The sequence below is a fragment of the Pinus tabuliformis genome, chromosome 9, assembly GCF_031772625.1.
Source record: "Pinus tabuliformis cultivar Carrire ecotype Pingquan chromosome 9, CPIR1, whole genome shotgun sequence".
NCBI classification, from domain to species: domain Eukaryota; kingdom Viridiplantae; phylum Streptophyta; class Pinopsida; order Pinales; family Pinaceae; genus Pinus; species Pinus tabuliformis.
Genome location: NC_142307.1, coordinates 217,275,794 through 217,347,882, shown reverse-complemented (window position 1 = coordinate 217,347,882; position 72,089 = coordinate 217,275,794). Strand labels below are relative to the sequence as shown.

The 72,089-nt window shown below is 41.1% G+C and overlaps 1 protein-coding gene and 2 pseudogenes across 1 annotated transcript; all 3 read left to right on the top strand.

The window, feature by feature from the left end:
- The first annotated feature begins 42,019 nt into the window (after positions 1-42,019).
- On the top strand, positions 42,020-42,538 carry LOC149147935 (protein DEFECTIVE IN MERISTEM SILENCING 3-like). The gene has a single exon (XM_089442011.1). It carries the CDS (start codon positions 42,020-42,022, stop codon positions 42,536-42,538), a length of 519 nt encoding a protein of 172 aa, XP_089298137.1.
- Positions 42,539-43,389: 851 nt separating this feature from the next.
- LOC149147934 (laccase-5 pseudogene) lies at positions 43,390-44,358 on the top strand (annotated as a pseudogene).
- Positions 44,359-70,992: 26,634 nt separating this feature from the next.
- Positions 70,993-72,089, top strand: part of LOC149147933 (FRIGIDA-like protein 3 pseudogene) — a 7,902-nt pseudogene continuing 6,805 nt past the window's right edge.

The window sequence follows — 72,089 nt, the reverse complement described above, 5'->3', positions numbered from 1 at the left end:
CTCTGTGCAGTTGTGGCTTCTGTGATTCATTCTTTCCAGTTCTATTCCTGAATTTTGCTGCCTGTGATCAGTATATGTCTGTTTGAAACCCCTTTCTTTGTTGTTATTCTGCCTCCTTTGTACAAATGAACTGTAGATGTTTTTGTGTGTTTGTTGAGTCATTTACAGTTCTCCTTTGCAAAAGTAGCATAGTCGTACTGTCGTCCTTTGATTTGAATCTATCGCAAGTGTCGATTTCAATCGTAGGAGAAAGTTTGATTGTTGTTGATGGTCGATTATCCTGTTACTATTGCTTTTGGTCTGAATTTGTAATTTTCTAGTGTCAAGAACAAGTATTCAGTTCAAAATCGTAAGGTGTTGTAATCGTCTCCTTTTTTTGATTTCGAAAAGAAGCTTGTTGATATTTGTCGCTTGAAAAGAAATTCAGATTTGTGCATCAACTTTCTTTTTAGCATCCATATACTAAGAAAGTCAAAAACAAATACATGCATGTGCATTTGCATATAGACAGTCTGATTGGCTTGATTTAGGAAAGTACATTTAGAGTGTGCTCTTTGCTCTTTGTGAAAAGATTCTGTCTTTCTTTTCGCTAGTAGCTAGGATTTTCATTGCGTAAAGAAGATAAAAAGTTTGTTTATCATCTTAGATTGCATTTTAGGAATTACATCTACATCTCGTGGTGAACCCGAAAGGCAAACTTCATAAGCAAGATCAACTTAAAATAAATTCAATGAATCTAACAACGCTTTGGAACTTAACGCACAACATTTAGAGGTCTAGGCTAGAGACATATTTTGGCATCGTAAAGCTTGGTAACTGTTGTTCTCACTGATGGTTGGGTGATTCCTCCACTCTGAGACGATAAGTGCCAGTACGGACTTGTGCTCCCACATACCGTCGAGTATATTTTGGGAGACCCCAATAGGCTTAATCCTTTATCCATAGGAAGCCGTGTCTGCCGCCCTATCGATCGCAATGCACTGAACACAACATTCAGGAAGATTGACTGCCGTACCGTAAAAAGTATTCTGCAGTTTTGCGATTGGTTTGGTACTCCCTCTACCTAGACTTCCAGAGTAGTCCCTTTCGTTCCTTTTCAGACTCCTTAACAGAAAAGGTCCATCTGAGCACTTGTCACTTCAGGCTCATTAAAAATCGAAGGCGACTAGAGTCATCTTTTGTTTTTTCTCGACTCTTAAAAACTAAAAAAACAAGTTGTGTCAAAGCGTCTAAAATTCATTTAATTCGGAAACATACTTCCCCTTTATTTTAGTTGATCAAGTAATCTGCAATCGTGGAAGAAAGTCAATTGAGACCCTGTCGTTCGCGGAGGCTTACGAGTCAATCATCTTTGTCTCCGGAATCGAAGCCAGTACGGACAAAGCGAACTTGTTTAACCGGTTCCAAATCTCCTATTAAAGTTAGAACAAGTGTTCCAACGACATCAGAGACTCCGGTTACTCCAAACATTTCTGGAATCCCTGCCTCTACAGAAGAAGTTCAGCAACCACAGAAGGATAGTGATACTGATCCTAGTCTGAGAGTAAACACTTGTGTTACCGAACCAGTTCCATCTACAACTAGTTCGGAGAGTCTTGCTCTTCAAACATCTGTCGCTGCCGATTTCACACCTTCTTCGGCACCAGAAATATTCTATGGACCTAATGGCCTTCCCCTTCCACCTGGTCTGATTGCCATAGAAGAAATTGTAGAAGATCCTCAAACAAGTACTCCAACGCAATTTGGAGTCGGGATCACTCTATATCCTTCTTCGTCAGAAGTTAGTCTACCACCACCGGAAGCTCCTGTAGAATCGCTAGGTAATCTTTTGGATAGACTACAAATGTTTGAACAACTGTCAACATCTAGGACTGTGTCGTCTGACACAGCGACGACAGAACTCCTTGCTATCACTCCGACAATGTTCGCCGGTATACCATTTGTCCCGACTAGCTCTCAACTGCTAGAAGGAGTCCACTCAGGGGCTATCTCGACAATATGGTCTGTTCCTGTTTGTTCATCCGGAATAATATTCAGAAACTCTTATGTTGAGTCTCAACAAAATGACCCATTTGGAGGTCAATTTGGGCAGTCCGGCCCCGAAGGGCAAACAATTCCCTTGAGTTCTGGATTACCACCGTATGGGGGGCAGTATACCCTTTCATTATCCCCTCCGGGAGGATATTCATACGGGAGTTCACAACAACATTCAGGTTATACTGGAATTACCTCAAGCAATTGGGTACCTATACTACCTCAACAACCAAGAGTTGTATACTCGATGCAACAATGCTTACCTACGTCAAATATTCCAACTACGCCAGCTATTGTGACGGTGTCGCAAGTTCAAGCGCTGCCTGTTGTATGCAAACCTCAGGTATCTCAGGTTTTAATGCAACAACCCTTTGACCCTGCGACTCAACCACAATTGCCGACCGATGGAACGACACAAGTTCAAATGGGTACAATTACCCCTCATCTTGGTCAAACTGTTAGTATCGGGCAATAGCACATGGCTTCACAACCATGGCTGGTGCAATACCAACGACGCAATTCCAACAAGTATACCAAGGTTCTGAGCAACAAATCTTTGCTAACAGTGGACATCCGTACATTCAAAACGGTCAAAATCAACCATTTTACAATGGTCATGTCCACCAACCTTACCAAACATACCAGCATCAAATGCATTATGCCGGTATGCAAAGACCATCTGCTCAGGTAATCCCATCTTATCCTGGGTATGCTTCGCCTAACCTGAATCAACAGTTACCCTTTGTGGCAACTTTGGAGTTACCTGATTTAAACCGGTTAACCAACGATCCAATTGTTTACGCCCCTTGGTGGCTAGCGATTCCGCATAAACTTCCATCAGATATTCCTAAATTTAATGGAAATTCGGGTGAAGATCCATCGAATCATGTGATGACCTTTCATCTATGGTGTTCATCAAACACCCTAAATGATGATTCGATAAGACTTCGCCTCTTTCAGAGGACGTTAACGGGTCCGGTGGCAAAATGGTACATCGAATTGCCTAGAGCTTCGTTCGACAACTTGAGTACCTTAGCCACAACCTTTTTAACCCATTTTCAGTTACCAATAAGGTATGAAACGGGAACAAAACTTCTTACCAACTTCAAACAGACAACGGCCACTTACATATCTGATCATATACATGAGTGGCGACGTCGTCGTAGAATGGTAAAAACGTATGTCCCCGATCAGCTCTTAGCTGAATGGTTTATCAAGTCATTATTGCCTTCCATCACGGAAAATGTGGCAAAGGGGGGAGTCGTAACAGAAGAGCAAGTTATCGCTCGTGCGCAATATCTGGACTTGATTTACACTCAGTCCGGCACGCTCTATGATAAAATACCTGATGCCCCTAGACCGGAATTCTCAATTCCTCCTCCTCCTAAATCGAACAATGACTCTCATGCCGGTGATGGCGTGATTGGCACATCAGACACGAAATCGACAAAGGCTACATCCAAAAAGGCCCGTAAGATTTCAGGTCAAAATGCAAAAGATGAACTTCTTGCTTCGGAAGTAAATGCCGTATCGACAGATAAAGGCAAAGAAACCAAACAACCAGGGAGCAAGAAATAAGGAAACGGGAATAAGAAGAAACAGGAGGAATCATCACCTGAAAAATCTTCTTCAAACCCTCCTGGAGATAGGAAACCAAAAAATCCATGCCTTATATGCGATGAGGATCATTGGACCACAAATTTTCCACACAGAGCTGAAGTTAAGAAACTCTTCAAGAATTCGAAAACCTCTGCAGTGTTAACTGATCCGTTTCCAAATCTAGGAACAAATCTGGTTGAGAGTGAAGATGCTTCCGAGTGTCAAGTGCTAATGTTGTCGGTTTCAAAACAACAAAATGATGCTTTGATATCGACAAGGAACAAAGATTATGGGAATCCACAGCTGTCGAACAAGGATAAATATCAACCTAGTAGTTTGACAACAACTTCGACAGAAGTTGCGCCACCCATCGTCCCTGAATTAACGATAAAACCGCCAAAGGGAGTAGTACACAAGTCGACATTTAATCCCCGCACTAGAGCGGCACAGCATTATAATATAGTGGAAGATTTGGCCCAATCGCCATTCGCTATGTCGACTCTTGAAGTACTATAGAATTGACCATCCCAAAGGCAGGCTTTATTATCAGCCATTGGTGGGATAGACCCAAAGGATTCCAATCTTGTATCCCTCGATCATAAAGGATACGATCCTCAATTACCATCTCAACTAGCTTTCCTTGTTCAAGTGAAATCCCTCAACAAAACTGTTCATCGAACAATTATTGATGAGGGGGCATCTACATGCATTATGTCGATAAGTTGCTGGAAAACTTTAGGATCTCCAACCTTGTCGTGATCTTCGACGACATTAAAAGCGTTCGACGGAAGGACATATACCCCATATGGTATCCTAAGTAACTTGAAAGTTGAACTAGGAGGGAAAATGGTAGAAATAGATGTTGAAGTCATCGATGGGAATCTTGACTACAACATCCTACTAGGAAGACCATGGATATATGCTATGGCGGCTATTGTGTCGACCTATTTTAGGAAGATTGCATTTCCCTTTCAAGGAGGGATTACAATCGTCAATCAACAAACTTCCTCCCCAATGGTTCTCAAGTTACAGGAAGCATTCCCATGATCCATGGAAGCCCCCATTTTCTTCAAAATATCGGAGTAGGCCTACTAAAAGATCCTATACTAATGGGAACTTTCACCCTTCCACCTCCAATCAATCTGGCGGAAGTAGCGTTGATAGGAACCTGCAACATGATATCTTCTAAAAAGATCTTAGAAAACGATATCGACATGGATCATGCAATGGTTTTGCCCCCAAGCCCAACGGAAATATTGTAGCAATCAATGTTCCTAGCATGGGAGGCAAACCCAAATCAGCGCTCATCAAGCATTTGGATAGATAGGTCTAGAGAATATGGTACCCCTTCAGATCCTTGGTCGTGAGTGCATGTCAACGACGAAGGAATTGTCCAATCAATGGTAATTGAAGGGGCACCATGGAATGATTCCCACCATCGTTCCCTTCTTCCGGATTGTGGAGAAGATACTCAAGATGACCTTTATCATCCTTCAGTTTTTGAATTCCTATCAAATACTGTAAACACGGTGGATTCCGAGCGAAACTTGTCCAACATTGAAGAGACTATCGCCATAAATATCTTGACCAAAATAGATGTTGTAGAGAATATTTATGTTTGCAAATGTTGTTCTCCTTCAGAACTGGAAATATATAGCGCTCTTTTTCGCGAATTCAGAGATGTATTTGCTTGGTCATACAGTGAAATGCCAGGCATTGACTCGAGTATCGTTGAACACGAAATTAAGATGTATCCAGATGTCAAACCAATACGACAACGGCTAAGGTAGGTGCACCCCAAGAAAGCCGCTGCCATTAAGGCAGAAGTTGAAAAACTTCTCCAGGCTGGTTTCATCTACCCGGTTCCTCTAACCGATTGGGTATCGAATATTGTCCCTGTTATGAAAAAACAAGGAAAAATTAGAGTGTGCATCGATTATAGGGATGTAAATCAAGCTTGTCCAAAAGACAACTACCCTACACCCTTCATTGACCAAATAATTGATGAATGCGCCAGATGCGAAATCTTTTCATTCATGGATGGATTCTCCGGGTATAATCAAATAAATATCCGCCCACAGGACCAGTCAAAGACTGCATTTATTTGTCCGTGGGGCACATTCACATATCGAAAATTACCCTTTGGTTTGAAGAATGCAGGGGTGACGTTTCAGAGGGCAATGAATTATGCCTTCCACGACATCAAAAACATCGTTCAACCATACCTCGACGACCTTCCGGCTCATTCGCGAAAATGGACTGATCACCCGCAGCATTTAAGAGCGATATTTCTACGTTGCCGACACTACAAGATACGACTCAATCCACACAAATGTGTATTTTGCGTCAGTTCTGGTCATTTGCTTGGCTTTGTAGTCTCAAAGGACGGAATTCGTCTCGACCCATGTAAGGTCCAGGCAATCATAAATTTTCCTCCACCTTCGAATTTGCTTCAGATTCAGAAACTCCAAGGGAAAGCAAACTTTTTGAGGAGGTTCATTCCAAATTACGCCGAACTTGCTAAAGGTTATACACGTCTTTTGAAAAAGGAAGTGCCCTTTGTCTGGGATCAGGTCATGCAAGCTTCCTTTGATGCTTTAAAAGAATCCCTAATGAAAGCATCATTAATGTACGCTCCTGATTATCAAAAAGATTTTAACCTGTATCTGGCTACATCGGATACAACCATTGCAATGGTTTTAGTTCAAGAAGTCAATGGAATTGAACATCCTATATATTATTTAAGTAAAATCTTAAATGATACAGAAAGAAAATATTCTTATGTTGAAAAGCTAGCACTTGCAACTGTTCAAGCGATACAGAGATTTCGACACTATGTCCTCTTTCGAAAAACTACCATTCCGTCAGATTGCAACCCCATGACTTATATATTGTCGCGACAGTTGCTGGGGGGAAAATATTCAAAATGGATAGCAATCCTACAAGAGTTTGATTTGGAATTTATAAAATCCAAGTCGAAGAAAGCTCTAGTATTCGCAGAATTATTATGCGATCTCCCATCGTCGTCCAACGATGACACATCCGAAGAAACAATCGTGGATGAAAATTTGTTTCTGATATCTGCAAGCAATTAGTGGTATGGAGATATAATCATTTATCTCCAAACCCAAAAATACAGGCCAAACACCTCACACTCCGAACAAAAACGTATTCGATACCAAGAAAAAGACTACATGATCGTCGGTGACACGCTCTACCGTCGTGGTATCGATACAGTTCTGAGGAGGTGCCTCACCCATGAGGAGGCCGAAAAAGTCTTGAATGATTGTCATTCACGCGCGTGTGGGGGGCATCAGTCTGGATATGCTACAGCGCAAAAAATCTTACGAGCAGGATACTTCTCGCCAACAATGTTCAAAGATTGCATAACCGCAATCAGAAGTTGCCATGCTTGTCAAATTTTCGATAGCAAAACCAGAAGACCACCTGCACCTCTGCAGCCAATAGTTGCTGTTGGGCCATTCGCCAAATGGGGCATCGATTTCATGACATGTAACCCCACCTCGACTGGGGGGCATGGGTATATCATAGTCGCAGTTGACTATTTTACCAAATGGGCTGAGGCGATGCCTACATTAGATAATACTGGTGAAATAGTTGCCCTCTTTTTTTTCAATCATGTAGTCGCCAGATTCGGCGTACCATAGGCTATAGTCACAGATCATGGATCGCATTTTCGCAATCACATGATGGTCGAATTAGCTACCAAACTAGGGTTGTCTCACGACAGCTCTACTCCATATTATCCGTAAGCCAATGGACAAGTTGAAGCAATCAACAAGGTCCTAAAGTGCATGCTGCAAAGGATGATTGGAGTTCACAAGAGAAAATGGCACCTAATCCTGTACTCAGCTTTGTGGGCTTACCGAACATCGGTAAGGAATGCAACCGAGTTTACACCTTTCCAACTGGTATATGGCCTGGAAGTAGTCTTACCAATCCAGTGTGAAATCTCGTCTCTCAAACTCGCAATTGATCTCCTCCCCGGAACTTCAGAAGAAGAAGCTCGTTTCTTGGAATTAATCCAATTGGATGAAACCCGTCGTGATGCCGCTTTGGCTAACGAAGCCCATAAGAAACGAGTCAAGGCGCAGTTCGACAAAAATGTCAAACCCCGTGTCTTCTCAGAAGGTGACTTGGTCTTGCTTTACGACCAAGAATCCGATAAATTGGGAGCAGGTAAATTTAAGTCTTTATGGATGGGCCCCTATATTGTTAAACGAGTGTTAGCAAAAGGAGCCTACGATTTAATGGATTATGACGGAATCCCACTGGCACAACCTCGTAATGGGTTGTACCTCAAGCGTTACTATGCGTAATGGTAACCTGTATGCTTTTGTTATGTTTTTGTTTTCGCTAAAGTGTTTATTTTGGTCAAGTAATCCACTTTTTACATTTATTGCAGATTTCAAACCTATTGGAGTCATGTGTTGGATATGCCGACGGAGCGAGTCGTAGTTCGCGGAACCTATCCTCTGTAGCCTGGGCTATTTTTGATCCAAGTGGCGAGTTAGTAAGTTTCAGAGGGGTATGTATTGGTCGATCAACAAATAACATCGCTGAATATAGCGCGTCGATAGAACTTCTCTCTGATGCCATCACACATGGTATACGCCGACTAATTGTCAGGATAGACTCACAGCTCGTGATACTACAACTCAATGGTATATACTCCGTCTGAAACCCAGCTATTTATCGCATGTTCCTAAGGGTTAAGATTTTGGAAAGACAATTTGATTTTATTCAATATCAACATATTTCCAGAAACTTAAACACATTAACTGACTCATTAGAAAATTATGTGTTAGATAGACATTTGCCACATTTATAAAAAGAAACACACCATTAATGTTTGCATGTGGATCATGTAACTTAACCAAAGTAAAACTCCGAAAATAAAAAATATATATAACTGTTTATGGTTTACACATAATGTTCTGTAACCAAGATAAAATCGGTCAAATGACCCAAAAACTCAAAATGCTAGGGGGCACCCTAGTCTAATGATGCTCGTGATAGCAAGTCACAGCCTGTGTGATCATGCGTAAGAGACGAGTCCATCGTCTTGGCACACCAGTAGTATGCCGCTGTAACCACAAAGGTAGCTCGCCAGTCCTCACATCTGGAATACCAAGAGTGAGGCCCTCAACCTGCTCCTGTAATGTTGTGAGAGTCTCGGCACATCGAGGTCACGAAGAATAGCCCTTCCGACGGCCTCTCCTGTTGGAGCAGGAGCTGGTACTCTCAGGCGAACTACTGGACGAACAGGACCAACATCTGCATGTACACATGAGTTTGATTAAAGTCTTGATAGAATAAAGCACAAGGACATTATAAAAAAAAATGATAAATAGGGATATGGTCAAAGATTTTACCAATGGCGCCCCACTGTTCGCCATCCAGCAGTACTAAATCTAGATCACCCCGGAAGTCCATGCCAACATATGGATACTCGGAATAAACCATCTCCTGATGATCAAACCACCTGAAGAAGGTATCAGAAAATGAAATCTGAGATTGGCCAGCATGCCTAGACATATGGTCAACCCATCTCTGCATACGTGGTTCAGTAGGAGAAGGTAAACCGAGTGCAATATACTGCGGCTGCATCAGTGGTATCTTCTCCAAGGCAAAGGCGATCAAAATAGAACCATACCCAAAGTTCTTCAACCTCCCGCTCTTTATCTTGGCCAGCTGTTCTTTCATCACAAGAAGTACTGCGTCGCACCAGTTGAACACCTTCGGTTGGAGGCATTCCAAGGCATGCTGCATGTAAGATCAGTTGGCTACATGAAGAGCTGCACCACCGGCCATCCTACCAAAAGTAAACAGAATAGTCCTGAGGGACCTGTCAGTGACATCACGAATGATGATCTTGCTGTCTTTACTCGGCTGAGATCCTTCTCTGCAGTACCGGTGAACATAATCTCTCATAGAGTCGCCTCCTCGGGCCGAACCTGACAAAGAGATGGGGGCACCTCGCCTCGACAAGCCAATCAAGAAATAGATGTCTACTACAATAAAGGGGATAGATTTGCCCCTGATCTGGAAAACCTGATTGGTAGGATCCCAAGCATCGAGCAAATACTGCAGTAATTTGATCTGCTGTCTCATGCTAGAAATGCGGAAGAACTTCAGCAAGCCACAGTTCTGCAGTGTGTTCACTGTAACCGGATCATGTAGGGCAAGCATGTCCTCTTCTTCATGCTCACGTTCTCGCCATGTAATGGTCATCTTACTCCAAAGATCTCTGAAAAAAAAACAAGAGAAGAGTTAGATCTTGATTTTGGTAAGAAACAGGCAAAATTTCCATCAAAAATTGTGCATCAAATTCCCTTTTTGCGCCCAACGCACCTGTAGCAGTGTTCTAGGTGTGTTGAATGTCAGATAGCCTTTAGATAGGCCAACATTCAACGCAGCTTTCGATACACAGAGGGTGCGCTGAAGGCAGAACGAGTTCTTCAAACCCCAGGGGCTCAGAAAAGCTAGGAATCAAGCTCAAAATGAAAAATGGAAACCATGAAATGAAAGAGCTCAGGTTTAGCTCCTACTTGGTCCAGACGGCGCCGAGAATCGTCCACAGAATCTCCCGAAATCAGCTGATGAAAATCAAGGGGGAAAAGCACCTCCAAAGCTCCAACAAACCAAAGTTCAAATGAAATGGTAAAATGAGAGGTAAAAACACTTTTTCATTAATTTTTACGTAGTTCAAAGTAAAATATTAGCGTTCTAACTCGTTTTCAAGCATATATTGTTCATTTCTGACTAGTTTGATGAAGCAGGGGAAAATACAATACGATATTTGAAAGAACAAAGCTATTTATGGTAAAATCAAAATAGGACCATCTAATCAAGCAGTTTTAGCACATAGTTCAAGCTCGTTAAAAAATAAACATAAGGCATGAGCAAATGTTTCCCCCCGCGTTTAAGCTCGTTAAAAAATGAACTATTCCCCGGTAAATAACCATCGTGAATGTAGTACTTCAGCCGTTAAAGCCTTGGTCGTGTTTGCACCATCACCTCCACTTTTGCATTGGCCGATCATTCACCTCCATTTGATTGTTTACCCATTTTTAGGAACAGCTGCGAAGAGTGATTTCACTAGCCATCCTTGTGACACTGCCGTGATTGGAAAATTCAAAACTTTACCTGGAATCAACTGCTACCCGTTTTATCACTCGTTCCTCAAAAGACGAGTCTCCTTTAAGCTCTTTTCAACTGACTCGTAAAATATGAAAAGATTGCCGAGCCATTGGCCTCTCTAGCTCGTTAAAGGGACAGGAAGTGCTATCCCTCCTCTAGATTTTAATCTTTTTGGACCTGAGGGATTATTACACAGAAAGATCGAGTGCTTGTTTTGTTCGGCTCGTTAAAAGTATCGAAAATTCATCCCTTCTGTATTGTTTTATACTTTTTCAGACTTAAGGATTAGATGACGAAAAAGGAATTTTGGAGTTACCTTTACGTTCCTTTTCAGACTCTCTAAAATTAAAAAGGACTGAGTTATCTTTGTTGTTAAAATCGTTAAAAAATTAATAGCGACAAACTTGTCTATAGACGAGAAAAAGTTTCACTATCACTAGGCTCGTTAAAACATACGATGGGTTTGCCCGAAGGGCAAATTATAGAACAAGCATATGTTATCCTCCTCAAGCTTGACAAAAATAAAGAGGTACTGGTCAGCAATGACTCGGGAAAAATTGGGAAGAAAACTCAAAGAAACTTTGTTGGTGACAAGTTGCTCTTGAATATGACACTTCCGCTCCGTGTCCGAGTCGGGTTGGGTTGTTTCATTCACCGGTTACATCACCATGGTCATGCCATGCCATCCACATTTGGGGTTAATGCTACCAATCCATCACATCAGTGTCGCCGATATGTTCAAGAGAAGTCATTCAAAGAATTCACCTGTGTCTCACCCACTACCATACATTATACTCCATTCTTTCATGACCGCCACCCTGAACCTTATATCACCAGATCGTTTTCACCTCCATTAAAATCATTTGCTCCGTTCCATGTCATTGATGTGGGATTCATTAAGGCCCTCCTGTGATGGATCACTTCTTGTTGACATCAGCTCATTATCCAAGAAGTTGATCTAGGAACACCCCATTTAGTACTTTGAAGCTTGCATGCCTCAATGGCAAGTTTCTCACTTTCGGGGACAGGTTTACATCAATGGCCTTCGACCGAAAGATTTTGCGTGGTGTTCGATGCCAAGTCCTTTATTCACACCATGTGAATTGTACTGCAGTACCTTGAGGGTCATTATCATTATTGGTGATTCCTCTCGTGCTTGTTAACAATTTACATCATCGACTGGTAATCAAGCGATGCCTTTCCATGTTCGACTTCAGAACATTTCTCACATGGATCGACTTGTACTTCGAGTAAAGATCGGACGAGATTGAAGACCCCGAATCTAGTTTCATCCATCCGGGCTGCGATATATATTCAGGGAAATAAAGACATTAAATGTACATCATTGCAGCACAGATAATCATCTTATCGAAAGGATGATGGCTCTATCAGAATCATCAGTCTACACTCAGACGATTGTCTATCCTATGTACATGAAAATGAATTTATAAAGCTGAGCATGGGAATGCCTGCCTCAGCTAGATCATGAAAATATTATGAAGATAATTTATTGTATTGTATCTTATTACAGGTCTCCTCCCAGCATTGAAAGAACTTCGAATCATCATAATAAAGCATTTCACCCAACACCAAAAGGTTAACAGCCTCATACTTTAGGGGGCAACTGTTATAGACATTTTTGTGCCCTACAACCCCAAGCATGAAATTTCCATAAACCAAGGGCTCCTAAGTCCCTAAAAGTGTTGTTCTAACCCCTAAAGGAACAAGGTCAACGGATTACAGCTTCTCCCAGAAGTTCTCAATGAGAAACTACTCAAAATTGGTCAAAACAAGATCATTGTAGCTGCTCCACTGGCTAGGTGCGTTGCATCTCACCCAAATACACTGTGAGGGTGTGTTGCATTTCAAAAGTCCCTTCTGTAGGGTGCGATGGGCGAGAAATGACAAATGGCAGTGTCATTCCGCGAGGTGGAGAGGCAATGGAAGCTTCCAGAATCTTCTCCTGTGACACTTGCCTCACTGAATTCGACCAAGGATGAGTAAGAGGCCCTCAATCTCCAAGTGGAAGCAAGAACTGTCAGAGAGAAGACACTAATCAAATCACAAGCTGACTCATCCCCCTTACAGATATCTATATATGGATCCCTCATCCCAGAGATCCAGAGGCTGGAATTTTGCATATTGTAGGGAATTGCTGTTGGTTTCTAGAGACAAACATCAGATTGTTGGGTGATCTAAGCTTTGTTTGAGGTGAAGAAGGGCTTCTTTGCTGGGAGGTTGATGCTGGGTCAGAACAACTAGTTGTAACTCCTCCTGGATCTTTTCTTGTTTATCAATAAAATCTATTTGATTTTTCCTCCATGCTTTTGTATCATTGATGCTTGTTACATTTGTATGGTCAATTTACATCTGATCCTAGATTGTTTATGATTATAGATCCATGTCTTTGTATAGTGCTATGCTTCTGTGATCTTACAGGTACTTTGTGAAGCTGGGCGTGCAAGGGAGCAGGTAGCCAGGGACTATCAAAGAAGAGAAGGATCGAATCAAAGGATTAGCGCAAGACAGAGGTTGGTCTTTCTGTTCCTCTCTATCTATAATTCATAAAGGAAAAACATAAGTAGTTTTTCTCTGTTTGTTTCTAAGGCAGTTGTCACACCTTAGTGGGATAGAGCAGTTCTAAATAGACACTTTTCCCTGTAACAAGCCAATAATTATTTTGGGTTGATTGATTAGTTATCTGGTTGATCAGTAAGTGTGGTTGAAATTCCCCATGCACAACTTGACCTCCACCAGTTCTTCTGACAGTTAGAACTAGTTAAACTGATAATAACTCAGATTAATAGAAATAGATTACTACAAATTACAAATCAATCTTGTAGAATTGAACTCAAGTGTTTCCAACTCCAATTTACCGAGTTACGGAGTGACAAGAGCCATGTCACCTTAGTTAAATAACTCCACGTATTATGCTGAAATAGAAATTTTAATTTTAATCTAGTTTCACCAATGCAAAGTCAAAACTAGATTCTCTTGTTGCATTTTCAACGTTTCCTCTTATCAAGAAAGGGATTATCAAATACACCAATCCTGCTTCTATGGAACTCAATTTTTCATCTTGACAAAGGATTTTTCAATATCTTTGCATCTTGTTCCTTTATGAGAATGTATTGCAACAACATAATCTGCCTCTACACACAATATCGTAAATGGTTATATCAAATGTCGATATGCTTGGATCAATCATGAAATACAAGATTCTCATAGAGTTTGATACAATTATGATTGTCACATTAAATCACAATAGGATCTATCTTCTCACCAAATAACCCAATAAGAATCATTCTCATCCAAATAGCCTCACATGTTTCTTGAATTGCAACCATCTACTCTGCTTCTGTTGAGTTAAGTGCCACATATATTTGCATCCTGTTGTACCAAGAAGTCTCTCCTCACCAACCATAAACAATTCAACTGAATGTGTTCTTCCTATCTGATGGAATCCCCACCCAATGTGCATCTGTGAAGCCTTGCAGCTTCACTCCCTCTATCCATTTTTACCAAATACCAAACTAAGTAGTGCCTCTGAGGTATCTCAACACATGCTCTTTTTCCTTCTAATGCAGTTTGGTTTCCTTAACCATTGCTTGACTATGCTGGTTAATTGCATAACACATGCCTGGTCGTGTGTTCACCAAATACATAAGTGAACCCACAAGTTTCCTGTAAATGGTAGCCTCTACTACTTCACCTAAACTAGAATCATCTTTCCTCAATTTTCCTGCTAGAGGAGTCTCCATGGGTTTGCACCTTTCCATGCGGAACCTCTGAATTATCTTGTTGGCATATTTACGTCGAGAGATAAAAAAGTCCCCATCTCCTTTCCATACTTCCAAACTAAGGAAGTAGTGCATGAGGCTCATGCCCTTCATATCGAACTCTCTTGCAAGGTCCTCCTTGCAATATTTTATTAGATTCTCATCACCAGTAACGATCAAGTCATTGAAATATAAAACAATAATCAATAATTTACCTTCTACCATAATTTGAGAAAGTTTTTCATTTGCTTCACTTTTGGTGAAGCCCCAATCAGTTATATAGCTATTGATCCAAGTATACTAAGCACCAGGTTCTTACTTGAGTGCATACAACACTTGCTTGAGTTTGCAAAAATGTGAATATCTATCAAAGGTATCAAACCCCTCTAGCTTCTTAATATACACCTCCTCATCAAATAAATCTATTAAGGAATGCTGTCTTCAAATCCATCTGGTGGATATTCCACCCCATATGTGTAACGTACCCCTTTGGCCTACCCTGGAATAATAATTTATTAGGCTTCCAATTTTGTAAATTCTTGTTTTTTTATAGCTAAGATCTTACGATTATCTTACGCAATATCTTTATCATGGCAAGAACAAGTATTATTCCCGTTACTATCCTCATTTCTTAACAGTTTATACAATCTCATAATATCACATCATTCTTCTATGCTTTATCAGATCCGTGATGGGAACCCCTAGATTCATATAAACAACTTATACATCAGAGCCGTCATTGAGTGTGAAGAGATAATCATGGCATGCAACCTATATAATCTTCTAGTTAATCCACACAAGCATTCATGGAGTATTATCTTATGTTTACTATGGCCAACATTGGCCATGCATCATTAATATAATTAAGTATAATCAAGGTGTTCTGATGAAGCCTTGGTTCAACTTGCATAAGTAACTAATTAAACTACCCTTATCAGAAGCAATTCCTCTACTTGTAAAATTAAAATCATGATCCCATAAGTGTCCCACATGCAGAAGAGTTACCACTTAATGTTAGATGCAACAACTATCTTAACACTATTATATGACCATTTGAGAATAATCACTTCAAGGAGACATTACGGAAAACATTAACATCAACACACTATAGTTATCATTTCTAAATCCTTAAGCATGGTCAAAGGAATACTGACATGCACATCAAGCCCATAATAGATGCAATCATTTCATAAGAAACATTAACACAGGTAATCTATTTATGAATAATTGTCACATGCAATTTCTACCATGAATGGGTCCTAAAACTATTACCCACTGAACCTGCTTCTATAGCTCACTTCAAACTGGAATGTAACATGCATAATAAATCCTTCATTCCCATAATAGAGATAAATTCAACCATCATTATATCTAAGTTAAATGATTTTAATCTCATAACAACTAAAGATTAACATAAAACACATACCGTGCAAATGAATCTCATCAGATTAGAGGGAAACATCATTAAATCTATTTATACATAAGCATGTACTATTCATCAAGCATTCTCATGCAAAGAAACTTAAGAACTCTTCCCATAAAAAACTGGAACTATAATAGAGAGAGAGTATGAATCATAATACACACATTCCATGCATGTGACACCAACTAAATCATCACTTGGAGGGAGGAGCACCACCACCCAACCATGAATCACCTCTCATTCCACCCAAGTTGAAGTTCTTGCCAAGGATCAACTGTCCTCAATTGATCAATGCACTGGGTATTTAATAACCTCTTTCATGATTTAGTTACCATTAGCAACCTCCCGCTTTTATGGATTTTCCATTTGCCTAGGTCTTTTTCGGAAAAGCTCATCTTGATCTCCCATGGGGATTTTCCTCATAAAATCTTTCCTTTATCTCTCACAAAGCTTTTATGTCTGATCGATCTTTCTCTCCCATCCATCCGATGGATATCCAATCCATCTAAGCTTATCCAAAGTCACATCTAAAATCTTTATCCTGAAAGATTCATCTCTATCCCATTCCTCATGGGATTTGGAAAGAATCTCTTCTCTCTTGGTGCTCCACCATCTAAGTGATTTATCTTATTAATTTATTAATAACACATTTTCTTTTCATATTACATATCACCTAGCTTTCCTCATCTTAGGTCTAGAATAGTTTAACCTACAAAGGAGGGTATCACACCTAGCTTTCCTTAGCTTAGGTTTACAATCATTTAACTCACAAGGGAGGATATCACACCTAGCTTTAACTTAGCTTAGGTTTACAATAATTTAGCACACAAGGGAGGGGTGTTATATACTCCCCCCCTTAAATTTTACACTATCCACAGTGTATCACTGCATCATGTCGTCGTTCACAGGTAGCTTCTTTCTCAATCAACAATTCTCATGGCTCTGCCATATGACACAATTTTTCTGATGTGCACCGGTCACTGTTATGAGACCAACTCACAAAAAGATAGAAAAGAAGGATCAACGCCTTATAAATCAGCCTCTTCGAGGGGGAAACCTCCTTTACATTACATAAATTAACAATTCTTGGATGATACATATGAAAAGTCCTCCTTTCTATATATAGGAGTCTAAGGAGTCATAATACAATCAGAGCCGACATAAAAATAATAATGCAACTGCACAATAATAACAATAGTGGGCTTCTATTGGGCACAATAATAACAATATGGGGACTACATGGCAACAAAAATATAAGAAGAGGGTTGCACTAATAACAGTAAGGGGTTACACTAGTAGTATAGGGACTTAACAGTCACAACGAGTGCTCCTAGCAAATCTCCTTCCATAGCTACATCGGTCTCAAGGAATGCTCTCCTTTAACAACTACTTGTAACATTTTTTTCAAACCATTTATGAGAATTTATAGATGCAAAATTATATTACTTAATATTATTAAAGCAGCTATTACTTATCATTTATTTTACCTGAAGAATAAATGTTCTATTATCGCATTCTTTCAAGCCTTTGTGTTCTTGTCGAACACCTGCTTCTTCCAGTCTCTCTGCATACAATACGTTAGTTAACATATTTTCCACATTAATATGCATGCAAGGTCATAAAATATTAGTTTACATAACAATATATATTCATTGTAATTATACGTATGCCAAACTACAATTTATCATGGTTAGTTATACCAATCTTACTTTCCTTTTTCTGTCTAACCTCTAGGTCAGTTGCCTTGCCAGACATTTATCTAATGTCTTCATGCATACCTGCATACAATGTGTATTATACACACTGATATACATATCATATTTTAAACATGTAACATATGTAGTCATACAGTTACCATATGTACTGCTGTATATAGTACCATCTGTGCTACATCCCATTATACCATTCCCATGGTATTACCCGCATGACAAAAACTTTGTCCACATATTTTCCATCATGTTAGTATCATCCCAAAACTTCCTTTATCTTTTGCTAGCAATTAAACAATTTTTCTCAATTGACAAGGAATTTGTATGAGCATGGTTCATATCTGTAATCCAAGAAAGTTTTATGTCTAGTGTAGCTTATTTGCATATTTCTTTTGGTTGTAACACAATATTAGTAGCTTAGTATGTATTCATGCATATTTGCATCTTAAGAAGATTATTAACTTATAGTTTAATAATCGTTAGTTCAATACTTCATTCTTAAATCGTTTATATCAGGTTATTTACTATTTCCCTTTTTATGCCTCAACAACTTGTTGGCCATGCATAATTTAGTGTGGGTATACATGAAAGCTTTTGCCATTTTCAATCCTACACCGCTTTGTAAGTGTTTATGATCTCAGGGTACTTACATGTTAGCTCCTCTTGAAATTACCCTTCACCCAAAAGATGAATTGTCCATTTTATGAATTCCCATGTGGATTAGTTAACATTCCTTATGTTATCCAGACACATTATTCATGCAATCCAATAAGAGTATCTCCCAAAATTTATTGTCACTATTTATTCATTTCAATTTGTATGATATCAATATATTTAAATAGATTGTTAGATACCATTTAGTTGACCCAGTGGTCCATACCATTTGTGCTACTTCATCAATTAGTATGGTTTGTACTCAAGGATACTTATAGGTTCCCTTATTCATATCCATTGAAAGATGCATATGTCTAGGAAATCTGTATAAGTTAAGTTTCTCCTTAATCATACTTTCTTCCAACCAAAGAACAAATCACATTGTATGTAGATGCATTAATAAAAGGATTTGAACGAGAATTTGTATAGTTAGATAGTCTTGTAATATACCCTTCAGTTTCCTTGTCCAACTTGGCTCTTTAAACATAATCATAAGTTATTCATGCACAATTTGCCTATTTATTGTTGGCACATAGCAAACCATGTATGTATAGCTTGCTTTAGACTCAGAACTCCTTATTCTATGGATGCATAACACCAAGACCCTTCTATCATCAATTCTTACAAGGTTGTAATATTGCACACACATGTGCTTACATGGAAGATTCATATAGCTCAGTACTACGCATGGATATTAAGTGTGATAATTTTTTTTAAACATTTTTATCTGAATGACCACTCAGCGAGACTATGGTAACACATACAAAACAATTCATGACAATGCATGGGTATATGTATGATTTCACAACAATAAAACAATGATACAACCATGGTTTTCTCTATTATCTAACCTCCCTTCCAGGATTAGGTGATTTTATTTAGTCATGCATCTATACCGCAATTGTACCAATCAACATTTAAATCCTTACCTATTGGAACTATCAATTCCAATATAGTTTTCCACATTGTTCATCAACTGGTACATGTCATGGTTTGGTATAAATTGTGTTAGAGGTTTTAAGAAAAAACTTTCTAATTTCTCTTCATCATTCATAATACCAATTTTTCCCAAGTTTCCCTTATGTACATCTAGTTGTATTCTACCTTCTCTTCCGAAACCACAGTCTCCACATGCTCAAGCATGACTAATTTGGAGATTTACATGAAAAATCAACCCACTAAAATAAACTAGAATTGCGTGTAGGAAATTGCCTTTGCTCATATATAAAAATAATTAGACATAAGGATTTAACTCTTCTATGCAATTCCAAGTAAGCAGTTATTTTCTTAAGCTCATGCCAACTTCTTTTTCCATGCAGGATTTCCATGTATTGCCAAAAGAGTTTTCACATCTATGTTGTACATACCTCAACAATTCTAAATTGTGATATGCCATTAAACAATTAATGAATTCATTCATCAAACTTTCTCACAAAGCAAAGATTTTTATAAACAAATTCTTCATGTTTTACATGCTTTACCATACCTTGGTTAATGTTTTAGCACCGAGGCCTTCTCTTTCAGATTGCACTTTCTTACTTGTGCAACTATACTAGATAAATTTTTGTTTCTCTTTAACTCAACTTGATCTCGTGCTTAAAAAAAAATGAGATGTTTACAAAGTTAATGTTGCGTTATAGAGAGACCAATATGGAAATTTATTTTTAAGTTGTCTAGTAGCTTTGGAAATAAATGCTCAATAGACTCTTTCCTTTCATCTTTATTATTTATTTTTTATTTTTATTTTTAAACTTGGCGGTGCTTCCTACATTTATATTAATTTTCTAAAATCAAAGACTTCCATTTGTTCCAAGTGGCTTACTAGCCCGAAGGAAACCAAGTAGCCACATGTCTGCATTAAACCCTGTCCAAAACTTGAAAAGGTTTTTTGCTACCCATCTAGCGTCATTGTCTTTACTGTCTATACTACTGCTAAGATATAACTAATTAAAAAAGTAAAATCATTTCATCAAAATTTTATCAGATTTGAACTAGACCACAGCATTAATCCTCATCTGAGGATATTATTGGGGCTAGCACTTTGGCACTGGAGTCAAGCTTCTCGCTCTGCTTCATATCTTGTAGTGTCTACTCAATTCTTCCCAAGGCCAAGTTATTTCTGTAGGTCTGTATCTGAACTGTTCCTATTTCCCTAAGTAGTTCAGCTCTGACTAGATCCTTTCCCTTGGTATTCTCCTTTGCCTCTGTTCCACCACGCACTGCTTGTTCTCGATCCAGGGTCATGGTCTGTGCCACCACATTCTTCATTACCCAATACTATTGTATTGTTTTCCTGAAGAGAGAGTGGCAGCCTCAAGAATTCCTTGGATCGGGAACCATGCTTTCCCACTCCTCCATGGGGATGTCCTAGTTCTTGATACTGTCATTAAGTTCTCTCTCCCAACCAGGAATTTGGGCTCTGATGTTCGGTGGGTTCCCTTCCATATAAGCATCAATAAGAGTTTTCATGTGTTCAATTCCAAGCTTCCTCCCTCTTTTCCTTTGATCTTTGCTCGAACCGCTTATTCCTTCTTCCATCCTTTTATCTCTCTTACTGCTCCTGGGCACCATGTTACTCCCTACCTGCCTGTGACTATCTTATTCTCATCTTTCTCTGTCTTCCTCACTGTGTTGGCTGCGGTGTGAGGTGAGACCTATCACATAGCCATTACATTTATCAAAATTATAATAGTAAGACAAGAAAATTTCCCATTTACCTATTTCCTTTTTGTTATCCCTTCTGTTTCCAGAGTTTGTTTCCTTCGAGATTTCTATCGTAATGTTGCTAGTCCTATCCGTGTTATGGGTTCGTTCCTTTCTTGATTCTCTTGCAATTTTTCCTCCACGGCAACAGTCGGCACGCGACCTTCCTGTTCTGGGCCTCCTCAAGGATTCTTCCCCAGGTAAGGTCGAATTTCTGTTCCTTTATTCCCAGGGTCTCTCTGGTTTGGCTATGTCTTCCCTCATGGTGTTGGCCCCATGTTCCTCCCCTATAGGGTTCTTGTTTCCCTGTTTCTCTTTTTTCTCAATTTTGTTTCTTCCCTGAGGTGCTTCCTTGTTAGCTTCTGGATCCCTCCCATAGTTTCCTACAGGGGTGGCTATAGTCACACTCTTTCTGAATTTATTTCGAGCTTTTGTCCTAGTATAGACCTCTCGCATCCTGGCTTCTAGTCCCTCCCATCTCAGCTTCCTACCCCGTGTTTTCACAAGCATTTCTACTATTTTGTCTAAACCAGTGTTTAATTATTATTATTATTGTTGTTGTTGTGAATATGTCCCTATTTCAAAGCTGAACTTTGCCTTTTAACCATCGTCACCTGGATCAGAAGTTGTAAACAATTATGTATATATTTTTAATTTAAAAAAAAAACTCAAAATCATTATTATCATAAATAATTCGTGTTTTAGGTCGAAAGAGTTCCCTCGTTATGGATATTTTCCTGTTGCGATAGATGTACTGTCTAATCTTCTAAGGCTTGGCATTCCTTCAACTATCGATGAATTATTATTATAACACATATCAACAATAGGCCTTTTTATTATTATGAGAAACCCATGCTCGTCACTAAGTACTGACAGCTCTTCATAGAGTCGCAATCGAGAAAGATAGCAGTGGCTATAAATTATAGATATCTTGTCACGTTGTACGAGTGAATGGTTAACAACATCATCAAATACAATGTATTTACTATATAATGCAAACATACATCAAAAGTTTGTTCCGACTGCATTAAATAAAATGACATCATCCCACAATAAAGTTACACAATTGTTGTGTCTAATGAAGTTGGTAAGTTTCCTTACTATGATAGCTATACAATAACCCGAAACTATAAGAAATAAAATCCTAATTATTTTATAAGAAAAAGTCCAATGGTCATCCTTGGCTCATCAATTCTAAAACAACCATGCACCTTACAATTTTCAATTTGTTCTTCTATCATAGATTATTCCAAAGTATATTTCTATGGCCTTGAGGCTAACTGTTGGCATATTGTATATTTGTCCCAGTGAAAATTTTAAATTCCATAATCTCAACATGATCAACTATACTAAAAGACTTGTTTATTTTTATTTTTATTTTTAAGCACACAACCCATTATTCAACTGCGAGCACACCTAGCTTTTAAAAACCAAAAACGCTCTACTAATTTTACAACGAGTTCATTTAATCACTTGTGAATATTTGAGGAGTGTCTTACCTTTTACGTGAATACTTCATTTATCAACAAAGACCATATTACTGATCAGACCCATTCATATTTCATGTGCTCACCACAATGTTGGGTTCAAAGAGCGATCAAATAGAGTCGACTTCTATTTATGAATAGAAAACATTTCCAGCTCTGCCTCCTTTGTGAACTTTTCTAGCGACAAAATTTGTATTCTGTTGATGATAGATTTGAACAATTCAACAAGATCCATTGTGCCATACTATTGTCTTTTTACAGGCAACCTCCAACGTCCCTTATTGGGTGAAGGCCTATGTGAAGGTGCTTCACCACAAAACTCACCTATCATTCCAGTTGACTTTGACTCCAAAACAATGTTAGTGCAACCAAGTTGTTCACTGCATCATGTACAAAACCTGTTAGACAGTACAAACCTCCCAAAATGAAGATCATTCAATATCAAGACCCACAAACTATTTTGTGCCCTATTATCATTATTAAATTTATATTGCATGATTTCCGACAGATAGAATTAAACTAAGCCCATTAACTCACTGTAATATATTTAAACGCATATATGAAATTTATTATTCATGTTACGAAACTATTGAATCCAAAATCTCTCAAGAGTCTAAGCAAAAGGTCTCCTTTTGAAAGTTTATCAATGGCTTAAATGGAAATCTCGTCGAGAATCATAGAAGCCATCGAGTAAATGATCATTGAAACTAACGAATGACTCATACCTATATTTTTGAGATGCCCAGGAGAATTCCTCTATTGAACTCCTTTGTATTGTTGGGCTTAGAAATTTTAAGTGAATAGCATGACGCTTACCTCGTTGGGAAAAATAAATTGTCATTACTGATCTCAAGCAACCATCTAGTTGACCATTCTTCCTCAAGAGCAATGGGTGTTCCTTTTTATTGATGACCTTTGGCTTTATTTTACAGAGCTCCAATACCTTGAGAGTCGCGATATTTTCTTGTAGATATTCCAAGATGTCAGTCTATTTAAGCTTGAAATCTCACTGGAAAGATTTAAAGGTAGAAGTGGCAGCGTCGTGATAATCAACTCATCACAAGTGATTGAAAAGTAGTAGGAGTTGGAGTATGTAACACGAGAATAACTCCTCTACCACACGCACACAAATGACTTTTGATGGAAAGAACAATGGTTAGAACTTAGTCAAACAACACGAGAATCAACAATAACACTAGATATTTTATTACAAGATTTACCAATGTGTAGTCTCTGCATATTGGACGATGAGGATTAGCATTATCCTAGATTTTTATCCGCTCGTGAGGATGTTTCTCAACTCAAGATAATGATCACTCCAACTTGGAACCTATGCTACCAACAGAAAGTTGAATAAAGAAACAACGTCTATAGCTTTTTCCTTGATACTTTAAAATTTTCCTTCTGACTGCTCTTACCAACATTTCATGGATAACATTTTCATATTCGTAGGCAAGTAGTTGGATTTTGAGATAATAACTCTTTAGATCATTGGATGAGGTTGAGTCTAGCATTTAATGGATGTTTCCAACGTCGCGGATAAGATTGAACATATAAGGTCGAACATACCTAAATCTAGATGGGTAATGGAATGAACCCCATCCGATAGTCTGGCCTTCTAATTTTTTCCACAAAGGGTTAGAGGACTACTATTATCAATGGAATGCATGTATTTGATCGGAAAACAGAGAGATGGATTTTCGTTGATTCCATCTAGAAAGTGACCTTTTAGCATATAATGCCACTAGAAAATAAGTTCCATATGATGAGTCACACGCCTACGACCAACTCATCAAGTACCTAGTCACAATGGACGATCAATACATTTATAACCAAATGTATTAAATCATGTATGATTTAAATGCTCTAAGTATGGAGATGCTTTTCCTTTGAACTCAAATATCATGGTTTAATCACAGTTCAAAAACATGAAATGGGAAAATAAACAATCCATATCTAGAGAGCCCAAAAAAAAACCTAATTCATGATGGACAACTATTCTACCAATTGAGAGTTAGCAAGAAACCATGTTCCCTTTTCGTACTAGAGAGGTTTTTAGCAATAGAACCTAGAAACCGCAGAAAAGGCATAATTTAGAACTTGAATGCGAACTTACTATGTCTTTCCAAGAGACGTACTCTCTAAGGAAGTCGACTGAAGGGGAAGTAGAGGATGAAGCCATTGAGTTTGTCATGAGGAGGAGATAAAGCCACAAAATTCATGTTGTTTTATCAGTTAGATTGTATGCACTGTCCATCAAAATTTGCATGCAACTAACCAGTTATATTGGCTTCATTATGGCCTTTTAAGAAGAAATATCTTGAACGATTTCGATTCGATGGCTATAATGTAGGCAACAATCCCTTTCCTACTTTGAGTCATAGTCAACCAAGCCCTTTCCCACTTTGAGCCATATACCAAATGTAGTCAACCATTAATAAATCAGTGAAGGAGAAATTCTTATAGACAATGCTCAATTTGTATGTTTGGAAAATATAGTAGTTAAATTTTACCTTTAATAGTTATGTCTTGGATTGATTTTTTTTTCCTAGATCCGAGTTAAGGTAATGGCTGAGTAACGAGGAATGGGCCTTAGTGAAAATTCCATTCACATCTTAACATGCACCTTAACGTCTTTATAAGCACTGCATGTATAAAAGACCTTCATTAGTTTTAACATGTTATATATATATATATATATATATATATATATATATATATATATATATATATATATCGAGAGAGAGAGAGAGAGAGAGAGAGAGAGAGAGAGAGAGATATATTATCGTTCCATGTTAATATTTGAATTACTTATTACGGAATCATGTTCTATGATTCAAACTTAACCCTTCAAAAATTTTGGGGTAATTTTCCTTATAGGAGTTTTATAATCAAAATTTGTCAACGCAAAATGCTACCCTACAGAAGTGGATTGGTCCACAGACCCTAGTGTTTGAACCTATTGCTCTGATACCATTTGTAACGTACCCCTTTGGCCTACCCCAAAATAATAGCTTATTAGCCTTCCAATTCTATAAATGTTTCTTTTTTTTATAGCTAAGATCTTACCATTGTCTTACGTAATATCTTTATCGTGGCAGGAATAGTTTAACCCACAAAGGAGGAGGGGGGGAATTATAGCTTATTATAGTTACAATCCTTCTTTCTATGTTAGTCCCTTTGTTCATATCACACCTAGGTTTCCTCAGCTTAGGTTTACAATCATTTAACACACAAGGGAGGATATCACAACTAGCTTTAACTCAACTTAGGTTTACAATAATTTAGCACACAAGGGAGGGGTGTTACAATATGCACCGACAGTGCTAGAATTGACCTGATGGATGAGTACCTTGCTACTAGAGAAAAGGTCTCCTCAGAGTCAATTCCCTGAACCTGAGAGAACCCCTTGGCCATAAATCCAGCCTTGTGTTTCTCTATGCTACCATTTTATGCATGCTTTACCTTGTAAATCCATCTCGAACCAACCATTGAATTTTCTGTTGGTCCTTGGACCACTTCCCAAACATTGTTTCTATCAATGGAATCATATTCCTCTACCATAGAATCAACCCATACTGGTTACTCTACAACTTCGTCGAATGAGGATTTCGTAGTCTCTAAAAGCTCACACATCAAAGCCATATAGCCATTGTACTGGTTCGATGACATCCTCTTCCTGCGTTGTGATGTGTGTGCTCCTACATTCTCTCTCCCATCCTACAAATAATCTATTATCTTCCCTGGTTTGATTCCTGACTTCTTTGGTTGTCTTTGCTTGAGTGGATGTCTCCACTCTTTCCTCCTTTTCTTTTAGCTGCTCCACAATTTCTTGAGGTTCTTCCTTTAGTGAAAAATCTCCTGATGAGGTTGCAACTGAAGCTCCCTCTCAAGAGAACACATCATTGCCTTCTCCTCATCAAATTTCAAATACCTTTTGACTGTTGTCATCCCGAGAGATGGAATGTACACATGGTATTTATTAGGTGTGTCTTTGTACCCCACAAATATGCCCAACTGTGTTGTAGGATCTAACAATTTCCTTACTTTCTTGGAAACATGATAGTAAACTGATGATTTAAAGATCTTGAAGTGTGACACAACTCGTTTCTTCCCTAAAAAATCTTCTTATGGTGTACTCATTCCAACAATCCTATGAGGACTCATGTTCTACAAATAGACCACTATGTTACATGCTTCAGCCCACAAGTGAAAAGGTAGAATTTGGTCATTCACCATTTATGTTGCTACTCCCACAATACTTTTGTTATTCCTCTCAGCAACCCCATTTTGTTGTGGGTTATGGGGTGTTGTCAACTCTCGTCGAATGCCCTCATTTGCACATAAATTTTTAAACTCATTCAACACATACTCACCTCTATTACCACTCCTGAGAGACTTCATATTATTGCCAGTTTCTCTCTCAACAAATGATTTAAATTCCACAAATTTGGAGAATGTCTAGTTTTTCTTTTGCATGAAGTAGATCCAGCACATTCATGAGAAATGATATGTAAATATAACATAATACCTATGCTTGGAAGTGGAGGCTGTCGAGAAACATCCACAGACATTATAGTGAATCCTTTCAAGGACTGCATGCAACTTGTTATCCTGATCATTGAAGGTGGATTTTGTGTACTTCCGTAATGTACATTCGTTGCATGTATCATGCTACTCTAATGCTCCTTTGGGGAGGTCTGTAAATGGCTTAGTATTCTATAACATACTTCATTGAAATCTTGGCTCTACACATTCTTTGCTTTTGTGATCAATGTTGCACCATCTTTCACATTTAATTTGTAGAGTTTATTCACTGGAATTCCGATCTAATTCAATTGTCCCATGGTGATGTGTCTCAAGAAAGCCTTCCCTTTCTTGAATATCACATAGTAGCCATGGTCTTCCAACACAACTATGGAAACTAGATTCTTGTTTAGACCCGGTACAAAAATCACATCCTTAAGCCTAATATTGGAGACAAAATTCCTCTCAAAAGTAAGCGTACCAATATTGGTCACACTATAACTTCCATCATCTCCCATCTCGATGTGGATCTAGAGATCCTTCCCCTCCAAGTCGCTAAAAAATTATTTCTTCCCCGTCATGTGGAATAAGGAACCATTGTCGAGATACCACACACTACCCATCAATGTGCTTTCCATGCTTGCAATGAGGGTAAAATTAAGATGGGACTATGAAGCCAAAGCTTCACCCATTCCTCTTCCTGTGGTGTCCTTGTTTGCTTTATTATGTGGACACATTGTTTCATAGTTCCCGAATTCATGACAGTGAAAGCACTTGACTCTGGACAAGTATTTCTTCTTTTCCCATTGACTTGAAACTTCTTTCGATTGGGATTTCTTCCCTTTACCTTTCTTTTCCCTTCCAACTAAGGCACAATTCTCCTCATCCTCTCCATTTGATGAGTTCTCATCTCTAGTGTTCTGCCTTATTTCTTCGTGCACTAGATCAGACCATAACCGTTCCCAACTTGGTAGTTTCTCTCTACCATTTACTGAATCTTCATATCTGTACTAGCTGTCAGGCTAGGCAGTAACTCCATAAGGAAAGAATGATTTGTGTGTTCTATTCCATCAGGTAGGTCTTTGTTATATACATGAGGGAGAGACTGTTCAGTTCATCTCCTGATGACTGTTCATATTTCTAATTTATTTATTTACATAAATTCACCCAATCACAAGGATTAGGTGTCAACTTCCCCCCCTTAATCTGAAGGGACGTTGGTGAGTCCAAGAACCATTCTGAATCGTTCAAGCTTTTCTCTTCCAAGCGCTTTGGTGAAGATGTCTGCAATTTGCTCATTTGTGGAACAATGACAGAGATGGATTGTTTTGGCCTCAACATGATGTCGAATCAGATGATATTTAGTATTGATGTGCTTCGTTCGATCATGGAATTTTGGTTTCTTGGCCAACTTTATTGCAGAGGTATTGTCAATCATGACTGGAGTTGATTTTACTTGTTTTACCTACAAATCTTCAAGAATTTTCCTGAGACACACAATTTCTTTTGTTGCTTCAGCTGCTGCCACGTATTCTGCTTCTGTTGTGGAATCTGCTGGAATTTATTGTTTGCGTGATCCTCAGGAGACATCTCCAGATCCAAGACTAATAGCATATCCTGAAGTTGATACCCCAGCTTGTTTGTCTCCATCGAAGTCTGAGTCAGAATATCCAATCAAGCTGAAGTCGTCCACCTGTGTATACTTGATTCCAAAGTCTTGAGTTCCCTTCAAGTACCTTAGAACTATTTTTGCAGCATACCAATGTCCCTCACAAGGCTTTTGCATAAACTTGGAGAGGATTCCAATAGCAAACGAAATTTCTGGTCTAGTAGTAGTTAGGTAGTTGAGACTTCCTACAAGCTATCTATACTTTGTTGCATCCTCAAATTCTTTTCCTTCAATAGATGTGAGCTTTAAGTTTTGTGCCATTGGAGTAGTAAGAGGATTGCACTCTGTCATGCCAAACCTGTTCAACAGATCTCCATTGTATTTCTTTTGAAAAAGAAATATGAACTTTGGATGTTGGGTTACTTCAATACCAAGATAGTAATGAACATAGCCCAAATCAGTCATTTCAAGACTTTTCCCCAATTCCTTCTTTATGGATGCAATGTAGCTTTCATTGTTCCCTGTCATCAAAATATTATCTACATATACCACAAGATATACAACTTTTTTGCCAACTTTCTTGACAAATAAAGTTGCATCATCAAGATCAAAATGTTTGAAATTGAGTTTCAGAAGATGCTCAGTTATTTTTTCATACCAGGCTCGCAATGCCTGTTTGAGGCCATACAAGGACTTCAGAAGTTTGCATACTTTAAGTTCATGTCCTTTCATAGAAAATCCTTTAGGCTGGGACATAAAAACATTCTCTTTTAGATCTCCATTCAAGAAAGCAGTTTTTACGTCCATTTGATGGACTTTCCAAATGTTTTTGAGTTGCTAGTGCAAAGAGTGTCCAGATGGTAGCCGATTTTGCTGTGGGGGAAAAAGTCTCCTCATAATTGACCCCTTTTTGCAAAAACCTTTTGCCACAAGCCTAGCTTTGTGCTTGTCCAGTGAGCCATCAGCTTTATACTTGTTCTTGTAGACCCACTTGCAGCTAATTGGTTTGGTTCCTAATGGAGGATCAACCAGCTTCCAAGTGCCGTTATTTATGAGGGAATCATAGTCCTTTTGCATCTCTCCTTTCCATTCATCATGAGAAGAAGCTTATTTGAAGGAAGTTGGTTCAAAATCTACAGACAAGTTCAATTCACAATCATAAGAAACATCCATATCAACAGGTGAATTAGAGTCATATACATCACCTCCATTTTGCCGGTTTGAATTTCTGGTTCTTGTCTTTCCAACTTCATCAGGATGAACACTTTCAAGTGTCTTTGTCAGCCACTTTGGGGGACCTTTCTCAGATGGTCCAGGCTGCTCCGTTGATTGAGTTGGGACTGAATCAAGATTAAGTCTCCCAATTCTATCAATTACATCACGTAAAGCATCATCCATTGTTGGAGTTTCATGCAGGGGAGAGTTTTCTTCAAAAGAAGATTCCACATGTTGATCTAGTATAGCAACCCCCCTTCAAGATGTGGAATCTGATTATCAAATTCTTGAAATGATTTTGCTTTTGCGAATCTATCCAAGCGATGAAGTTTCCGCTCAACAACATTGTTAGTTTTGGATGATTCAAGGAAAATTACATCTCGAGATACAACAAATTTCTTATTTACTTCATCATAGAGGCGGTATGCTTTGGAGGTGTTTGAATACCCCAGAAAGATACACTTACGACTTCTAGCACCAAGTTTGTTTCTATGTACCTTTGGTATCAAGGCATAACAGGTGGAACCAAAGACCCTGAGATGCTTTACCAAAGGAACATGTCCATAACACATTTCATAAGGAGTCTTGTTTCTTATAGCATTAGATGGACATCTATTCTTTATATATGCAGCACATAGAACAGCATCAGCCCAAAAAATTATGTTTAAATTTTTTAAGAAGAGCATGGATAGTACCATATTTAAGATTGTCCTATTCATTCTTTCAGCTACACCATTCTATTGGGGATTATAAGGCACAGTTGTTTGATGTTTGATCCCATGTTGGCGAAGATAGTTTTCAAATTCATTTGATGTTTATTCTTTACCATTATCAGTGCGAATAGACCCAATATGAGATTGTGCATCATTTTCAATACATTTATGAAAATTCTTGAATGTTTGAAAAGCATCAGATTTGTTCTTCAATAAATAAACCCAACACATTCTGGTGTAGTCATCAATAAATGTCATGATATATTTATTTCCATTTGCAGAAGGAACAGGAATTGGACGACATAAATCTGAATGATTGAGTTCAAGTTTTCTATGTGCTCTTGAATGTGAATCATGAAAATACTGTTTGCTATGCTTTCCTAGAATGCAAGCATCACATTGCTTAAGTTTCCTAGGAATTGTAGGCAAACCAAAAACACCATTTTTCTTCAACAAGTGGAGACTGTCATAGTTCAAATGTCCAAATCTAGCATGCCATAATAAACTTGATGGAAGTGTACCTTCTTCATGATGAGAATTTTATGAGAAATGTTGTGCATGAGCAGAGGTTCCTTGCAGTTTGAGAAGCCTTTCTTCTTCTAATCCCCTCATGACAAATGAGTGGTCAGATGCTTTTCTTACCTCAAGCTTGCCATGAAACATATGAATGGAGTGACCTTGCTGGCGGATGTGGACCAAGGACAACAAGTTGCTCTTGAGCTGTGGGAGATATAGAACATGATGCAGAAGAAAGTCTGGAAGACTAGGCAGTTTAATCCTGATTGTGCCAAGCCCTGATGGCTTGATTTTTGATTGACCTACAAATTATACTGCTCCATCAACATTGTCAGTGAAATCTTCAAAAAAATATTTTCTATGAGTCATGTGGCAGGTTGCTCCTGAATCAAGAAACCAATCATTTTTCCAAGAAGCAAGTGAAGCATTAAATAAATCTTCATTTACTCCAATGTTACATTGTGCCACAACATAGTGAGTAGATTCAGGTGCTTTACCTTTGTCTGTATCATTATTTTTACCTTTCTATTGGTTTACATTATGCCACAACATAGTGAGTAGATTCAGGTGCTTTACCTTTGTCTGTATCATTATTTTTACCTTTCTATTGGTTTCTTTGCTGCTCAATTTTGTCCCATGGTAGCTTGCAGTGCAAATCTACCTTTTCTCCTTAAGAGTGTCTGCCCCCCCTACCTCTTAATATCTTCCTCTTCCTCTTGAATGCATACTATAACAAAAAAATACTTCTGCTGCAAAAATTTTGCTGCAAATGTTTACTTTTAATGGGAAGGAAAAATATAGCGTCAATACACAAAACTCTGTAAATATACAAAACTGAACAGTGTATTCAACTAGACAGCGCTCCAACAAAGGTATATTTACATCTTCTCAATCACCAAGGGGCAGTGAGCGTGGATTGTAAGGCGCAGTTGGCATTCTCGGCTGGTGCACTCACATGAAAATGAGAAAACGAGTCTATATTCCCAATAAGAGACCTTGAGCTTTGAGACCTCCTTGCAACTATACCATAATGTTTACTGTCATAGCACGTTACTAAAAAATATAGTGACTAATATTGATTTTTTTCAACACTTAATCCGAAAATTGAACAAAAGTTATCTATTCAACATTCCATTGGTCATAAGTCCATGAGATTTTTCTGAAGACAAACGTACCACACAAATTGGTTATAAAGATTTAAGTCAGAAGGGTTACGTAGCATTCCTGTCAAAATAAATGCATTTGCAATCCTCCTTGTTTGACATGACAAAAAAGAAGACTAGCCGGAATTATGCTCATCACATATTAATGTAACGCTGCAGAGATGAGCTCTAATTGCAGAAACTGTTCCCTTGGAGGATTAATTGACACACGAGCTCCTTAAAGGAGATGAATATATTTGTGATCCGAGTGTATGCTTGTTGTTATGCATCCAGACCTTCAAAACACCCTTCCCAACGCTAATTTCATTACAAAACTGTTGCATAATAGCCTCGTCCCGCAGACAGTAAAAACGATGGCCACGACAATGATGACATGGAAAACGAAGAGAAGATCAAGAGGCACCAAGGCACGCAGCTTGTAGTCAATGGAGGGAACGCGGGGTTCAGAAATTAGAGAGCTACGAGCAAAGAAAATTTTGATCAGACAGATTTTGAACACCGAACAGATACCAGGGAGACAAAACGTTTGAGGTCACCGCGGCAAGGATCTTAGAAAAACGGTTTTATATAGGCTCTGATCAACAAATTATATCCAAAGCATTTTAAACAGTAATATGAAGACAGACTTTCAACCATTGCATTTGACGGAAGCCACTACTAATGGATACCAGAACGTGTCAGACCACTGACACCAACATTTATGGGCAGTGAATTATAGACAAGCGTACAAGCACTAGGTGGAGCAGGTCACTGCGTGGAGTAGGTCATTTAAGCGGTCAAATGTTCAGGCTACACAAATAGCAATTGAGATAGACATTAGACAGGGAAAATGGTAATATGGACAGTGCCTTTGAATGGAGAGCAGAGGAGCAAAATAGGGAGTTACAAAGGACATAAAAGCTAAAAAAAGGAGCTGGCTCTGATACCATGTCAGGCCAGGCAGTAACTCCATAAGGCAAAAATGATTTGTGTGTTCTATTCCATCAGGTAGGTCTTCGTTATATACATGAGGGAGAGACTGTTCAGTTCATCTCCCGATGACTGTTCATATTTCTAATTTATTTATTTACGTAAATTCACCCAATCACAAGGATTAGGTGTCAACACTAGCCCTTGGGAAGGCCCAAAATGGATATAGATACCAAGTCTTCTTTAGGGACATTAACATTGACCCCGCTAAACTCATCATGACACTATGAAAACCTGTTAAGGTATTGTCAAGTTGTGTCGTTCTTTTTCATCTTGATACTTCGAAGCTTGTCCTTGAGTGCCAACTTCTTGTGGTCACTACTGTTCTCGAAAAATTCTATCAGTGCTTTCCACATCACAGACATAGTCTCTTTTTGATGGAGATTTGAGAAAATATGATCCTGATCTCTCTCCGATATGATTGGCCTTGCTTTGGCCACATCCTTCTTCCATTGAGCAAGATTTTGGGCATTAGATGCTTGGGGTTTTTCTACATCTGCCTTGATGTATTCTAGCGGCCCATTATCATCCAATACTGCCTCCATGCAGTCTTTCCATGCAATAAATTTTTAGGTGCCTTCCAAGGCATACTTGAGCATAAATCCATTGAAATCCATCTTCTCAGTCTTGAATAAAACCTGCAACACTGATCTTCAAATTCCAATCTCCTGCAAAAGAAAACATCACACATTCACATATATTTATCTAAGCGAAAGAAACTACACAAACCCCCTTACTATATGTATTGTATTAATTAGAGAATAGAGAAGAAATACAATTCTTGCCTAAGACTGAGCACACCCTACAAGTGTATAGTCGATCCCTCTTCTTGACTTACTCAACTTGACCGAACACTTGGCCAATTTCAAGTCTGCCCAATCTCCTATTTTCTTGCATTGTTCCCTTGGGAGATTGCCCCTATTTTTTAGTAATTGCGCAATAGCCTTTGTTGAATCTCTGACTACATGCACCACCTGTACACATGGGAATATGCTACAACTGATGATACACTACCTTGGAATCTCCATCTCAACTGGGTAACTCAAATTCTCTGCCTGGAACAATTATATGGGGTTGAGTGATCAGTGAAATGGTCGATCACTAAGTGTGTTGAACTTCCACATCCACAAATTGACCTCCACTAGTTCTGCTGACAATTAGAACTAGTTAAACTGATAAAAACTCAAATTAACTAAACTAGATTGCTAAAAATTAGCAATTATTCATATAGAAATGAAATCAAGTGTCTCCAAATCAAATTTACTGAGTTAACTGAGAGACATGAGTCATGTCACTTCAGTTAGCTACCTCCAAGTATTATGTTGAAATAGAAATTCGAATTTAAATCTAGTTTGACCAAGGAAAAGTCAAAACTAGATTTTCTTGCTACATTTTGAGCATAGTTTTCCAAATCACAACCATTAACCAACATCTTCTCATTGCCCACCACTCTTTCCTATACTAGGATTTCATTACTCTAACCTCCCGTCACATCCATCCTTGTCCCATCATTTATTCCTATCACAACTATTACTTGTCATTATGCGAAGAGTTGCCAAGGGAGTGGAGGTCATGGTTTCGAAGGTGGTTCACACTACTTCTATAGATTCAAGTCCTTGCTATAATTTTTTACAATCAAATATCATGAAAAATAAAATGAGATCTTTACGATGTAGAGGTTGATGTTATTCATGAATTGGATTTATATTCTACCTTAGAAGTTGATCCAGACTTATGCATGAAAGAGACAAAATACAGATATAAACAAAAACACAGAGGTTGAGGTGAAATAAATATTCATTTCATTAATATCGAAGAAATGAAAGATGCTTACATACATAATGGAAATAGACTAGCTCGGGCGATGATAACTTATCTCTAAGAAGAGATGTGGTGAATACAAGCCTCGAAACTGAGTTACAGTGAGGCTTGAAGGCCTGTTTATTATTTAGAAATAATGGAAAACCCTAAACATCCAAAAACCGAACCCTACGAGATGAAACCCCAAAATTGTGGGCATCGTTGGGGTAAATTGGTACATCAACTTCTCTGGGTCATAAATTTGGCATAGGATTTCCGTTTGACACACATGATACCTTGTTGAAAATATATATCTAAGGACTACAACTTTATACTACAAATTTGATTCAAAGCCCCACATTTTTCTGTTTTCCAAGAAAATGTCGTCTAGGGCCTCAAAACGGCTCGGAAGTTCAAGACCCGAAAAACTACAAAAAATGGTAAACTATGCTACAATTACGGAAACTGGAAGAAATAATGGTACAATGATGGGGGTCCAAGTGGAATAGGTTGGTGGCCACCAATATCCACCTAGATAAGTTTCATCATACTATTGTTGTGCTTCCCTAATCTTCGCGCTTAATTGTTGCAGCATAGGATCCTCCTGCAATGTATCCCAAAGGCCTAGTGCCTACGTGAAGAGCTTGTCGCATCCTTGAATGGTGACATCTAGCTGGGCCATGGATACTTTAATCGCCACATTCCTTTGCTCGCGCACCTCTGGCAGTGTGGTCAGCTGCAACTTAGCTATCTTCATCTTGAGGTCAAAAGTCACCTTGCCAACCGTCTTCTTTGAAGAACATATTGCAGCAGCCAATTTTCTCACCTTGGCTAAAGCCTCTGCATAATCAGGTATAGCCAACATAGGTATAAATTTGTAGGCCTGCTCAATTGCTGCAACCAGATTCTGACATTGTGTGCGCAACTCCTCTAGCTCCTTCAGGGCCTGAGTCTTTTCCATGAAAGGTTGTTGATTGTTAACTTTGAAATCACTAACAACAGTCAGTGCGAGTTGTTATATGATATTGAGCTCCTCCACGACCTCCTGATGTAGCGCATGCGGACACTCAAGCGACAGTGTGGTAAGGTTCAACCCCATCTTTTTGATTGTGTGAAGCATTGTGCATTCCTCATCTGTTTCCACATGGACTGAACCTTTACACCAAGGAAAGATTTTAACGTCCTGAGGCCAATATATCTCTGATACTGCACTCCTTCCCTGTGTCAATATGGCTTGCGCACCGCTCGCTCTCCCTAAATCTGCCTGAATTTTGAGTTGCAGGTCCTTTTGGATGCCCCGAAGCGTCTACATATATTACTGCTCGAATTGTTGCAGCACCTTTGTCACGGTGTCTCAAATTTTGTGGTTGATCTCATCGAGATCACTTTCTTTCACTACCCACCCTGCTTCTCCTACGTGCACTTATTCATGATGAAAGGAGTTGTTTCCTCTTCACCGCCACCTCCTCCTTGCTTGGACAGTTCTTTCTCATCAGTGTGGTAGGTAGCAGGCTATCCATTGTGCTCTGTATCCTTCTACTAGAGTTTTTCCTGAGCCTTGCTAGCGCACTCCTTTTCCAGACGAGCCTTCTCTACAACTGTCATAGTAGCCTCCTTATTTTGCGCAACTAAGGTGCGCGTAGCCTACTGAGCAATGTCCTTCTGCTTCTGTGCAACTGATCTCTCTCTGCCTATGCTTATGCCAACATCTAAATTTGTAGGTGTGCAACATTCCCATAGCCATAGCCCCACGACTTCCTGGATGTCTATATCTGTAACCATATAAGGCAACACATGCCATTTCTACTCAGGGTCTTTGTGCACTTTGAAAAAAAGCCTGTGAAAATCGTCTTTGAATTCTGCACAAGCCAAGAGATGTGCATACAAGGTGGGGGATAGTCTTGGCTGCTACCTAATTTCCATGTGCATGTCCATCTCCATGAAGACAAAAAATATCTTTGTCTCCTTAATCTGTTCTGGATCTTTTGATGCCCGAAAGAGGCAAACTGCACTGCCTCAGGAAATTCCTCTTTATGTGGAGGAAACTAGCTATCCTTTAGTAACCCCCAAACAACCAAAATTATTGACAGTAGTAGCCATGCATAGTGAAATGGCTTGCTCTACTCTTTGGCCTCATGACAATTTGCGAGGAACTCCTGACATAGATACTTGGCCCAGTTGTACTGAACCCCCTTCGCGCACTGTGATGTGAGTGAAATGACCTGCGTCAGAACTTCATCCGCATGACATTTTCTCATTACCTTGCCTGCTAAGATCTAGGCAGGAAACTACAATGCCCACTCTGATATGGATGTGATAGAATAGCCTTGCGACTTTTTTATCAGCCCAAACTCCTTCATCTTGTCTGGTAATTCTATCTCTCAAGTTTTTCCCCCAAACTCCTTGGCAGGATTCGCTCCTTTGTAAGGTAACTTCGTGATCCTATGGATCAACATGTTGGTGATAGGGATAGGATATCCGAGCTAGAGGCAGCCATAATGCACCAGTTCGAGTAGCTAGTGTACATAGACTATATGAATGGTGGAACAATGATAATGCGACACCAACTGTAGATTCAGCAATCCTGACTACTCCTCACTGTGCACGCACTTCATGGGCTCCAAAGTTGTAACCCATGTGTCTTCCAAGTAGACTTTCTGCATGTACTTGTGAGTCACCAAGTGTGGACACTTTGTGTGGTCCACGAGGTCTCAATATTCCATTTTGAGTAATGGAATACTCGCCAGCCTAGGACCCTTGAACACAACTTGCTCAGGCAATAAAGGTGTTGACACTGAAAATTTTCCCGTATCGATATCCTTCATGACCTTAGATCTTCCCTTACACAGAGGGATATACTCAATAAGCCTTGTCATCATCTCCACCCCTTCGGAATCAATATCCTCCATTCCCTAGAATTCTTCTTCCTCCAGGTCCACTAATCTTTCTGGCTGCTTATGCTTTTTTTACTTTCCCTATGTTTCGGTATGCTTCCTCGGTGACGTGTGCATCGACACCAGATTCTTCGATTTTTCTTTTGTGGCTGGTTGCTTTTCCATTGTAGTAGGCTACTTTTCTTTAGCCATAGTTTGCTTTGGCCTAGGTGACATCAGCACTACGGGAAATGTAGTTATAGCCTCTACACTAGACACTTCCGGTCCTGGCGCGTTGGACACAGCAGCTCCTAAACTCAGGGCTTCAGCGCGATTAGTGGCAGTCGTTCTCTCCATAAATAAATCACAGGATAAGGGAGAGTAGTTTGCTCATGACAGGAATTCTTCCCAAAATGCTCAACTGATAGGCGATAGACAACAAAATTCAGCAACAAGTCTTAGAGCGCAAAGTTTTCTTTGTTAGACCAGCACGTGTAATTTGTAGGGGTTTTTGAATTCAAGTCTGATGGTTCCCGCCAAATTGTGATAATAAATGTTGTTTTGGTAGCAGATCTTCAAAGATTTTTTCCTTAATTGTCGCCACCGCGCTTCTCTTAACCATTTTTTAGCCATCAAGTCCTGAATGGTAACTCCAACAATCATTTTCCTACTAGGCTACGTGGTAGCTTCCCCATGGCGCAACTTCCTTAGCACAACTTCATTTGTTGCACCTTTTCCACTCTCCCCACAACCTGCTTATTTCTTTGTCCTTCAAACTAGTTAGTGTAGCTTATAGTCCTGCGCTCCCTTGCAACTACTTGGAGAATTAAGACTATCCTGCTGCCATATAGTCATTGTTCAGGCTCCCCTATATAAAACTTCAACTTGCTCCCATTCTGATCTAGATTTAATAAGGAACACAACAAATTATAGATATAACCATAAACACAGAGATGCAGTGGAAATAATGCTTCATTGCATTAATGTAAAATACTGAAATATGCTTACAAATAGAAATGGAAATAAACCAACTAGGGTGATGGTAGCTTATCTCTAAGAAGAGATGTGGCGGCTAAATGTCTCTGAACTGTGTTACAATGAGGCTCGAATGCTTATTTATTGTTGAGAAACAATGGAAAACCCTTAACATCCTGAAAACTAATCCTAGAAGATGAAATTCCAAATTGTGGGCCCCGTTTTGGCTAAGTTGGTACATCAACTTCCTGGGGTCGTAACTTTGACACCCGATCTTCATTTGACACATACAATAGCTCGTTAGAAAGACCTATCTGAGAACTACAACTTTGGCAAGAGCAACATGGGTCCATTGGATCTGTGGACCCATTTTTCTCCCATATTTCCCAAAAAAACGTCATTTAGGGCCTCAAAATGGCTCCGGAAGTTCAGGACTCGAAAAGCTGCTAAAAATAGTAAATTGTGCTACAATTACAGAAACCGAAAAACTGAAAGAGACAGTTGTGGGGGTCCAAGTGGGATAGGTGGGTGGCCACCAACATTCACCTGGATCATTCCTCCCCCCTTAGGAAGCAATTGTCCCCATTGCATTGAGTTACTCCATCTGCTGAACTTGGTCCTTGGTGAGTTGTTCTGCAATCTCTGATGTTTCCAGCAATGGTGGGAAGCATGGTAGAGGGCAGTCCACATTGAACACTCAGTGCAAGTGAAGGAATGGGGGAACGTTGTGCTCCAAATCATTGTTTCCCATAGCCTTGTTAATGGTGTAAGGACCATGTAGGAGTGGTCTAAGCTTTTAATGGGTTTTGGTAAGGCATTCTTTCCACAAATGTAACAAACTTTGTCGCCCACTTGAGACTTGTGTGGTGCCCCTGTGGATGATGAGAAGTTGTTCCTGTGTTATTTCATGACCGTACCCCTCTGCTGCTGTTGCTGCATGGAGGAACCCTTCGTGGGGTTCATGGATGTGGCGATGATATTCCCCTTACTTTGGGAGCCAACCAGACAGAAAATAAATTTCATAGTCTGTGAGATGAGCTTGTTGCCTTTCTTAGCAGCGATCAAATAGGTGGTGGTAGGTGGGGCTACCTCCGGTATCCTGTATAATGAATTACCCAAAGAAATAATAATAGCACGAGGTCTTGACTCATACATAGCATGTAACCTCAAGAAGTATGGTTGGCCTCATAATACATCATGTTAGACTCAGTCTTGTCAGTCCTCTGTCAGAGTCTAATTCACCAAGGTTCATTTCTCGTCATTTGCAGTCATCAAATGCCATTTTGGTCAAAAAGAGTCATTTTAATTCTTGAGTCCAGGGTTTTGTCTCCAGAAGTGTGAAATAACGCTTGCAGGCCAGAGGGAGGTTGAATAAGTCTCTTACTTCAAAAGTTTCATCATCAGTAATGCTCGAAAATGATCCTTCTCCAAAACTCTGTTTTGGAGAAGAAATCGACAAATTTGTTTTTGTAATAAATTTGCATTTTAAAGTCTTCCATCATGGAGTACTTCGAATACAGGCCCTGGTCATCTTGCTAGGTTCAATAGCTCCATCAGTCTATGTAAACAGGAGGAACAACAGTGAAATTATGATTCAGGCCCTATAAAGTAAACATCCTACTGCTATTTGTGCCCTGTAAACTAATTTGGGATTTTGCCATGGAGCACAATGGGGCTGATCATCTTGTGGACCCATTGATTCAACATGAGGATATCAAGAGTCAGCAGAAGTCTGAGGAGGAGTCGACCTTCATAGAATCAATGTTATTTCAAGAACATATTTCCTAGTCTAGAGTTGCTCAAGTTGCCATTATTGAATCCAAGAAACTATGGATTCTCTCTGCCCCTTCTATAATAGTTAGTGTTTTTAATTTTATGCCCTCTGCCATATCTCAAATGTTTGCTGATCATCTTGGAGAGTTGCAGCTTGCAGGAGCATCCATAGCTAGTGTGGCCATTCAAGGATTGGCCTATGGAATTATGCTTGGAATGGCAACAACAGTCCAAACTGTGTGTGGGAAAGCTTACGGTGCTAAACAATACAGCATGCTCGGAGTCATCTGCCAGAGGTCCATGATAATAATGACTGGAACTGCAATACTCCTGGGCATCCTCTACTATTTTGCAGATCCAATATTGATTGCCATAGGGCAGAGTAAAGAAATCTTTGCTGCTAGAGGTTGCATTCGTGTGTCCTCAGATACAAAAATGTTGCTTAACAAAGAGTTTGACCTTCTATCAAGGAAGCTCAAAGTTGTATTCGTGATTCCATAGCATTCTTATGTTGGTTCTATTCTAAAGAATGTTGTGTTTGGAATCTTTGACGACAAAGGGTATCTTGATTCCAAAATGGATGGTTTCTAGCATACGTTGACAATTGAATTGTATACTTTGAGTTCTATTCAATACAAATTCAGTCAGGGAAAGTGTACGGTGCCCAAAATTATGCTTCCAGAAGACATTAGACTGTTGCAATTTAAAGCTTTCCATTCCTGGCATACCGAGCTCTTTGTGCATATTAAGGTTGATATTCTTCCAAATCCACGGCTGGAGATTGTTAGTGTTCCGGATCAAAATTTCGATGATGGAGCAATCTGTCATGCTTACGATGAGAGCACAACAAGTCAATCACAAATAAGTAATCAAACTATGGTGAATGAAGTTAGATTGTACATTGAGACTTTTATGAGTGAGATGACGAAATGGGAGAATGATTTGAGGCAACTTGGGACCAAATTTAAAAAGCGTGAGGATGAATTGAGGAAATTAGAAACCAATTTAAGTGAAGTGAATAGTTCTCTGAGTGACTTGGAAAGAGAGCTCAACAAATGTACCTTTTCTTCAAAAAGTGATGGGAAGGAAAATTCAAATCCATATTCACATAGTATTGAAGATACTTTAGAAGAAAATCAATAGACAGGGAATCACTGCAAATTCCCTCTAGCTTCACTTAAGTAGGGTGAATGTTCAATAAAGAAAACTCCCTATCATATAGGAAGTGGTTGGAGTTGTTGCCTTGTTAGGGAAAGTAGAGGATGATGTCATCAGTCGAGAACTATCTGAGTATGTGGTAAAGGAAAATATGCTCGCAATTGTCTGCAAGTCTCATGGAGGGGTTGAAGCACTTGAACTGTATGATTGTTGTGGTAGCATGGCTAGCAAGTGCCCAAAAAGCAAAAATTAATGGAAGGTTCCGTGTGATTTTCCTTGAGGACTTAAGGTCTTATGAGGGGGGATTCAATGTTGGTGATCCACAAAAGAAACTGATTATGGAGGATCCAAAATCATCAGATGGAATCCTCCCTGAAGGATATATGGGATATGCTGTAAATATGATAAAGTTGGATCACGAGGATCTATACCCTTCAACTTCGTCAGGGATTGAATTGAGAGGAACATTATTTTTTAATCTGTTCTCATATCTGCAAGTCTACAAAACAAGAAAGCACATGAATCAATCCATATCTTATATAAGAGACGGGGCTATCTCATTGGATGGAGGCATGCTGAGGAGAAAAGGTGTTATTGAATGTGGAAATAGGGACGAAGTTGCTGTGAGCTTTCCGACTACTTCAGCGAAAACATCGCTCTTTACCTCAGCAAAAGAAATGTCGTCGCGCTTTTAGCTGCGAGTTGATATTGAAGAAAAAATTGCAAATGAAGAATCACTAGAGTGAAGTCTCTGAGGAAGTGGTGAAGGAGAAGATAGCCAGACGCTATTTTGCGGAGCAAATTTTAAAAAGGATAAATACTGGAAGAAGCAGAGAAAGAAGCGCATGTCGTCAGCTGTTAAAATCCATGACTGAAGACTTTATTGACATTTATAAAGGAGATATTTTGAATGAACTTCCCGGTTTAGGAACCTACACCGTGATGTTAAGGCCAACACCCCTGCAAGAGACACTTTTCACAAAAATACATGAAATAGTTCATATGAAAAATTTCACCTGTTCAAATGTGGAGTTGGAGATGATGATCTCAATTGCTCCATACATCCTTGTCTTCTCAAAGATCTGGTATTCATTGAAAAGTACTGGGGGGTTAACCATCCTGACCTTGAAGTGGGCCACAAGTGAAATTGTATCCATTTTAACAAGGAGATTTCGTGAAGGAGAAAATAATTACAATCAACAGTGTGTTGAAAAAGGGTATAGCTTGCCTTAGATCTGAAATTGTACCAAGAGAAAGGCGGTGTAGCGAGTCTATGTTTATCAATCTCATTTACATCTAAGAAATCAAGGAAAGTCAAAGTTTCATGGAGAGGGAAAAACTGGTGATTTTTGTAGAATAAGACTGTGTTATGAGTCTACGTGGTGCATTGGCTTAGAGCGCGGTGCACATAGGCCGCACAACGCATTGGGCACTCCTGCACACTGCATTTTTTGCACTGGCGCAGTGCACTCACCAAGCGCGGCGCACTGGGAGTGCATGTGTCGCACAGAGCCCCAAGGCCAAAAAATCATCTGGAAAATACTACATGGCTGCTCGAGTCTACAACAGCGCACCAGGAATTCCATTCAACAATTCCACCACGACAGCAACACTGGATTACAAGTCCCATGACGAAGATACCACTTCTTCCAATTCGAATTCCCTCCCTATCATGCCTCTTCTCCCTGCATTTAACGATACCCCAACTGCTTTCAAATTTATCACAAAGCTGAGGAGCCGGAAGGCCTCGGTTCCTCAAACAGTCAACGAGGAGATGCTCATTACAATTGGATTAGGACTCCATAGCTGCCCAAGCAATTCCTGTGCAGGACCCAATGGCCAAAGATTGGTGGGAAGCATGAACAATTTTTCATTCGTTTTGCCACAGAATTTTGCCATGCTGCAAGCTCTGTTCCATAACATCAGTGGAGTTTTCACCAAAGATTTTCTAGATAATCCTCCACTGCCATTCAATTACACTTCCCAAAATCTGCCAGCCAGTCTCTTAGAAACGCAGTTGGGCACCCGAGTAAAGGTTCTCAAATTCAATAGCACTGTGCAAGTAGTGCTTCAGGCTACAGGTCTTGTTACAATTGAGAGCCATCCGATCCACATTCATGGGTTCGATTTTTATGTTATAGGGCAGGGATTCGGTAATTATAATCCTGAAATTGATCCGCTTGACTTCAACCTCGTTGACCCTCAGATGCGAAACACCATTGCAGTTCCTACAGGCGGATGGGCAGCAATAAGATTCATAGCGAACAATCCAGGAATTTGGTTGATGCATTGCCATCTAGACAGCCATTCGATTGTAGGTCTGACAATGGCATTTCTTGTGGAAAAATGGAAGCTTCCTTGCAATTTTGAGTCATCCGTCGGCTTCGAGAACAGACTGAGGCGGAGTCTAAATGCTCTCAGGACCTTGATGATGATGACCAAGTCTTTTAAGAAAGCTGAAACTCACACTTTAATGCACCATATTGTCCATGTCAGATGGGGGTTTTCTTCTTAAAGTGGTGAGCAGGCTGCCAGAGGCGACATCGGAGATTGAGGGGGAAAACCCCGTTGTAAGGGGTGGGGATTCAAATTGGTTGCTCTGTTTTGTGGGTGTTCGGTTGAAGAGAAACTTGGAGGGTTTGGGCCTGCCGTAGTTCATGATTATTCTCTGCATCAATTATGGTATTCAAAGCTTCCATTTTGTCCTCACGCATTGCCTTAATGGAGATACAAATACTGCAATTCATTGCATTCCTTGCAGATAAAGAGAAACTACATGATGCTGTGTGCCAAGGTGAAGACAATGAAGAATGACGCCATTTTTCTTTGACGACTATTTTCCTTCTGCTCTGGTTGCCAAATTTGTACGAATTTCCAAACATAGCTTCACATGTTTCCTTCAATTGCTTTTGTGGATTGTGTGTATTGGTGTGGATGAAAAACACATCGTGGAGACCCTAATACGATTGTTGGAAACCCATAGAACTGAGTTGAAATCTTGGGAAGATGCAATAGAGGCACTACAGACCTGATTTCTCCCAGCCCATGGGGTTTCACCATCAGATGATAATCCAGGCTCAGATGCCCTGTCTCTGTGGTTCAGAGAGAGAACTATAAGCGACTCAGATTAACAACATGCATCTACCTTTTGGCATGAAGATCACCGAGCAGCTGATTAATGTACATCAAATATGTAAAACAGAGGGACGCCTTTTCCTGGCCTATTTTTCCCCTTTTTTGGGCAGAGACAGTGGTTGAAGTATATTACTTTATGGATTTTTTCAGATTGGAAGCAGCGTGTGTCAATACAGTGTACATATTTTATCCAGAATGAAAGCATGATTAAAGTGCTTATGATGGTCATGAAAAAGCTTCAGTTTGGAAATGGGTTCCTGTTGATGAACCTGGTAAGCAAGCTGCCAAGTGGATTATTGTGCTGGAGTAGTAAGAGTGAAACTCACACCAAACATACAAAAATATGGAATTGAAGAAATATCAGTGCTTTGATGGACTGTGTTGGATATGGAAAATGTCGGCTGTGGGGGAAACTTCGGATCCTTGGTCTTGGAACAGCTTTGAAAATACTTTTCTCAGAGGATAACGGTAGTGGAAGACTTGAGATGAATGAATGGCCCCAATGCAGAAAGTATGACAGAGTTACTTTTTGATCGCATGTTATGTGATATACCTTGCAGTGGAAATGGAACCATTCGTAAGACATCTGATATCTGGAAAAAACGGAATGCGCTGGTAATCAAACAGTGGTGACACAAGTAAATGTCTTCAAACTGAAAACACGTGTTGAGCTTGGTAAATTGCAGCTGGGATTGTTCAGGTGAAATCTTATTTAAAGACCAGTTTTATTAAAAATTGGTTTCATTCAAATGGAAAGCGAAGGTGAAAGGTCAAAGTCCAAAAGCCAAATTTAGAACAAATAATATCTACCCCAGCAGAGAAATAGGATTCGATTTCCTATTTTTGGACTTTAGTTATGATTCAAAGGGTCTACAGTTACAGTGTATGCCTTTCCAACTGGTCATCAGAGATTTCAAATGGAATAATGTAACGTTGTTCTATCGCCAGCACAGATGGACAGCTCTTTTCCTATCTTCTTCAATTGGTGTTCCAGCTCCCTATTTTTTATCGATTTGTTTTCCCACAGATGAAGTTTATTTATTGTATGAAAAATCATTTGTGAAGGGTTTTGAGTTCTAGGAAATGAGGGAGGAATAACCCAGTGTTTGGCTGTACAGTTTGACAGAGAAATAATTTACTGGAGCAGCTTTGGTTTATAAGATTCTTGTGGTATGAGTTTTGGCATGTGTTTTTCTCTCTGTTTCATATGTATCCTGTGATGTTTTGCAGTTCATTCATGATCGTTTCTAGCTGAATACTTTTAAGTGAGAAAGGTAGAATTCAGTCATTGCTCTGCCTTGAGGAAGTGTTCAATCTTTATGTGTTTTCTTCTGCCTGGAAAGGATTCATACATTAATGCCCTTTTCGGCTTTCTTAAATAGTCTTTTCACCCCATTTAAATTCAACTCGATTGCTAAAACCTCATGCTTATCTCTCCTTATGAAATATCCTGTGCCTTTGGTTAAATATCTACTCATGCTGTCCTTGTCCTATGCAACCCGACAACTTAGTCATTAAATCAAATATCCCTCATTCAAATTCATTTTACTAGCCTAAAACATTTCCCAATTTAAATCATCTCGCACCCTATTGCTCATTTTATCGAGATTGACTGGAGAGAGCCCTCTCCTGTCCTCGTAGGGCTAGCTACGAGGCTGAGCTTGGTTTGATGTTGCCTCGAGTTTTGCCTTCTTTAGCCTGAGGCAGATTTGAGCGCTAACACATCACAAACATCTAGAGGTGTAACATCCCACAATACCTCATCTATGAAAGGCTTGATGTTGTAGGGGAGGCGACACTGCTGGCGAACTCGAAGATCTCGTCCTTGGTGAAGCCACCCGATATTGTATCACTACGGGTGTGGTGTAGTCAGTAGGCCCAAATTCTTCATGACCTCTACTGAAATGAAGTTCTTTTGGCTGCCACTATCAACAATGAATTGCAACGGTGAACCCTTCACCAACATATATGAGTGGAAAATACGCTCCCCCTCCTCTAGATCTTCTGGCTCATTATTCTGGACCTTGGTGGTGGCAACAGTGGCACTGGGCTCCGTGTCAATGATTTTCTTCCCTTTGCCATTCCCCTTGTCGGGTTCTAACTCAAGGTCGGAACATGCATCTTATTCGGAAGCCTTCAACTCGGCCACCAGTGAATGCTTGGTCTGAAACTCACTTGTGTTATGAGTGGGGATCTTATGGAACTCACACCACTTTCCCATGTCCTTCTTTGAATTCATGGTGTTTTTATTTTCTTGCAGCTTCGACGGGTTGTCTTGGGTCATCCCGCCTTGGCTTTGTCCTTTGGTCTTCAGATTTGTAGATCCAAAGTCTCACTTCTTTTGTTTCATCTTCTGCTTGATTTTAACGGCATATCGTTATTCAGGAACTCCATCTCTTCCTGGATGTACTTGTGTAGGCAACCGCGATATTTGAGTACCAAATGTAGCTCAAAATATTTGATACCCAACTATGTGCGAAGGGTATGAAAAATGTTCATCCGGTACATCTTGGTCCCTTCCCTGCCATAGCGTGGTCCACTTTATGTATTTTTCCTCATAGCTTTTGACAGGGTAGTACTACTCCTTGATGGCATATCGGAATGAATTCCAAGTGGATGCGGCTGAAAATAGTGAGCCTGTACTTTCATCCTTCTGCTCGCGATAGGTTTCCCACCAGCCCTTGACATGGGGGGCTACTTTGAGAAGAGGGAAAATAATCTTTTCCTGATTGGAAAAATCATGAACAGAAAAATACCCTTCTAGTAGATTTAACCATTTATCTACGACATATGTGTCTATTTGACCCTCAAAGATGGGGATTTCAAAATTAACTTGTACCTTAAACAGTGTGGTGTTTCTAGAGTAGCTATTGGAAGCCGATGCGTCGCCCCTAGGTAGCCACTAAAGGACATGGGCAAAGTTGTCCATCATCGCGTTCCTTTGTCGCTCGAGGGATTCTTTGAGCAAGATTTTGATAGGATCTCCTGCCCCCTCATCTTTCTTTTCATCCACCATGGGAGGCCGTCGGGATTTGCGAGATTGGTCTTGCAAAGCTTTGACTAGTTTAGGCCCTAACTCCTTATATCCTGACCTCGTTGGGGACATGCAAAGAAAAACAGAGAAAAAGCAGACCGTTCTGATACCACTAATCTTGATTTAAGAAGGAACGCAACAAATTACAGATATAACCATAAAAATAGAGATGCAGTGGAAAAAATTCTTCATTTCGTTATTGTAAAATACTGAAATATGCTTACAAACAGAAATGGAAATAAACCAGCTAGGGCGATGGTAGCTTATCTCTGAGAAGAGATGTGGAGGCTACATGCCTCTTAACTATGTTACAATGAGGATTGAAGGCCTATTTATTGTTGAGAAAGAATGGAAAACCCTTGACATCCCAAAACCTAACCCTAGAAGATGAAACGCCAAATTGTGGGCCCCGTTTTAGCTAAGTTGGTACATCAACTTCCTGGGGTCGTAACTTTGGCACGTGATCTTCGTTTGACCCATACAATAGCTCGTTAGAAAGATCTATCCAAGCACTACAACTTTGGGAAGAGAAACATCGATGCATGGACCCATGTTGCTCCCAGTTTTCCCAAAAAACATTGTTTATAGCCTCAAAACGGCTCTGGAATTTCAAGACCCGAAAAGATGCTAAAAATAGTAAATTGTGCTACAATTACAGAAACTGAAAAACTAAAAGAGATAGTTATGGGGGTCCAAGTGGGATAGGTGGGTGGCCACCAACATCCACCTGGATCACATTCACTCTTCTCTGGAAGGGTTCCCCATTTAGCTTCGCCAGCTATAATTTATTTAACAATATATAGCCCTAACCAATGCATCTGGAATTTACCCAGAAATTTAGTAAATTTACTATCATATAATAGGATAAGATCGTTTACCTTCAATGTGCGAAGCTTGATATGGCGATCATGGTATGCTTTTCTATGTTCCTTCTATACTTTTTGATGGAATCCTACCAAAAATTGATCTTCTTAGAGCTTCATCAGTTACGCGAGTTGTTCCTCCAAGGCCTCATGAGCCACCATGTCTGTCAAACCTACTATGTGCAAACTAGACACAATGTATTCCATCGACATTATGGCTTCAACCCAATAGACCAATCTGAATGACGTTTTTCCTATCAATGTCTTACAAGTATTCCTGTAAGCCCATAGCACTAGAGGTATACGTACATCGTAGTCATTCCGCTACGTGTTGCATATATTCATTAGCTTGTTAGGCTTCAACAATTCTGTTTGTTTGTCAGTGATATGGTGTACTCTTCTAATGGTAGACCTGGAATTCGTCAGTCAACGCGCTAATCATTTCATTCAGAAAGTTTGTACCCTTGTCACTCATAAACACTTTCGGGCATCCAAATTTGGTTAAGATATACTCAAACAATAATTTTGCTACCGTAGCCCTGTACCATCCTTAACCGACTGTGCTTCCACCCATCTAGTTAGATATTTTGTCGCAGTGATAATATAGCGTGCACCTGTTTTCTTTCCATGGGGATAAATTAGCCTAACAAAATCAATTGCCCACTTGTCAAATACTTGCAAGAACACCTAAGGATGTAGTGGTAACTCATCCCTTCGTGATGGTTTTCCAGTTCTTTGACATGCATCGCACGCCTTACAGTATGCCTTGGAATCCTTCTGCAATGTTTCCCACCATAGACCTGTGTGAATTTTTTTTTGTACAGTTACTTTTCCTACATAATGGCTTCCCATAGCTCCCCCATGAGGTTCATTAAGAATGTTTTCCCGCTCAAAGTTCAGCACATATCATCACAATATTTCATCTACACCCACTTTATACAAATGTCTCGCAATAACTGAAAAATTGGTCATGCGTACTACTAATTCTTTATTTTTTTGACTTTTATATCATTCTGGTGCCGTCCCCGTAGTCAAGAAGTGAATAATGTCTACAAAATGGTAATCCTCTACCTGCATAGCAAAGAGCTACGTATCTCGCAACCCTTCGTCCAGGTTACTAGGTTCCTCTCCTGTTTCAATCCATGACAGATGGTCAAGTCCCACATTTAACATCCCTGGCTTCAAAATTACTTCAAATTCATACTCCAGAAATAATAGAAACCATCTACATATCTTCCAGCCCAAAATAAGCTTGTTGATGAGGTATTTCAAGGCAGAATGATTTGTATACATCTTGAAATGCCCTCCTAATAGATAGTGCATGAATTTTTGCAGTGCATAGACCATGGCTAGCCCTCCGCACTCATTTTTTGAATAGTTTCATTTAGCCTTCGATAACTTCCTACTTGCGAAGGCAATAGGATGGTCCAGTTCTCCTTCATCGGCCTGTGTTAATACTGCACCTAGTGTAATGCAAGAAGCATCCACATGTACATGAAACTCCTTTTCCCAGTCGGGGAATTCTAATATTAGCACAGTGACCATATTTTCTTTCAACACATCTTGCGTTGACATTCTTCGTCCCAACAGAATTTCACGTCCTTCTTTAGCAGTTTATCCATGGGCGCAGTAATTTGAGCATAAGCTTTGGTAAATTTTCTATAGTATCTCGTATGTCCCAGTGTTGCGCACAGTTGCTTGACATTCCTAGGGGCCTCCAAGTTTACATTTGCAGGGTAAACCATGAATCCTTCTTTGCACACAACATGACCCAACAAGATCCCGAAAGGTACATAGAATATGAATTTTTTTAAGTTCAGTGTTATCTAGTATCTCTGACATGTATCCAACATCAGGTGCAGACTCGCTACATGTTGCTTCACTAATGCAAACACTGTCTAGTCATCAAAGTACACTTCCAGAAACTTATGAATGAACTCCTTGAACACTACTATGACTATTGGGGAAAATATCTCAGGCGCATTCTTTAGTCCAAATGGCATCATAGTGTACTGAAAACAACCCCACTCTTGTTAGAAAATTATATATTACAGAGCAATGGAACACATAGAATATTGCATAAATATAAACATAGAAAACTCATAAAACGAGAGACACAGATATACGTGGTTCACCCAGTTTGGGCTACATCCACCCTGAATAGCCAGTCCTTCCTTTCTATCATCCAACAAAATGAAGAGACACAACCTACAGTAGATCCGTTGTAATATCCTCTGTTTTCTCTCACAGTCTCACCTCTCTGTTTCTCGCTCAGAAAATACACATCTATTACATAGCCTCAATACAATGCCCTCATACAAAGAGAGGGGTTGCCTTCTAGGGCAAAAAGCCCTAAACTAAACATAAGTTCTACCGTTAGATCATCGGCCTAATGAATGACCCAGATTGACTAGAAATTACTATACTTTTACAAGGAAATTTTACATCTGTTTTTAGCTTTGGGGGCACTGCCCCCGAAACCCCTGCCGGGGGACCGTTGGCACCTCGACCGCCCAGCCGAGAGGGATCAGCCCCCCCGAATCCCTGCGGGGGGGAAAAGTCCCCCCCGCACCCGTTTGTGTGGAGGGGTGTACAAACTTCTTGGGGTATACATCCGGCTGAAACAAAGACATCTAAATAATCATGATCCCCACCCAAAAATCTCCCACTTGGAGAATGATTGTAGCAACTCCACTGCTGGTTCATTTGCTAGACAATGACTCCTCTTTGGACCTGGCTGTTTCTCATCTTCATCATCATCCTTGAAGACTAATTGAAACTGAGCATATTCTCAGTTTCTCCCTGGTTACAACTTTTGTTAGCATATCTGCAGGATTTTGGCTAGTGTGTATCTTTTCTAGCTTCAACTCTCCATCTTCCAACACTGATTGTATGAAATGGTACTTGAGTTGTATGTGTTTAATCCTAGAATGAAATGCTGAGTTCTTTGCAAGATGAATTGCACTTTTGCTATCACTGTATAATGTGCCCATATCATGCTTCTTACCCAATTCACGCGTAAACCTTTGTAACCAAATCATTTCTTTACTAGCCTCTGTAGCAGCAACATACTCTTCTTCTGTTGTTGAAAGTGCAAAAACACTTTGGATTTTTGAAACCCAACTGACAGTTGTTCCACCTACAGCAAATACATATCCTGTAGTGCTCCTCCGGTTATCTCTATCACCTGCCATATCTGCATCAACATATCCCTGTAGAGAAATGTTTGAAGCACCAAAGCATAGTGCTTGAATTGTGGTACGTTTCAAATATTTGAGAATCCATTTCACTGCCATCCAATGTTCCTTTCCTGGATTGTTCATGTACCTGCTTACAACTCCCATTGCATGTGCAATATCAAGCCTTGTCTAAACCATTGCATACATTAAGCTTCCAACTGCTGATGCATATGGAACTTTAGACATATAATCCATGTCTTCGTGGGTCTTTGGGCACATTTCCTTACTAAGTTTGAAATTGCTAGCAAAAGGTGTACTAACTGGTTTTGCATTGTGCATATTAAATCTTTTCAACACTTTTTGTTTGTACTCATTCTGAGACAATGTTAATTTGCGATTTTTCCTGTCTCTAGTTATTCTCATACCAAGTATTTTTTTTGCAGCTCCCAAATCCTTCACTACAAATGAATTTGCCAATTTTCTTTTGAGCACATTTATTTCCTGCATGTTAGACCCTGCAACAAGCATGTCATCTACATACAATAACAATATAATATAGCTACCATCATTTCACTTTTTCGGATAAACACAATGATCAGAGTGACATCTAGTATAACCTTGTTTAGACATAAACTTGTCAAATTCTAGATACCACTGCCTTGGAGCCTATTTTAACCCATACAAGCTCTTCTTCAACCTGCACACTAGTTTATCCTTCCCTTTCAACTCATATCCTTGTGGCTGTTGCATATATATATCTTCCTGATCCGAATTGGATCCACAAGAGATTGTCAAGAACCTTGACTGTATCGAGTTGAACAAATCCTTGAAAATTCCAAAACAGTGATCAAAAACACCTTGAACCAATGGCAATGTCTGCCAACGTAGAACGACGAGGACCTCGGTCAAAGTGCACTGACCCAGGCCCATGGAGGCTGCGCAGGAGGTCAAATTAGCCCCTGGGAGCCTCAAATTGGGAAACAAAGGTGATTTTGATGCGCGATTAGCGCATCGCTGAGCAAATAGGGCCAAAATGGAAGAGCCTTAAGCACTCGGTCACGTTGGGAGCCAGAGAACCGTGAGCGGAGAAACAAAAAGTGCTAAAGGACAAAGGCGGGACCCGCGCTCTAGAAAATCGGTGGTATTGATCGGGGCGCCCTTGAACTGTAAGGGGTTTTGGAAGAGAGAAGAGAGATCCCACTTAGCGATTGACGCGTGGCAGCGGAGGTGAGAGAAAAACCACCGTGATCACACGCTATCAGTCGAGCAAGTCAACCATTCTCGACATGCGTATGACGTTGGATCTGGAGGAGCCTAGCTCGGACGGCTGAGATTGCGCCCGATGGAGGAAGCGGAATCGACAGGGGAATTAAGCCACGTTCTAAAAGGATTTAGAGTCCGTTTGACCACCACGGTGGAGAAAGAATGCATACCCGGTGTAATGGAAGAAACGAATTGACGAAGCATGCTGGTACCAGTTAGATGGAGACATGTGGCCACTTCCGGAACATTCATGCTAACGCCCAATAGGGAACTCCAAGCGCAGTTGCAGAAGGTGAATCGATGCAGGCGGGAGAGGAACCAAATAGGCATAGGGATCGAATGACTAAAGCCATGAATAGAGACAGTCGGAACGGAGATAGAAAGGGAGAGACGGAGAGAAGAGAAGAGTTAATTGGAAACCCAAATTTAGAGGAGTCCAAGCAACTAAGAGAGACAGGAACACAGAAAGCAGTAAAGCCAAGCAAAGGAGATAGAGGTCCGAGCTGACCACAGGGAGCATCGAGCACCAGAGAGCTTGAAGATTCAAGCCTTCCCATAGAGGAATCTGTCTAGATTGAGCAAAAAAGTTGGCTCTTTCCACTGTATACCAAGGGTCACAGAGCTGGTAGGAAGAACAAGAGTTTGTGTACTCTGAGTGGCTTGGGGAATCCAAGAACCACCCTGCCAAGCAAACCTGCTTCAGGAGAACTCGCATTGAATCCCTGTATTTTTAATTCTCTGCTTAAAGACACAATAAAACAAGGCCACCACTAAAGCTAGACCGGAGACGTAGCCCTGGAGAATAGGGCGAACTCCTTATTAAAAATTGTTTGTGTCTTTGTGTTGCTTACTGTATTTCTCTACTGTCTTTTCACTTATTTTCTGTGTATTGGCAATTTGATCGATCCGTTGTTTCAGTAACACAGAACACACACACCAGCACATGAGTCTGTAATACCTTTTTGTTTAATAAATCTTCAACTGAGGTCACTCATAGGGTGATTATCAGATCAAGTGGTATCAGAGCCCTAGGCTGTAAGGTTAGACAAGCTTGTGTTGGTTTAGCTGTGAATGCTCACTAGATCAAAGCTCAAGTGAGGAGAAGGAGATTTGGTGGAAACTAATCCTGAAATTGGGAGAGTCTATTCTCGGAAGACAATGTCAGAAGAAGGTTCTATAGGGCTAGACCCTCAATTCATAGAAAGTTTCCTAGCTATAAAGTCTATGGTAGAGGAAATGTATAGAGACTTTAGAAAGCATAGTGATGAAAATTCATCAGGTTCTAAATAGGATAAAGAAGAAGATGAGTCTCATTCCCATGACCACTCCAAAGGAAAGGGGAAAGAGGAAAGCTTTCTCACACCTCCTAATAGCCCTGTGCATAATAAGAAAGCATCTTTGATTAAGTTAGATGTTAAATTTGATTTGCCTATATATGATGGAGAGCTAAATGCTGAAAAGTTGGACAATTGGATTAGACAAATTGATGTGTATTGCAGAGTACAAAATATAGACTCAGAAAAGAGTAAGATTCAGCTGGCAAGCCTATGCCTAGGAGGCACTACCTTAGTTTGGTGGGAAGGCAGAACCCAAGCTGATATGAAGAAGCATGGTAAGACCATCTCTGTCTGGAGTGAATTTGTTGCTGCAATCAAAAAGCAATTCTATCCATTGGCCTACATGCAACAAGCCATGATGAGTTGGCAAACTCTTCAACAGTTGAAAGGGAAAAGTGTACAAGGGTATACTCAAGAGTTCAGAAAGAGAGCCTTGATGTTGGGTATCTCATTAGACTCACCAGAGACTCTTTTGAAGTACATTGGTGGTCTACACAGCTACATGAGGCATATCATCCTCATTTTTAATCTCACTAGTATAGATGAGGTATCTGTACAACCTACTCATCTAGAAGCTAGAAGAAAGAATGGAAATCCAGAAGTTGGGGGACCATCCCAACCCACTATAAGCAAGAGCAAGGAGAAAAGGAAGTAGAAGTGGAAAGCAAGGAAGGCTAACACTGCACAAAAAGGAAAAGCTTCATGCACTCACTGTCAAAAGGAGGGGCATGATGATGAGCACTGTTGGATTCTGAATCCATAGCTAAGACCTAAGAAGTCCGAGGGAAAGAAGAAGAAGACTGTTGTAGCTATTCAGAAAGATTTGGGGTCAGATTCAGGAGATGAAACAATCATTGCAGCCACAGGTATAAAAGGTTGTCTGTTTTAGAGAATGTTGAAATCAAGAAGCAGGTGCAGGAGTTGCTCGAGAAAGCATTGATCAGGCCTAGCACATCACCGTGTGGGTCACCAATCGTTTTGGTGAGAAAGAAAGATGGCTCATGGAGAATGTGCATTGACTACCGAGCACTAAATAATATAACAATAAAAAATCGTTATCCCCTTCCTCGCATAAATGATCTTTTAGATCAATTGAAGGAAGCTGTTTATTTCACCAAGCTAGATTTGCACAGTGGATACCATCAGGTCAGAGTTGCAGAGAAAGATGCATGGAAGACTGCTTTCAAAACAAAGTAGGGATTTTATGAATGGTTGGTTATGCCTTTTGGCCTAACTAATGCTCCTGCTACTTTCATGAGATTAATGAATGATGTACTCAGACCTTTTCTTGATGATTTTGTTATTGTGTATCTGGATGACATTCTGATTTTTAGTAAAACATGGGAATAACATTTAAAGCATGTTAAGTAGACATTAGATGTTTTGAGAAGAGAAAAAATTTATGTTAAACTCTCCAAATGTGAATTTGGAAAAACCTCTCTAAATTATTTGGGTCACATAGTAGGGGGAGGTAAATTGAAAATAGATCCCTCTAAAGTGGTAGTCATTGTAAATTGGCCTAAACCCTAGTCTGATACAGAAGTGAGAAGCTTCTTAGGAGCAACACAATATTGGAGGAAGTTCATTTCATATTTTTCCTCAATTGTAGCTCCCTTACATGCTTTGACAAGATTGAACAAGGTGTTCCAGTGGGGAGGCAAACAGCAGAAAGCCTTCGACACCTTGAAAGAAAAGATTAGTATAGCACCTATACTAGCACTGCCAGACCTACAGAGACCATTTGAGATCCAAAATGATGCCAGTGACCATGCCATGGGAGCAATGTTGACACATCATGGTAAACCCATATTTATCATTCTGAGACTTTTAATCCTGCAGTAGTTAACTATCCTACATATGATAAAGAATTGTATGCATTAGTTCAGAGTGTGAGAAAGTGGAAACATTACTTAATGGGCAAAGAAAAAATAATACACACTGATCATCATCCACTTCAATATCTACACTCCAAAACTAAGTTGCAACAATCAAGACATTATAGATGGATGGGTTTTCTACAACAGTTTCATTTAGTGAACAGATATAAAAAGGGCATACATAACAAGGTTGTAGATATGTTATCGAGACCCATTATAAATGCATCTACCATACTTAAGCATAAAACAATGTAAACTTTGAAATGAGAACTCTGGCCAAAAAACCCCGAAAAACCATCAAAAACAGTGCTAAAAACGAAAAGTGTGTATACTGGAACGATGATTTTATTTTTTAAGGGTCAATTTTTAACATGTTTTAAAAATGGTAGTGACTACGAAATTTACTATAAAATTTTCGTGCAAAATATAGCTTCAAAACAAAAGTCATGATACTGGAACAATGATTTTTTTTTAGGGACAATTTTCAAACTTTTTAAAAATGCTAGTAAAAACAAATTTTTATGTGCCAAACAAAGTTGTTTATGAGGAAAAAACACATTAATGTTTTTGGTAGAATATCATTTTTCTTTCCTAAGTATAAATTCAACATGTTTTCCTGGTGGTTGAGCAGGCTTGGGTGGTTCTCAGAATCACCCAACCCCCACGGCAGGCGGGGGGTGGGGGGGAGGGGAGGGGACGCCACTGGCCCACCCGCCCCACCCCCACACCCTCATCCGGCTCTCTCCCCCCTCACACCCACCTCCCCCCCTCACATGCACTGTCCCCTCTCACACTCACCTCCTCCTCACACGCAAACCCCTCAAACGCAACCGCCCCCAGCCACCCACCTCCCGCACACCCACACGCACCTCCACCCTCACACGCACCACCCACCCTCTCACCCACTCCCCGCCCCCGCTCTCGCCCAGCCTCCCCCCCCCCCCATCTCACTCAACCTCCCCCCCACCCTTACACCCACCCACGCCTCCCCCCCACATGCACCCTCCCCCCGTCTCTCGCCTAGCCCCCCTCACACGCACCCACCCCACCTCACACATGCCCCCCCCCACAGCCATCCTTCCCCCCCACTCACATGCACCCTACCCTCTCGCCCACCCCCTCACACACCCACCAACACCCTCACTCGCCCTCGCCCTCCCCCCCTCACACACACCCAAGCTCCCCCCCTCTTTCACATGGACCCTCCCCCTTCTCGCCCACCCCCTCACACCTCCACCCACCCCCTCGCCCGCCCTCGCCCTCGCTCACCCCTCACCCGCCCTCGCTCGCCACCTCACCCGCCCTCGCCCGCCCCCTTGGCCCCTCACCTGCCCTTGCCCATGCCCATGCTAGCCCCACCCCCTCACCCGCCCTCACACGCACTTGCCCCGCCCCCTCACCTGCCCTTGCCTGCCCCGCCACCTCACCCGCCCTCACCCGCCCCAGCACCTCACCCGCCCTCGCCAACACCCACGCCCACCCCAACCCCTGACCCGCCCCCTCACCCGCCCTCGCATGCACTTGCCCCGCCCCCTCACCCGCCCTCGCCTGCTCCGCCACCTCACCCGCCCCAGCCCCTCACCTGCCCTCGCCAACACCCACGCCCACCCCAACCCCTGACCCGCCCCCTCACTCGCCCGCGCCCACGCCTGGGGCGCGCAACCCCAACGGCCTGCCCGCCCACCCGGCTGGTGGCTGGGCAATTCTGGGAATCATCCAACCGCCAGTCGGGTAGGCGGGCGGGCCACCGGGGTGGCACCAGCCCTGGCCGCGCCACCCTGGCGGCCCGCCCGCCGACCCGACTGGTGGCTGGGTGATTCCCGGAATCGCCCAGCCACCAGTCGGGCGGGCCGCCGGGGCGGTGCCAGCCCAGGCTGCCGCACCCCGATGGCCCGCCCGCCTGCCCGACTGGTGGATGGGCGATTCCGGTCGCCGGGGTGGCACTGGCCTATGCCGCGCCACCTCGTCGGCCCGCGCGCCTGCCCGGCCGGTGGCTGGGTGATTCTCGGAATCGCCCAGCCACTAGCCGGGTGGGCGGATGGGCAGCCGGGGTGGCGCGGCCTGGGCTACCGCCACCCTGGCCACCCGCTCGCCCGCCCGGGTGGTGGCTGGGCATTTTTCGGAATCGCCCAGCCACAAGTTGGGGGCGTAGGTGGGCCGTCGGGGTGCCGCCATCCAGGTGGGCGGCCTGGGCTGGCACCACCCTGACAGCGTGCACACCCGCTCAGCTGGTGGCTAGTGGCGAGCGGGCAGGCGGGTGGGCGGGCCGCCGGGGTGGTGCGGCCTGGTCTAGCGCCAACACGGCGACCCTCCCGCCCGCCCGGCTAGTGGCTAGGTGATTCCCAGAATCACCCAGCCACCAGCTGGGTGGATGGGCGAGCTGCTGGGGTGGTGCCAGCCTTGGCAGTGCCACACCGGCGGCCTACCCACCCGCCTGGCTGGTGGCTGGGCGATTCCCAGAATTGCCTAGCCACCAGCTGGGCGGTCGGGCAGGCCGTTGGGGCAGCGGCTGGAATCGCCCAGCGTTGGTGGCTAGGCGATTCTGGCTACTCGGGTGGCACCGACCTATGCCGCGCCACCCCGGCGGCCTGCCCGCTTGCCCAACTTGTGGCTGGGCGATTCCTGGAATCGCCTAGCCACTAGTCGCGCAGGCGGGCGGACTTTCGGGGTGGCGCAACCAGGGCTGGCGCCACTCCGGTGGCCCGCCCGTCTGGTTGCCACCTCGGGCGCAACTGGGTGATTCCAAGAATCACCCAACCATAAGTTGGGCAGGCGGGTAGGCCGCCGGGGTGGCACAACTCGCCCAGCTGGTGGTTATGCGATTCCCGGAATCACCTAGCCACCAGCCAGGCCACCAGTCGGGTGGGCGGGCGAGCCGTTGGGGTGGCACAACTAACTTCCCGAGCGGGCGTGCCGCTGGGTGCCCACCCGGCTGGTGGCTAGGTGATTTCCAGAATTGCCCAGCCACCAGCCGGGTGGGTTGGCAGGCCGTTGGGGTGGCACAGCTAGGCCAGCGCCACCCCGGCAGCCTACCTGCCCACCCGCCCGACTGGTGGCTGGGCGATTCCGGGAATTGCCCAGCCACTAGCCAGGCGGGCCCGCCTGCTCTGCTGGTGGCTGGGCGATTCCCGAAATTGCCCAGCCACCAACCAAGTGGGCGGGCAGGCCATTAGGGTGGCACTGGCCTCTGCCGCACCACCCCGGCGGCCCGCCCGCCCGCCTGGTTGGTGGCTGGGCGATTCTGGGAATTGCCCAGCCACCAGCCGGGCGAGCAGGTGAGCCTCCGGGGTGGCGCAGCCAGGGCTGGCGCCACCCCGATGGCTCGCTCGCCCCCCGACTAGTGGTTGGGCGGGCGGGTGGGCCGCCGAGGTGGCGTGGCCAAGGTTGGTGCCACCACAGCAGCCTGACCAGGGCTGGCGCCACCCCGACGGCCCACACGCCCACCCAGCTGGTCGCTGGGCAATTCCCAGAATCGCCCAGCCACCAGCTGGGCAGGTGGGCGGGCCGTTGGGGTGGCGCAACCCAGGCTAGCGCCACCCCAGTGTCCCGCCTGCCTGGTTGCTGGCTAGGTGATTCTGAGAATTGCCCAGCCACCAGCCAGGTGGGCGGGCAGGCCGCCGAGGTGGCGTGGCCAGGGCTGGCGCCACCCAGGTGGCCCGTACTCCCGCCTGGCTGGTGGTTGGGTGCTGGCGCCACCCCGACGGCCCGCCTGCCCACCCAGATGGTAGCTGGGTGATTCCCAGAATCTCCCAGCCACCAGCTGGGTGGGCGGGCAGGCTGCCGGGGTGGCGCGACCCATGTAGGCACCACCTTGGCGGCCCGCCAGCAAGCCTACCCTCCCCTTCCCACGCACCCCTCCACTCACGCCTGATTCAAAGATCCATTAGAAGAGGAAAATGAGCAAAAGGAAGCAGAAAATATTGTGGAAGAAAACAATGATGAAACTCTAGAGAACGAAGAGTTTGGATTATGTGACATTGTTGATTAAATTTAAGTTATGATTGGAAATCAAGCTTTGCAATGTTTTGACTTTGACATTTTATGAGAAGAATAAACACTCAATTAAAGTTGTTATGCGTTCAATATTTGTAATATGTGATTTTCGCATTGATTTTTAAGTTAATCATTATTTTTTGAAAAAAAAGTGATTATTAATATTTTTTTGACATGAAATTCAAAAAAAAAACTATTATTTAACCATTTTTAGTTAAAATTTTCGTATAAAAATTGTGATTTGACATGTCAATTCTAACAAAAAATTATCAAAACGTGTAGTTTTTTATTATATTTATTTTAAAAAGGGTTATTTTTATGTCCATTGTTAAACAATATTGTTTTTTAGAAACAATTATTTCATGTGGATTGAAAAATTAATTAAGGATGTATAAATATGTAGAATATCGAAAATTCAAAATATCGATTTTCTAATTTAAAATTGCAAAACAATAAAAACCTCACTACAAAAAAAATTAAATTAAAATAAAAACAAGAAAATATGAAGAAGACGACCACTTCAAAAATGATCAAATTTACAAAATAATTATTTACATTTCATACATTAGAAAATTTAAAGCCAAAAAAGAGGTCTTTTAAAAAAAGAGTCTGATGTAGAATACCCGCTTTTTTAAATCAGCATGAAAATTACTACCATTCTAAAACGTAATGTACATAAAAAAAATTAAAGTGCCAAAAACAATGCTCTAAAAAAAACATGTGTGTTCTGCATCACCCATTTTCAAAATCAGGTCACTTTTTTGCTATCTCTACGAAACGGGTAACAGTATCAGTTCCCGTTTCAAAGTTTACATTGTTATAATTATGTGTTGCATGAAAGCTACATAGAACACTATGCTCAGGTCATGGACTTTCAAGATGTATATGCGACTTTGAGTCAAGGCAAAAGAGTAGAAGAAATGGACTATCATGTGAACGACCGACTCTTATATCATTGTGGGAAAGTCTGCATTCCACAAACTAAGAGAGTAAAGATAATTAGGGAAGCACACAGTTCTCTGATATCAGGTCACTTTGGGGTAAGTAAAACAGTTGCACAGCTGCAAAGGTTCTGCTATTGGCCGAAAATGAATGAAACAATTTCTAGATATGTGAAGGGATGTGCTATGTGTGCTAAAAGCAAGCCCAACAATAGGAAACTAGGCTTGTACACTCCATTGCTAGTTCCATCTCACCCTTGGGAAAGAATTTCCATGGATTTTGTTGGAGGACTGCCCAAATCTAGGAAAGGTCATGATTATCTGTATGTTGTTGTGGATAGATTTAGCAAAATGTGTATTTTGATACCCTGTAGTAAACAAATTACAGCTAAACAAACTGCAAAATTATTCTTTGAACATGTATGGGTTCATTTTGGATTACCCACTTCTATTGTATCTGATTGAGACACCTGATTTGTGGGTAAGTTTTGCTCAAGTCTGTGGGAACTAATTGGCACCAAGTTAAAGAAAAGCACAACTTTTCATCCACAAACAGATGGCCAGACAGAAGTAGTTAACAGGACGGTGATCCAGTTACTAAGAGGATATTGTAGCAAACACCCTAAGCTTTGGGATGAACACTTGTGTTATGTGCAACATGCTTACAATAGAGCCAAACACTCCTCTACACAGAGATCTCCTTTTGAGACTTGATTTGGTTTCGTACCGAGGTCTCCTTTGGATTTTGTCTTTGGTAAAGATACCATGGTTGATAGACACAGTGATGTGGACAAGGCAACTAGGTTCATTGAACAGATCCAGGAGATCCACCAGGAAGTACAAGAACAACTGGAAAAGGGCCAGGCCAAGTACAAGGCTAGGCATGATAAGCATCAGATGGAGCATAGTTTTCAAGTTGGAGACCAAGTCTGGCTGTATATTAGTAAGGACAGGATGCAAGGTGAAGGTAAAAATCTAAAACCTATCAGGTATGGACCCTTCAGGATACTTGAGAATATTGGTGAAAATGCTTTTCACCTTGATCTGCCAACTTACATGCACATCTACTCAGTCGTGAACGCAGATTGCTTGAGGTTGTTTGAACCTTCAATGATTGAGGACCCTGAAGAGCAAAGTCAATTACCTTCTGTTGACGACCTACTACCTGAATATCTTAATGAGTTGCAGGAAGATACAATGCTAGACAGGAAGGTAAGGACGACGCACAGTGGACAAGTGGAATACCTCAGGATTGGACTTAAGGGTTTAAAGCCAAGCAGTGTGAAGTGGATTGAGATTGGACAAGTGAGACAACAGTTTCCTCACTTAGTCGATGCTTGAAGAAAACCAACTTTTGGTGGTCCAAAAGCTTTTTAAGTAGGGAGGCCGTGATCCAAATTGGATCCACAAGAGACTTCTAAGAACCTTGACTATATCGAGTTGAACAAATCCTTGAAGATTCCAAAACAACGATAAAAAATGCCTTGAACCACTGTCAATGGTCGCCAACATAGAACGACAAGGACCTCGGTCAAAGCACACTGACCGAGGCCCATGGAGACTACGCAGGAGGTCAAAGTAGCCCCTGGGAGCCCCGGAACGGGAAAAGGAGGCGATTTTGATGTGCAATTAGCACTTTGCTGGGAAAATAACGCCAAAATGGAAGAGCCTTAAGCACTTGGTCGCGTTGGGAGCCAGGGAACCGTGAGCAGAGAAACAAAATGCGCTAAAGGATAAAGGTGGGACCCGCGCTCTGGAAAACCGGTGGTATTGATCAAGGCGCCCTTGAATGGTAAGGGGTTTTGGAAGAGAGCGGAGCAATCCCACTCAGCAATCGACACATGGCAGTGGAGGTGAGAGAAAAACCGCCGTGATTGCATGCTATTGGTCGAGCAAGTCAACCGCGCTCGATGTGCGTATGACGTTGGATCTAGAGGAGCCTAGATCAGATGGCTGAGATTGCGCCCAATGGAGGAAGCAGAATCAATAGGGGAATTAAGCCGCATTCTAAAAGGATTTGGAGTCCATTTGACCGCCACGGTGGAGAAAGAATGCATACCCAGTGTAACGGAAGAAACGAATTGACGAAGCATGCTGGCACCAGTTAGATGGAGACATGTCGCCACTTCCCGAGCGTTCATGCTGACGCCGAATAGGGAACTCCAAGCGTAGCTGCAGAAGGTGAATCGACGCAGGCGGGAGAGGAACCGAACATGCATAGGGATCGAATGACTAAAGCCATGAATAGAGACAGTCGGAATGGAGACAGAAAGGGAGAGACAGAGAGAAGAGAAGAGTTAATTGGAAACCCGAATTGAGAGAAGTCCAAGCAACTAAGAGAGACAGGAACACAAAGAGCAGTAAAGCCAAGTAGAGGAGACAGAGGGCCGAGCTGACCACAGGCAACATCGAGCACCAGAGAGCTTGAAGATTCAAGCCTTCCCATAAAGGAATCTATCTGGATTGAGCATCACAGTTGGCTCTTTCCACTGTAGACCAAGGGTCACAGAGCTGGTAGGAAGAACAAGAGTCTGTGTACTTCGAGTGGCTTGGGGAATCCAAGAACCACCCTGCCAAGTGAATCTGCTTTAGGAGAACTCGCATTGAGTCCATGTATTTGTAATTCTCTGCTTAAAGACACAATAAAACAAGGCCACCACTGAAGCTAGACTGGAGATGTAGCCCTGGAGAATAGGGTGAACTCCTTATTAAAAATTGTTTGTGTCTTTGTGTTGCTTACTGTATTTCTCTGCTGTCTTTCCACTTATTTTCTATGTATTGGCAATCTGATCGATCCGTTGTTTCAATAACACAGAACACACACACCAGCACATGATTTTGTAATACCTTTTTGTTTAATAAATCTTCAACTGAGGTCACTCATAGGGTGATTATCAGATCACTTCCTCCAAATCCCCATGGAGAAAGGCTGTCTTTACATCTAACTGCTCAAGATGAAAATATTCAACTGCTACTAGACTTAAAATAGTTCTGATTAAAGTCATTTTAACAACAAGAGAAAATATTTCACCAAAATCAATACCTTTCTCCTATGCAAACCCCTTCACCACAAGTCTAGCTTTGTACCTTTGTTTTCCTCCATCTTCTTCCTTCAGCCTGTAAACCCATTTATTCTTCAATGTAGTTTTTCCTACAGGAAACCTGACTAAGTCCCAAGTCTGGCTATGCATTAAGGAGTCCATCTCTTCTTCCATGGCTAGCTCCCACTTCTTCCTGCTTTCAATCTGCATTGCTTCTTCATAACATTCAGGTTCACCAGAATGAGTCAAAAATAAATAATATAATGAAGGAGAGTATCGTTCAGGGGGTATACTTATCCTGGTAGATCTTCTAACACCACTTTCAGGAGTTTAGGGTGCCTGTTGCTGTTGTGGTGGTTGCCATTGTTGTGGTTGTTGATTATTATTATTTTCAGGCACCTTTACTTTTTCAGTGATCTCATCAAGAACTGTGTATTCGTTGTTTTCTTTTTCCTGTTCCTTTTCCTGCAACTGATTCTTATACAAGACCTTTTCATTGAATATTAAATCTCTCCTCCTAATGATTTTGTGATTTTCATAATCATATAATAAATAACCAAAATCATTAAGACCATATCCAATAAAGGTACATTTCTTTGCTTTTGCCTCAAGCTTTGTTCTATTTTCTTTGTTAATATGGACAAAGACCTCACAACCAAAAGGCTTTAAAAAAGTGTACTTTACCTTTTTACCTATCCATGCTTCCTCTAGAACACCACCATCCAAGGAACTTGAAGGCCCTCTATTTATTAGATAAACAACAGTATCTATAGCATCTTCCCAAAATTGTAAAGGCAATCCTGCATGTGATCTCATGCACCTTGCACACTCCATGATTGTTCTGTTCATCCTTTTTGACACACCATTTTCTTGTGGTGTTCTTGGAACTATCTTCTCTCTGTGAATTGCATGCTCTGAACAGTACCTAACAAACTCTTTGTTGTAATATTCACCTCCATTGTCTGATCTGAGACACTTCAATTTCTTTCTTGTCTTAATCTCAACCAAAGCTTTCCATTTTCTTGAAAATATCAAATACATCAGATTTATTCTTAATACAATAAATCCAAGTTTTTCTAGTTGCAACATCAATAAAAGTAACATAATAACAAGAGCCACTGAGAGATGATACCTGAGTAGGTCCCCATACATCTTTATGCACAAGGTCTAATTTTTCGCTCTTGTTCTCTTTCCCAACTCTAAGAAATCTGACTCTCTTCTGTTTTCCATAAATGAAATTCTCACAGAAGGCCAAATTAACATTCTTCAAACCCAGCAACAAATTCCTTGAGTGACAAATCTTTATCCCCTTCTCACTCATATGTCTGAGCCTATGATGCCATAATGCTACATCTGCTTCTTTGGAAGTTAAAGCATTAACAGAGTTAGAAATACCATTGCATAAATACAATGTACCAACCTTTTCGCCTTTTGCTATTACCAGGGCTCCTTTGGTGACCTTCCAAGCTTTATCTGTGAAAGTTGTCACACCACCTTCACCTCCTAACTGCCCTATTCAAATCAATTTTTTTTTCAAATCTGGAACATGTCTTACCTCCTTTAGTAGCCATTGGTTTCCATTCTTTTGTTTTACAAGAACCTTACCCATTCCAACAATTTTTACAGGGTTTATCATCACCCAAACGGACTTGTCCAAAATCTCCTTGAACATAGTCATGAAAGTATTTCTTATCAGGTGTGGCATAGAATGAGGTCCCTGAATCTACCACCCAAGAATCAGTAATATTTTCGAAAGAAAGAAGCAAAGAAACTTGTAACACCTCACCTGTCACATTTGCTTCATGATTATTTTCTTGTTGTGCATCTCCTTCTTTTCCCTTCCGAGATCTACAGTATTTCTTTAGGTGTCCTTTCTTTCCACATTTCTAGCACATTATCCTTGATCTAAACTTGGATCTGCCTTTCCTTGATTTACTGCGATATCCTGAGCTCTTTCCTCTTTCCATTTTTCTTCCCCTAGACTCTGCGCTCAAAGCATTACTCGATGTCTCAAGGAGATTTTCCGTCGCATTTCCTCGCTAAGGATAACACCAACAATGTCATCAAAATTTAAAGTACTAGATTCAGAAACAAAGTTACTAATGGCCATTACTAAACCGTTCCAACTTTCTGGCAATGAGCACAAGAATAACAAAGCTCTAACTTCATCATCAAAGTTTACCCCTACAGAACTTAACTGACTTGTAACAGTATTAAAATCCTGCAATAGATCCACCTTCCGACATCTTCATATTAAATAACCGTTTCATAATAAATACCTTGTTTGAGGCTAATGGTTTTTCATATAGTTTCGCCAACGCCTTAACCAAACCCTCTGTCATTGTTTCCTTCGAAATGTTGAAGGTGGCTGATGCTGCGAGGCACAACCGTACTGTTCCGAGTGCCTTTCTATTGAGAAGGTTCCATTCTTCATCTGTCATACCCGTCGACATCTTTGTGTTTCTGCCCAATGGTAGGTACAGATCTTTCTAATACAGATAATCTTCCATCTACATCTTCCACAGTGAGAAGTTTTGGTCGTTAAATTTCTGAACCCTAAGCTTACTATCTTCCACCATTTCTCCAACTCAAACAAGGAACCCTTCTTTCGTACAATTTTATCAACCAAATAGACCTTCGGCTCTGATACTAGTTGTTAGAAAATTATAGATTACAGAGCAATGGAACACATAGAATATTGCATAAATATAAACACAGAAAATGCATAAAACCAGAGAGACACAGATATACGTGGTTCACCCAGTTTGGGCTACGTCCACCTCGAATAGCCAGTCCTTCCTTCCTATTATCCAGCAAAATGAAGAGACACAACCTACAATAGATCTGCTCTAATAACCTATGTTTTCTCTCACAGTCTCACTTCTCTATTTCTCGCTCGGAGAATACACATCTATTACACAGCCTCAATATAATGCCCTCATACAAAAATGGGGGTTGCCTTCTAGGGCAAAAAACCCTAAACTAAACATAAGTTCTACTATCAGATCATCCACCTAATGAACGACCTAGATTGACTAGAAATTACTATACTTTTACAAGGAAATTTTACATCTGTTTTCAGATTCGTGGGCACGGCTCCCGAAACCCACGCCGGGGGACCGTTGGCCCCCGGAACCCCCAGCCAGGGGGGATCAACCCCCCCGAACCCCCACGGGGGGGACAAGTCCCCCCTGCACCCCCCCACATGGAGGGATGTACAAACTTCCTGGGGTATACATCCAGATGAAACAAAGACCTCTAAATAATCATGCTCCACACCCAACAATCTCCCACTTGGAGAATGATTGTAGCAACTTCACCACTGTTTCATTTGCTGGACAATGACCCCTCTTTGGACCTGGTTATTTGTCATCTTCATCGTCATCCTTGAAGACCAATTGAAACTAAGCATATTCTCAGTTTCTCCCTGGTTACAACTTTTGTTAGCATATTTGCAGGATTTTGGCTAGTGTGTATCTTTTCCAGCTTCAACTCTCCATCTTCCAACACTGATCATATGAAATGGTACTTGAGCTATATGTGTTTAGTCCTAGAATGAAATGCTGAATTCTTTGCAAGATGAATATCACTTTAGCTATCACTATATAATGTGTCCATATCATGCTTCTACCCCCGAACCCCTGCGAGGGGGAAAAGTCCCCCCCGCACCCCTCTGCGTGGAGGGGTGTACAAACTTCCTGGGTTTACATCCAGATGAAACAAATACCTCTAAATCATCATGCTCCACACCCAACAACTCCGTTGTGAAGGCTATCTTGCTTCTATCCTCTGGTGTGATCTTGATCTGATCATACCCCGAGAATCCATTTGTAATGGAATAGGTCTCATGCCGTCGAACATTTTCTAAGACTTCGTCTATAAATGACGTTGGGAATGGATTGTGAACATAGGCATCATTAAGATTCTGTAGATGTACACAAATCCTTATTTTTCCTTTTTGTTTCTTCTCTTAGACCACCATCAAGCTCACCCAATCAGATTCTTCAACAGGGTCCATGATGCCCGCCTCTAGCATCTTATCCAATGCTTGGCGAACCTTTTCTTTATACTTAGGATTAAGGTGATAAGGCCTCTACTTAATAGGCTTCACATCAGGTTTCAATGTGATCTTCATGATGCCCAAATCATCGAGGATGCCCTTTAAATCAGAAAACTTGGTGGGAAAGAGATCCTAGTTTTTGCGAAGTAATTTGACAACTTTATCTACTATAGCATCATCCCAATAATCTCCAATTTTTTCGAACTTTAGTTCTCCTTTAGTGCCAATGTTTGCTTGCTTTGTCTTTAAAGGTACGGAGATGTTCGGGTTTTATATTTGTGGGCCTTCGACTTTGTGATGTCATTTTTCCTCCAAATATTGATGTTACTTGGGTCTTCTTCTTCCTCTTCAGAGGTCACATTATAGCATTCCAATGCGTGGTGCACATGGGTGCTCTAGTCTTGTTGGGTCCATTCCATACGTTCCTTCGGTGTTCTAAAGATAACCACTTTAATTTATTATAGTGCTTCATCGATGCTTGCAAACTCGTCCTCAAAACTGAAAGTCATTAAGAACCCTTCCTTCAATACATCCCATTCCGCGGTGCCATGGTGGAGCTCCATTTTAAGATACCATTTCATGGGGATTGTATCCAAGGCATGAAAAAGCATGTGTACCCACTCTCGCTACATTTTTCTTCCCCATCCCTTAGTCCATTTTTCTAGGTGATCACGCAGATCATCCTTTCCATTATACTTCTCAGTTATTCTAGTGTTAAATCGTAGTTTCATCATTCTTCTGTAATCTCGCCATCCAACAAAATTATCCTTATGCGTATCCCACCATTGTGTGGGCATAGAGCGCATTGCCAACTCTAATGCTTGGAAGCAGTGGTCCTCAGGGACCTCACGCTCAAATTCCTCCAAAAACATATCTACGTCAGTTAAACCATCATAATAAGGTAATTTTCTTACCTCCGATGAAACATAGCGCATCTCCTTTGCCATCATATTGCATCACAATGTAGAAAATTCATGTAAGCGATTCTACCAATGCTCTAACTCCTCATCTAAATCGGAGGTGCAAGAACTCTCTCAGTCCCATGCAATTCGCTCATCTACTGTCAGATCGATCCAGTCCTCATCTTGCGATGTTATCTTGTAAATTTGATCCAATTCACTATCACTTTCTTCATAATCACAGACTGGTTCAGTATAGTGCGCTCCTTTTGCCAGAACCAGTGACCCTATAACTTGAAGCGACTTTGTTTCAAGTGACATTGTCCTCTTTTTCAAATTAATGACCCCGTGCATATTAATATCCCAATCAATTCCCAGGAGCGAGGGGTAGGGATTACTGTCATCGATAATTTCTAGAACCTCAAAGTCTGCCATTGCACTCGCACCTTCAATGTCAACTGTTACTCCATATAATCGTCCCATGAATATGAGTTTCTACTAGTTCGCCATTTTAAGTTGAATCGGAGACCATTGTAACGCAGGTCTCCCCATCCATTCCCATGTTTATTTCGGTAAAGTATTCACATCGGACCCTAGATCCAAGATGACCTAATCCATTTCATAATCACCTATCTTCATTGTTAGCCTCATCTCTCGCCCTGTTTGTGCCTTATTCTTGCCAATATTTTGGACCACGTGACATCCATCAGGGGCTTTCTGTTTGCTGATCAATTTGTTTAATAATTCCTTCAGGCCTTCCACAACCTTACTATCACATAGGAGCTTCATGCAAGTTTCTAAAAAAGTAGTGAGTACAGAAGGATCAACATGTGCAGGCACGCTAATTTCTTGCATCTTGTCCTAGCTTCTTGAGGTGGAGGCCTCAACGAAGCTCTTCCTGGCTTCCATAAATGTTTCCTTAGCACGGTCCAAATCAAAGCCAAGTTCTTTCTCTGGCACTTTGTGGACGCATCCCTCTTCTTCAAGTTGTTTACCTTTATCAGTTCTAGTCTTCATTCCACTTCTCAACTCAATATTAATGCTTTGATCTTCTTCTCAGGGCTCAACCTTCATCATTTGTAAATTCTGCATTGATTGCTGAGGCTGCATTTTCTTCTCTTGCATTTTGTCTATTAGCACGGGGCATTCTTCTATAGTATGGTCAAACTATCTGGAGTATTGACATGATGGGTGTGTAAGATTCTGGAATTCTCATGCATAGTGCCCCGACTATCCGCAGTTATAGCAGAAAATCTGACTGTGACCTCTGCCAGGTCCTCCTCCTCCTCGGCCCCATCCTCAATCTTGATAACCTTTGCTCGCTCCTTTGGCACATTGATATGGAGGCCAAGTTTCTGCTTACATATGGTACGTAGGGGTTCTTTCCATCATCAACTCATATCTTCGATAGTGGAACTCATCGTGGCCCATAGATTTGAAGAAATTACAGAATAATTTCCAGGTGTGTGAATGAGATTTTAAAGTAAATGACAATTATCCATCGCATGTTGCCCAGTAACTTAACAAATGGCACACCACAGCACAGCCCCCATTCTCGGCCCTGCTTGGGCTTCTGGTTTTAGGGGAATCAAACCCCCTCATGTAATACAATTCATGTATATGGGATAGCGATCCTTATCATGCCCATGTCCCTTGCAATTTAAACACCAGACTTCTGCGAGCATTTCTAGTTTAGTATCCTTGTCTTTCTTCAAACTTTGCAATTGTAGGTGTAAGATCGCTAATTGTGAGTGGATCTGTTGTACTGCCAAGTTCATATCCTAAATAGCTGATGCATGCATCCTCATTGATATTTCCAAGGATTCTCCCTGTGTATCTATCTTTTTCTGTCACAGAGAAATTCTCAAATGGGGTAGAAGCGACGCAATAAGCTAGTCATGATGCTGGCTATCCTAAATCTGCATGTTATCCTATCTGATCTAGCACTTCAACCTTTGATCAAAGTCCCAAGGTGTCTCTTCCACCTTCATCATGATCTCTTTGAATTCAATCATTGACTGTGAGTTAGAATTAGGCTACTAAATTCTTTGTTCAATGTCGTCTTCATCTCTCCTAGCATTGCAAGAGGATTATCAACGCAATGCTTAATGTACCAAGTTAGAGCGCGATCCTGCAAAGAGGTAACCAACTGTGCCTTGTTTATATTATCATCAGTGATCTGTTGCATTGACCATACATCATTCGCAACAAACCATAATTGCTCTGGATCTTCACTTTCTATGCCCTTGAAGATGGGCATTTTCATTGCGTTCACCATGTTGAAAGGTGTCGGTGGAGGTGGATGTGTGGGCAAAGGTGTATGCGGTGGAGGTGGAGGTGGAGGTGGAGTGGATGGATGATTTGTTCTAGGATTTCCATGAGTGATTCGCTGAACAACACTTCGCGGTGTAGTCTGCCCCACCCCTTCGTCGTCACTTGAAGGAGGTCCAATCGATGCACTATACTCTGGTCCTAATCCTTCAGTTTTCTAAAGAATCATCTGCTCCACGTAGACCTGAAGATAAAGTTAATGGCATCACCCATTTTTCACATAACAACGTTTTAATCCAAGTATTCAATGATCTTAAATACTTACATTGCGGTCCATTGAAGAATCGTCGCTC

What these genes read in the sequence shown, in the direction of transcription:
- LOC149147935 (XM_089442011.1), top strand. Translation starts at nt 42,020, where the DNA reads ATGGAGGGGTTGAAGCACTTGAACTGTATGATTGTTGTGGTAGCATGG.